The sequence below is a fragment of the Hyla sarda genome, chromosome 9, assembly GCF_029499605.1.
Source record: "Hyla sarda isolate aHylSar1 chromosome 9, aHylSar1.hap1, whole genome shotgun sequence".
Taxonomy (NCBI): domain Eukaryota; kingdom Metazoa; phylum Chordata; class Amphibia; order Anura; family Hylidae; genus Hyla; species Hyla sarda.
Window position 1 is genome coordinate 73,338,920 of NC_079197.1, and position 72,089 is coordinate 73,411,008.

The 72,089-nt window shown below is 43.1% G+C and overlaps 1 protein-coding gene across 1 annotated transcript; it reads left to right on the forward strand.

Moving 5' to 3' along the window:
• The first annotated feature begins 16,161 nt into the window (after nucleotides 1–16,161).
• Nucleotides 16,162–58,087, forward strand: LOC130291112 (germ cell nuclear acidic protein-like). Its single transcript, XM_056539534.1, has 12 exons — nucleotides 16,162–16,571; nucleotides 19,085–19,244; nucleotides 19,332–19,386; nucleotides 23,047–23,093; nucleotides 42,158–42,221; nucleotides 43,724–43,809; nucleotides 47,583–47,969; nucleotides 52,337–52,487; nucleotides 52,585–52,729; nucleotides 53,043–53,178; nucleotides 55,560–55,764; nucleotides 57,143–58,087. Exons 1-12 carry the CDS (start codon nucleotides 16,509–16,511, stop codon nucleotides 57,384–57,386), a joined length of 1,743 nt encoding a protein of 580 aa, XP_056395509.1. The 5' UTR covers nucleotides 16,162–16,508; the 3' UTR covers nucleotides 57,387–58,087.
• Nucleotides 58,088–72,089: the final 14,002 nt, after the last annotated feature.

Consider the following 72,089-nt stretch of genomic DNA (forward strand, 5'->3'; position numbering starts at 1 on the left):
AGGAAAAAAACGGACGTTTTACTTTTTTATTGGGGGAGGGGATTTTTCACTTTTTTTTTACTTTTACTTTTACATTTTTTTTTTACACTTGAATAGTCCCCATAGGGGACTATTCATAGCAATACCATGATTGCTAATACTGATCTGTTCTATGTATAGGACATAGAACAGATCAGTGTTTTCGGTGATCTTCTGCTCGATCTCAGACCAGAGCAGGAGACGCCGGGAGCTGGACGGAGGAAGGAGAGGGGACCTCTGTGCGGCGTTCTGAATGATCGGATCCCCGCAGCAGTGCTGCGGGCGATCCGATCATTCATTCAAATCGCGCACTGCCGCGATCCCAGCACCTGAGGGGTTAATGGCGGACGCCCGCGAGATCGCGGGCGTCGGCCATTGCCGGCGGGTCCCTGGCTGCGATCAGCAGCCGGGATCAGCCGGGGATGACACGGGCATCGCTCCGATGCCCGCGGTTATGCACAGGACGTAAATGTACGTCCTGGTGCGTTAAGTACCACCGCACCAGGACATACATTTACGTCCTGCGTCCTTAAGGGGTTAAGAGGTTAAAGAAGCATCACATGCTTGAAACAATCTTATTTTTCCACAATTTTGAAAGGGTGCCAACAATTTTGTCCAGCCCATTTTTGTAGTTTTGTGTGACATCATGTCCAATTTGCTTTGTTTCCTCCCTTTTTTTTGGTTTAGTTCCAATACACACGAAGGGAATAAACATGTGTATAGCAAAACATGTGCTACTGCAATCCTTTTCTGGGAGAAATACTTCATTTTCCAGAAAAATGTTATGGGTGCCAACACTTACAGCCATAACTGTAAGAATTGTGAGACCACAGTCACACACAGGTACAGACACTATATTATGAATTACACTAACTTTACAGCCTCTGGAGCATAGTCAAATAAAAAGAAATCCTGGAATACCCCTTTAAATATGAATTGCAACTAGCCAAACCATGGTCACACAGTGCTGTAAACCAAACAAGGCATTCTTAACTGCCTTCCCAAATAAAGCAGAAAATATTCAATGTCAGGACCTTTCATTTACATCAATGGGGCTTTGATTCCAAGCACAATTTGGAAATACTGCTTAGAACCTGCTTCAGATAAGTTGTGTGCCATGGCTTTTGTGTGGAGAAGTATAGTAAATTCTGCCTTGTGAACTCAGCCTTACAAACTCCAGTGGAAAAGCCAGAGGGATTTGCTACCCATTGACTTTAATGGGTCAGCAGGAAATCTGCAATAGTGGAGGATTTTCAGACTTTCTGCAGATCCAGAAGTCAATGAGAAGCATAAACTTTTTGGTATTTTTGGGGTAAGTGCGAACTTACCCTTACAAGTTTTGTATAAATATGTCCTTAGCCATATTCTACACTACACTCGCCCAGTTGTTATGAGCACAATCGGATGAGCTGTCCTTTGGCTTTTGCAATTGGTGGGGCGTCTAAGCGTCAAAACTTCCATCAAATAATATTATTGGTATCAGAAATGTTTTAAAGTAATAGTTACTGTTAACAATTGGAGGATAAAAGAAAATACTTAAACAATATTACAGTGGTGCCCCGACGAACGATTGTTTAAACATACGATGGCATCTCCGGCCAGTCAGTTCGCCGCTCCTCTGCTGCCCTTCACCATTGCCGTCATCATGACAGTGATGGAGAGCGATGGCGCAGGGCAGTGGCGATGCAGTGATACAGCAGCAGAGGAGAGGCGAACTGACAGGCCAGAGCGGCGTGGACACGTGAGCATGCTTGAGCATCCATGGTAAGAAACCCTCAACATACGATGGTTTCAACAAACGATGGCCCGCCTGGAACCAATTACCATCTTTTGTTGAGGGACCACTGTTTTTTAACCCCTCCACGACGAGCGACGTACATGTACGTCGCCGCGAAGTGCCACTTGGCGCGCGGCGACGTACATGTACGTCGCGGGGTTTCGGGAGCGCCGCGTCACCGGTAGCGGTGATCGGGCCGGGATGACTGCTGTTATCTAACAGCAGGCATCCCGGCACATCGCCGAGGGGGGTCCTGAGACCCCCCTCATGACCGCGATGCGCGCAAATCGCAGGTCAATTCAGACCTGCGATCTGCGCGATTCCGGGTCATACGGGTCACTGGTGACCCGGAAAATAAGAGGGATCGGGGCTGTCAGAGACACCCTCGATCCCCCTGAAGGGATAGGAGTTTGGTGGCAGGGGTGCCACCCCTCCTATCCCTGCTATTGGTCGGCCGAGCGACCGACCGATAGCAGACTGAGGGAGGGGGGGGGGTTAAAGTTCGGTTCCCCCGCTTTGCCCACCTATCGGTGTCCGGGCAAAACAGGGGAACTGTCCAGGGAAGGTCGGCGCGGAAGGTGCCTTACCTGGATCCCGGAGCGCGATCCTCCCCCACGTTCGGCGGAGGCAGCAATACTTCTGGGTCCTGCTAGGTGAGTTGTTGCCTAGCAACATCCGGAGGGCCACAGTTTACAGTGGTCTCTAAACCGTGGCCCTCCAGATGTTGCAAAACTACAACTCCCAGCATGCCCAGACAGCTGTTTGCTGTGTGGGCATGCTGGGACTTGTAGTTTTGCAATATTTAGAGGGGTTCAGGTTGTAGATCACTAAGTGGTCTCAAACTGTAGCCCTCCAGATGTTGCAAAACTACAACTCTCAGCATGCCCAGTGTGCATGCCCAGTGTGCATCTCAGTGCTTACTCCACAAATTGGATGTGGTACGGGCTGTTCGGACTTATCTTTCTGTCACCTCTTCCTTTCGTCAGTGCGATTCTTTTTTTCGTCCTTACGGAAGGTCGTCGGAAGGGACAGCCTGCTTCCAAGGCCACCATTTCTCGGTGGATCCGATGTGCTATTTTGGAAGCTTACCGCTGCATGGGGCTTCAGGGTTTTGGCTCATTCCACCCGCTCTGTGGGAGCATCCTGGGCTCTCCGAAACGAGGCCTCGGCGTCGCAGATCTGAAAAGCGGCCACCTGGTCGTCTTTGCACACTTTTTCGAGATTTTACCAGGTTCATACCTTCGCATCGGCTGATGCTAGTGTTGCTGGCAGCGGTGGTACAGCCGACTGCCTGACCTTTTTTCTCTGCCCACCCAAGGGACGGCTTTGGTACGTTCCAAGGTTCTGTGTCCCCCAATGGAGCTGATAGAGAAAAGTAGATTTTTTAGACTTACCGTAAAATCTCTTTCTCAAAGGATCCATTGGGGGACACAGCTCCCGTCCTTTTCTGGGGTTCCTTTTCGGTTATCTGTCCGAGGGAGTGTTCAGTTGATTTTTCTTCTGGTACTCTGACAGTTCATGTTTTTTTCCCTTTGACCTGTCGGTCTCCTCCTATTGCTCTGGGACTAAAACTGAATTGCTCAGTGGCCTGGAGCGGAGATATTCCATCCGGAAATGGCGGATTAGAAGGTGTTGATTGAGACGCTTGAGACCCAAGATGGGCCGCACAGAACCACCCTACTTGGGAACCCCAAAAGCACTCCCTGGAAGGGACCGGGCCAATGACTCCCTGGATGAGAAGGGACTGAAGCGCCCCCTGAAATTCCCCCACTAGCTCCGGAAGAGAAGCAATTTCGATCCGGTATCTGTTGGACACCACGTCCCTGAATGTGCACCGCCCAGACGTCTTGGAAAAATAAAAGACGACCTCCCACCCGAGAAAAATTTGCGGGTGGGGGTGTCCCTTCATGCGGAAGTGGGTTTGCGGGTGCCAGACTTGGCTGCAAAACAGCCGCGCCTAGAGGAAGGGAACCTTTTTGTCCCGCGAGGGCACCTGCCCCGACCCATTATTGGGACCAGAAGTCCAAAAGGACCGAAAAGCAAAAGACTTCCTACGGGAAGTAGTGCGAGCCCTATTCCAAAGTAATGAAGAACTCTTGCCACCCGTCGCCTCAGAGATGATCTCATGAAGTCGCTTGCCAAAAAGTCGTGAGCCGGCAAATGGAAGCTCGGTAAGAGACTTCTCGGAAGCGGCATCCGCGTCCCATGCATTAAGCCACCTGGATCGACGGAGGGCCACTAGGTTACCAGTGGCAAAGGCAGCACAGTGGGCTGACTGCATGGGAGCAGAACATAGAACGTCTCCAGCCCTGGAGCACTGGAGTGCTATGTCAGACAGTTCCTCCGGAGGAGATCCAGAAAGAACACCTTGACGGAGTTGGGAGGACCAAACTGAAAGTCGCTTCCGACACCCAGGCAGAATCAAAGGCAGAGAGGAACCCGCAGTTTCGAATGCAAACTTTGCCAAGGTCTCTACCTTTTGTCTGCCGGATCCTTGAAGGCAGCCGCATCCGCCAGTGTCGTAGCCCTAACTAGAAAAATAAAAAATATGAGACCTGGTCTGGAGAACACCAGACCAGTGTCCACCTCCTTAGACACTAAGCAAAAAAACTGAATTGCTCAGTGGCCTGGAGGCGGGTATATCCTGCTGGGAGGAGCCGACTTTTTGGTTACCATAGTGTCAAACCTCCTAGAGACTGCAGCATATACCAAGGTTCTGTGTCCCCCAATGGATTCCTCGAGAAAGAGATTTTACGGTAAGTCTAAAAAAAATCGCCTTTTTGTTGTGTTTGCAGCATATTTACTGAAATCAAGTTATTTCAATCAAAAGTTTAACAACATTTTAACTTTTTAAACATTTTAACAGGTCATGTTACATTTTAACATAGGACCCCTTATTTGATAGCAGCTTCACAAGTCTTGCATCCTTTGAACTTGTGAGTTTTGGGACAGTTTCTGCTTAGATTTATTTGAAAGATGTTAAAATAGCCCCCCCCCCCAGAGCTTCTGTTTGGATGTAGACTGCCTCCCACCCTCAGTTTTTTTGCTTGAGGATGCTCCAAAGTTCCCAATAGGATTGAGGTCAGGGGAGGATGGAGGCCACCCCATGACTTTCTTTCCTCTTATCCCCATAGCAGCCATTGATGCAGAGGTATTCTTTGCAGCATGAGATGTTGCATTGTAATGCATGAAGATCATTTTATTATGGAAAGCATAGTTCTGTTTATTCCTTCTGTACCAGGGAAGAAAGTGGTCAGTCAGAAACTCCACATGCTTTGCAGAGGTCATCTTTACACCTCGGGGACCCTAAAGAGGCCGACCAGCTCTCTTCCCATGATTCCGGCCCAAAACACGACTTTACCACCGCCTTGCTGACATCACAGCCTTGTTGGAACAGGGTGGCCGTCCACCAACCATCCACTTCTCCGTCCATCTGGACCATCCAGGGTTGCACAGCACTCATCAGTGAACAGGACTGTTTGAAAATTAGTCTTTATGTATTTTTATGCCCAATGCAGCTGTTTCTGCTTGGGAGCATTGGTTAGTGGTGGCCAAATAACTGGTAATTACTCACCGGTAATTCTGTTTCCCCGAGCCATGAAAACACCAACTGAGAGAGGGACTCCGCCCCTAGGGACAGGAAACCTGAGGATAAAAAGAAGAACCCTCCTCCTCGGCCTCAGTGAGTTTTAGAGACCAGAAGAGCCTTCTTAATTAATAAACATTCACAATAAAATATCAATTCAACACCAAAAGTAGTGAACACCCACCAAGTGCAAGAAAACACACCGATAATATAGAGTGGTAATTCCCTGGTGCTGTCATGGCTCGGGGAAACAGAATTACCTGTGAGTAATTACCGGCTTTCTTGGTCGCCATGACAGCAGCACTTGAGAAATATCAGAGATAACCAATTAGGGTGGGATAACAGATTGCAAGACTTTGTGACTAAAAGAAAGAGAAGAAGAGGTCCCAACATTCACCCTGAAGTGACAAAAAAAAAAAAGTATGTGGTGACCAGGTGGCTGCTCTGCATATCTGATCTATAAAAGCACCTCTTCTCTCAGCCCAAGAGGCAGCTACAGCTCTAGTTTAATGGGCCCTAAGCTCTACAGGAGGAGCAACACCTGACACTGAGTAAGCTAGACTGGTAGCTTGTCCAATCCACCTAGACAGATAATTACTACTTGCCTTTTTCCCATTATCTTTGCCTGCGAACTGAATAAAAAGAGCATTAGATTTTCTAAACTCTCTTGTCCTATCAAGATACTGGAGGACACATCTTCTAACATCTAGGGAATTAAAGGATTTCTCTCTGTCATTTGAGGGGCTAGCACAAAAGGATGGTAACACAATCTCTTAAGACACATGAAAGGTAGAAACTACCTTCGGAAGGTATGCAGGATCAGGAAGAAAAATAATCCTATAGTCTAAAACCTTAGTGTACGGTTCTATACTAGACAAGGCCGACAAATCTCCTACCCTCCTGGCTGTGGTGACTGCCACGAATAAAACTGTTTTAACCCCTTGACGTACGCATTCGTCATGACACCCTGGTACTTAAGGACCCATGACGTACGCGTACGTCATGGACAATTCCGTCCCCCGCCGCGCACCGGGTGGGGATCGGACCGGGCTGCCTGCTGAAATCATTCAGCAGGCATCCCGTGTAAAGGCCCAGGGGGGTCATCAGACCCCCCATGTCGGCGATCGCGGCAAATCGCAAGTGAATTCACACTTGCGATTTGCGTGATTCCCGGTCATTACGGGTCTATGGTGACCCGGCGACCCGGAATAGAAAGGGGATCGCGGGTGTCCATGACACCCACAATCCCCCTGAAGGGATAGGAGTGAGGTGGCAGTGGTGCCACCCCTCCTATCCCTGCTATTGGTGGTCTAGACGTGACCACCAATAGCAGATCGGGGGTGGGGGGGTTAATTTTCATTTTCCCTGTCCTGCCCACCCACAATAGGCGGGGCAGGACGGGAAAACCCGACAGGGACCGGTGCCGAAGATCCACTTAACGATCCGGAGGCTGCGGGCGACGGAGATTGGCGGGCAGCGACGGAGATCGGCGGGCAGCGACATTGTGCGGCTGGATCCTACGGAAGCCGGTGAGTTGCCTAGCGACATCTGGAGGGTACAGTCTGAGACCACTAGATAGTGGTCTCTAACTGTAGCCCTCCAGATGTTGCAAAACTACAACTCCCAGCATGCCCAGACAGCTGTTTGGGCATGCTGGAATATGTAGTTTTGCAACAGCTGGAGGGCTACAGTTTGAGACCCCTATCTAATGGTCTCTGAACTGTATCCCTCCAGATCTTGCAAAACTATAACTCCTAGCATGCCCAAACAGCTGTTTGCTGTCCGGGCATGCTGGGATTTGTAGTTTTGCAACAGCTGGAGGACCACAGTTTGGAGATCACTTTGCAGTGGTCTCTAAAACTGTAGCCCTCCAGATGTTGCAAAACTGCAAATCCCAGAATGCCCAAACAGCTGTCTCGGCATGCTGGGAGTTGTAGTTGCGTACCTCCAGCTGTTGCATAACTACATCTCCCAGCATGCCCTTTGGTGATCAGTACATGCTGGGAGTTGTAGTTTTGCAACAGCTGGAGGCACACTGGTTTGAAAATACTGAGTTAGATAACAGAACCTAACTGAAGGTTTTCCAACCAGTGTGCCTCCAGCTGTTGCAAAACTACAACTCTCAGCATGCATGGTCTGTCAGTACATGCTGGGAGTTGTAGTTTTGAAACAGCTGGAGGTTTGCCCCCCCAGGTGAACGTACAGGGTACATTCACACGGGCAGGTTTACAGTAAGTTTCTTGCTTCAAGTTTGGGATGCGACAAATTTTTTGCCACAGCGCAAACTCCTAGCGGGAAACTCACTGTAACCCGCCAGTGCGAATGTACCCTAAAAACACTACACTACACTAACACATAATAAAGAGAAACACTACATATACACCCCCTTAAAAACCTATTGTACGGCAGTGTTTCCAAAGCGGAGCCTCCAGCTGTTGCAAAACAACAAATCCCAACGTTTCTGGACAGCCACTGACTGTCCAGGCATGCTGGGAGTTTAGCAACAGCTGGAGGCACCCCTACTATGTATTGCACGGCAGTGTTTCCAAAACGGAGCCTCCAGCTGTTGAAAAACAACAACTCCCAGTATTGCCGGACAGCCACTGACTGTCAAGGCCGGAAGTTTTGCAACAGCTGGAGACACCCTGTTTGGGAAACAATCCCGAAGGGTATTTTTGTGGCGGATTAAAATCCCCAATTTAGTCCTCAAATTTGCATGGCGCTCTCTCACTTCGGAGCCCTGTCGTATTTCAAGGAAACAGTTTAGGGCCACATATGGGGTATCTCTGTACTTGGGAGAAATTGCACTACAAATTTTGGGGGGCTTTTTCTCCTTTTACCCCTTAGAAAAAGGAAAAGTTGGGGGCTACACCAGCCTGTTAGTGTAAAATTTTTTATTTTTTTTTTACACTAACATGCTGGTGTTGCCTCATACTTTTAATTTTCCCAAGCGGTAAAAGGAAAAAAAGACGGAAATACCCCATATGTGGGCGTAAAATGCTCTGCGGGCGCACAACGAGGCTCAGAAGCTAGAGCGCACAATGTACATTTGAGGTCTAAATTGGTGATTTGCACAGGGGTGGATGATTTTACAGCGGTTCTGACATAAATAAAATAAATACCCACATGTGACCCCATTTTGGAAACTACACCCCTCACAGAACGTAACAAGGGGTATAGTGAGCCTTAACACCCCACAGGTGTTTGACGAATTTTTATTAAAGTTGGATGGGAAAATGAAAAAAAAAATGTTTTCACTAAAATGCTGGTGTTACCCTAAATTTTTCATTTTCACAAGGGAAAATAGGAAAAAAGCCCCCCAAAATTTGCAACCCATTTCTTCTGAGTATGGAAATACCCCATATGTGGATGTAAAGTGTTCTGCGGGCGAAGTACAATGCTCAGAAGAGAAGGAGCGCCATTGGGATTTTGAAGAGAAAATTTGTCCAGAATTGAGCTTTTGGAAAGAGAATTCATTTGGAATGGTAGTCAGGGGCCATGTGTGTTTACAAAGCCCCCATAGTGCCAGAACAATGGACCCCCCCCCCCCCCCCACATGTGACCCCATTTTGGAAACCCCACAGAGATGGGGTTACAAATTTCAGGGGGCATTTTCTCCCATTACCCTTTGTAAAAATTGTAAATTTGGGGAAGAAACTGCACTTAAGTGAAAAATTTTTTTTTTCATTTACACATCTGATTTTAACAAAAAGTCAAACATCTGTGGGGTGTTAAGGCTAACTGGACCCCTTGTTACGTGCCTTGAGGGGTGTAGTTTCCAAAATGGTATGCCATGCGGGGTTTTCTGCTGTTCTGGCACTATAGGGGTTTTCTAAATGTGACATGCCCCCCAAAAACCATTTCAGCAAAATTCACTCTCCAAAATCCCATTGTTGCTCCTTCCCTTCTGTGCCCTCTACTGCGTCCGACGAACACTTGACATACATATATGAGGTATTTCCTTACTCAAGAGAAATTGGGTTACAAATTTGGGGGGGCTTTTTCTCCTATTACCAATGCAAGTGTAAAAAAAGATTTTAAATTTTCTCCTTCACTTTGCTGCTATTCCTGTGAAACGCCTAAAGGGTTAAAACACTTACTGTCATTTTGGATACTTTGAGGGGTGCAGTTTTTATAACTGGGTCATTTATGGGGCATTTCTAATATGAAGGCCCTTCAAATCCACTTCAAAACTGAACTGGTCAATGAAAAATTCCGATTTTGAAAATTTTGTGAAAAATTGGAAAATTGCTGCTGAACTTTGAAGCCCTCTGGTGTCTTCCAAAAGTAAAAACATGTCAACTTTATGATGCAATCATAAAGTAGACATATTGTATATGTGAATCAATATATAATTTATTTTGAATATCCATTTTCCGTATAAGCAGAGAGCTTCAAAGTTAAAAAAATGCAAATTTGGGAATTTTTCACCAAGAAATGATGCAAGTATCGATAACATTTTACCACTAACATAAAGTAGACTATGTCAAAAAAACTATCTCGGAATCAGAATGAAAAATTAAAGCATCCCAGAGTTATTAATGTTTAAAGTGTCAGTGGTCAGATGTTCAAAAAAAAGGTTGGGTCCTTAACCTCTTCAGGACACAGGGCGTATGGATATGCCCTGCATTCAGAGTCCTTAAGGACCGAGGGCGTATCCATACGCCCGTGGGAAATCCGGTCCCCACCGCTAGCCGGTTGGGGACCGGAGCCGGATGCCTGCTGAAATCATTCAGCAGGCCCCCCAGGCACATCGCCCAGGGGGATCCTGAGACCCCCCCCCCATGTCGGCGATCGGAGAAAATCGCATGTCAATTCAGACATGCGATTTTCTCCAATTCCGGGCTGATCGGGTCTCTGGTGACCCGATCACCCGGAAAATAGGGCTGATCGGAGCTGTCAGCAACAGCCCCGATCAGCCTAAAGGATAGGAGTGAGGTCGCAAAGCTGCGATCTCCTCCCATCCCCTGGCATTAGTCAGAATGGAGTTCTGACCAATGGCAGCGCAGGACAGGGGGTTGCCATGGCAACCCCCCGTTCTGCCCGCCCCTGGATGTCGAGGGGCTCTGGGAAGAAGATGGAGGCCGTACCTGCAGGAGAAGATGCCTGAGGACCTGGGATCTTCGCTGGAGCCTGCTGGATCTTTGCTCAGTTAGGGAATCGACAGTGGGGGGGGGGGGGGGGTTAGGGGATTGAAAGTGAAAGTAAATCGATCTTTACTGTGGCAACCACTAGGGGGGCCAAACTGCAACTCCCAGTTACAGTGGTGCACAAACAGTAGCCCTCCAGAGGTTGCCAGACTACAACTCTCAGCATGCCTCGACTGCCCAGGCATGCTGGGAGTTGTAGTTCTGTAACATCTGTCCCTTCAGATTTAGCAATTTTCATGACATTTTTGAAAATTGCTGCTCTACTTTGAAGCCCTCTAATTTTTTCAAAAAGCAAAAGTATGTCCATTTCATGATGCCAACATAAAGTGGACATATTGCATTTGTGAAGAAAAATAAAATTTATTTTGAATATCCATTTTCCTTACAAGCAGAGAGTTTCAAAGTTAGAAAAATGCTAAATTTTCTAAATTTTCATGAAATTTGGGGATTTTTCACCGAAAAAGGATGCAATTAACGCCAAAAATTTACCACCAAAATAAAGTAGAATATGTCTCGAAAAAACAATCTCAGAATCAGAATATTCGGTAAAAGCGTTTTCACGTTATTAATTCGTAAAGTGACGGTGGTCATAATTGCGAAAAAGGGCTCAGTCCTTAAGGGGTTAAACGAGTACCACCGTGGAAAACTTTTATTTTTTTTTTTTAAATCAACTGGTGCCAGAAAGTTAAACAGATTTGTAAATCACTTCTATTAAAAAATCTTAATCCTTCCAGTACTTTTTAGGGGCAGTATACTAAAGAGAAATCCAAAAAGAAATGCATTTCCTGTGATGTCCTGACCACAGTGCTCTCTGCTGACCTCTGCTGTCCATTTTAGGAACTGTCCAGAGAAGCATATGTTTGCTATGGGGATTTTCTCCAGTTCCTAAAATGGACAGCAGAGGTCAGCAGAGAGCACTGTGGTCAGGACATCACAGGAAATGCATTTCTTTTTTGGATTTCTCTTTAGTATACAGCCCCTAAAAAGTACTGGAAGGATTAAGATTTTTTAATAGAAGTGATTTACAAATCTGTTTAACTTTCTGGCACCAGTTGATTTAAAAAAATAGTTTTCCACGGTAGTACCCCTTTAACCACTTAAGGACTGAGCCCTTTTTTGCAATTCTGACCACTGTCACTTTAAGCATTAATAACTCTGGGATGCTTTTACAGATTGTTTTGATTCTGAGATTTTTTTTCGTGACATATTTTACTTTAACACAGTGGTAAATTTTCGTTGTTACTTGCATCCTTTCTTGGTGAAAAATCCCCAAATTTCATGAAGATTTAGAAAATTTAAAAATTTTCTAACTTTGAAACTCTCTGCTTGTAAAGAAAATGAATATTCCAAATAAATTATATATTGATTCACATATACAATATGTCTACTTTATAGTTGCATCATAAAGTTGACATGTTTTTACTTTTGGAAAACATCAGAGGGCTTCAAAGTTCAGCAGCAGTTTTTCACAAAATTTTCAAAATCAGAATATTTCAGGGACCAGTTCAGTTTCGAAGTGGATTTGAGGGGTTTTCATATTAGAAATACCCCATAAATGACCCCATTATAAAAACTTCACCCCTCCAAGTATTCAAAATGACATTCAGTAAGTGTGTTAACCCTTTAGGTGTTTCACAGGAATAGCAGCAAGGTAAAGGAGAAAATTGAAAATCTTCATTTTTTTACACTCGCATGTTCTTGTAGATCCAGTTTTTGAGATTTTACAAGGGGTAAAAGGAGAAAAAGCCCCCAAAATGTGTAACCCAATTTCTCTTGAGTAAGGAAATACCTCATATGTGGATGTCAAGTGTTCGGCGGGCGCAGTAGAGGGCTCAGAAGGGAAGGAGCAACAATGGGATTTTGGAGAGTGAATTTTGCTGAAATGGTTTTTGGGGGGCATGTCACATTTAGGAAGCCACCATGGTGCCAGAACAACAGAAAACCCCACATGGCATACCATTTTGGAAATTACACCCCTCAAGGCACGTAACAAGGGGTCCAGTGAGCCTTAGCACCCCACAGGTGTTTGACGACTTTTCGTTAAAGTTGGATGTGTAAATACATTTTTATTTTTTTTCACTAAAATGCTGGGTTTCCCCCAACTTTTACATTTTTACAAGGGGTTATAGGAGAAAATGCCCCCCCAAATTTGTAACCCCATCTCTTCTGAGTATGGAAATACCCCATGTGTGGACGTCAAGTGCACTGCGGGCGCACTACAATGCTCAGAAGAGAAGAAGTCACATTTGGCTTTTGGAAAGCAAATTTTGCTGAAATGGTTTTTGGGGGGCATGTCGCATTTAGGAAGCCCCTATGGTGCCAGAACAGCAAAAATAAAACACATGGCATACTATTTTGGGAACTACACCCCTCAACGACCGTAACAAGGGGTACAGTGAGCCTTAACACCCCACAGGTGCTTGACAAATTTCTGCTAAAGTTGGACGTGAAAATGAAAAACCAGATTTTTTTTCACTAAAATGCTGGTTTTACCCCAAATTTTTCATTTTCACAAGGGGTAATTGGAGAAAAAGCCTCCCAAAATGTGTAACCCCATTTCTTCTGAGTATGGAAATACCCCATATATGGATGGTAAAGTGTTCTGTGGGTGAACTACAATGCTCAGAAGATAAGGATTGCCATTGAGCTTATGGCGAGAGAATTTGTTTGGAATGGAAGTCAGGGGCCATGTGCGTTTACAAAGCCCCCCGTGGTGCCAGAACAGTGTACCCCCCACATGTGACCCTATTTTGGAAACTACACCCCTCACAGAATTTAATAAGGGGTGCAGTGAACATTTACACCCCACTGGCGTTTGACAGATCTTTGGAACAGTGGGCTGTGCAAATGAAAAATAAAGTTTAGCATTTTCACGGACCACTATTCCAAAAATCTGTCAGACACCTGTGGGGTGTAAATGCTCACTGTACCAATTACTACAAAACGTGAGGGGTGTAGTTTCCAAAATGGGGTCACATGTGGGGGGGTCCACTGTTCTGGCACTATGGGGGCTTTGTAAACACACATGGCCTTCAATTTTGGCCACATTTTCTCTCCAGAAGCCCAATGGCGCTCCTTCTCTTCTGAGCATTGTAGTTCGCCCACAGAGCACTTTACATCCACATATGGGATATGTCCTTACTCAGAAGAAATGGGGCTACACATTTTGGGGGGCTTTTTTTCTATTATCCCTTGTGAAAATGAAAAATGTAGGGTAACACCAGCATTTTAGTGAAATTTTTTTTATTTTTTTATTTTCACATCCAACTTTAATGGAAACTTATTAAAGACCTGTGGGGTGTTAGGGCTCACTATACCCCTTGTTACATTCCGTGAGGGGTGTAGTTTCCAATATGGGGGTCACATCTGGGTATTTATTGTTTTGCGTTTATGTCAGAACTGCTGTAAAATCAGTCACCCCTGTGAAAATCACCAATTTAGACCTCAAATGTACACTTCTGAGCCATGTTGTGCGCTTGCAGAGCACTTAACTCCCACATATGGGGTAGTTCTGTACTCAGGAGAAATTGTGTTACAAATTTTGGGGGTCTTTTTTTCCTTTTACCGCTTGTGAAAATTAAGAGTATGGGGCAACACCAGCATGTTAGTGTAAAAATAATTTCTTTTTACACTAACATGCTGGTGTAGACCCCAACTTTACCTTTTTATATGGAGTAAAAGGAGAAAAAGTCCCCCAAAATTTGTACCGTAATTTCTCCCGAGCACGAAAATACCCCATATGTGGCCCTAAACTGTTTCCTTGAAATACGACAGGGCTCCGAAGTGAGAGAGCGCCATGCAAATTTGAGGACTAAATTGGGGATTTGAATCCGCCACAAAAATACCCTAAGGGAGTGTTTCCCAAACAGGGTGTCTCCAGCTGTTGCAAAACTTCCGGCCTTGACAGTCAGTGGCTGTCCGGCAATACTGGGAGTTGTTGTTTTTCAACAGCTGGAGGCTCCGTTTTGGAAACACTGACGTGCAATACATAGTAGGGGTATGTGTATATGTAGTGTTTTACCCTTTATAATGTGTTAGTGTAGTGTAGTTTTCTTAGGGTACATTCACACGGGCGCAGGTTTACAATTAGTTTCTCCCTGGGAGTTTGAGCTGCGGCGGAAAATTTGCCGCATCTCAAACTTGCAAACCTCCAGCTGTTGCAAAACTACAACTCCCAGCATGCACTGACAGACCATACATGCTTGGAGTTGTATTTTTGCAACAGCTGGAGGCTCACTGGTTGCAAAACACTGACTTAGGTAACAAACTCCGTTTCACAACCAATGTGTCTCCAGCTGTTGCAAAACTGCAACAATCAGCATGCATTGAGTCAAAGGGCATGCTGGGAGCTGTAGTTTTGCAACAGCTGGAGACAAAATGCTACAACTCCCAGCATACCCTTTGGTAGTCTATGCATGCTGGGAGTTGTAGTTATACAACAGCTGGCTGCACACTTTTTCATAGAAAAAAAGTGCCTCCAGCTGTTGCAAAACTACAACCCCCAGCATGCACAGACTACCATAGGGCATGCTGGGAGTTGTATTTGGAACTCCAGCTGTTGCAAAACTACAACTCCCAGGATGCCCTTTGGCTGTGCTTGCTGCGAGTTGTTGCTAAGCAACAGCAGGATGTGAACAGGCCTTACCTCCTGCTGGATCCTTCCGCTGGTGCCACCACCGTCGCCGATCCTGCTGCTCCTGTCGCCACCACCGATCCCGCCGGACCAGGGCAAGGTAGGAGACTCCCTCCGCCGCCGATCTCCACCATCTTCGCCATCCCGATCGCCGCCCAGCAGGGTCATGATTGATCGGTCAATCACGTGATCGTGAGGCGGCAGCCATGCCACCTCACTCCTGCTGGGTAAGGGTGAATGGGGCTGTCTCAGACAGCCCCATTCACCCTTTTTTTCCAGGTCACCAGAGACCCAATTGACCCGGAAAAGCCGCAAATCGTTTGTCTGAACCCCAGGGGTTTGCACGGGTGCCTGCTGATAGATATCAGCAGTCACCCCGGTCTGTTCCCTGCTCGGCGAGTGGCGGGGACCGGAATTCCCACGGGTGTATCCATATGCCCTCAGTCCTTAAGGACTTTAAAATGGGGGTGTATGCATACGCTAGTCGTCCTTAAGGGGTTAAGATATAAATGGGCTGGGTCCTTAAGGGGTTAAGGTGGTGTAAAGTTAATAATAAATGTCCAATGATGCGGGGACACGTTTTGATCAAAAAGTGCGCTAAGAGCCTTCAAATTTTGACAAAGTGTGCTGCTGCAATCTTTTTTTGTATCCTCAGTATTTGCCACAGCAGCGTGCACCCGTGTATCAGGTAGTTGTGCTGGCTATTTGTGTTTTTTTGGTTTGGTGTAAAGCCAATAATAAATGTCCCCCATGGAGTGTGAAAGACTTTCTATACTAGTGGTTAACTGTCTCCACCTAGTGGCGACAGTGAGCAATCACTACTGGTAAAGGAACAAGAGTCATGTAGTAGCTGGAATTTTAGCAGGTTTTGTGTTAATTAGGTTTTAATTAGGTATAGAGGGGGTCAAGTGTATAGGGTTAGGGGTTAATTGACCCTAATCTCCAGCCCTAAAGTGTAACCCCCCCCAACCCTATCCCTATCCACGGCGGCGCCTAAGTGCGCTTAGCACTAGCTGGGCAAAAGCAGCAGAAGGAGCAAAAATGTTCTGCCATCGATTACTGCTGTCTGTACGTGACGTCATTTTTCAAAGCATTGCGTTCGCGCGCAGTAGGATTAACAGCGTCATCAGATGTGACGTAAACAATTGTTCTGATTGGTCCAATGATCTGACACAGCCCCGCTTACAAACTACTGCAGTTTCCTGTTTGCAGACTTTGAATTCCCCGGAAGTAATACTATTCCCAAGTCGCGCATTGGCTGGAAGTATTTCCGGGGCCGTGTCAGCGCTCGTCCGCGGGTAGTTTAAATCATTGTTTATCCCGTTGACGCATCTATCTCGGGTCATGGCCGCGGAATCCCGGAGCCTCCTGGAAAGGATCTCTGGCCGGCTGGCGGGGACTGAGCCTGTGAGTGACTGTGCTGTCTGTATCCATAAGGATCTCCTGCTCCTGTGTATTAGAAAGCATCTGCTCTGTGTATCCATCTGAGTGCAGGCTCTGCTTGGCTCTTTCCCAGGTTGCTGGCAGCTGCAGACTATTGTCCTCTACCCTAGCAATATCTTGTGAACACAGCATATAAAAGAAAGAGAGATTTTATATAATAATGTTCAGGTTGATGTGAAAAAAAAGTCCTATATTACCCTCCCCCCCCCCCCCCACCACCCTACTGTTCGCACGTCCTGTTGGCAGCCAGGGATTTTTTGCTTAGCCTATTACTGACTGACGTGGGACATTGCTACTACTACTACAGCGATCCCTCAACATACAATAGTTTCAATATACAATGGTCTTTTTTGGATTATTGTAACTTGAAACCAGACTCAACATACAATGCAATGGAATCTGCAAAACATGTCAATGGCTGGAAGAACTGACCAATCAGAATGGGCATTTCACTGTTAAAACTGTATTACTGAAGTGCATGCACTGACTGGTGTCTGATAGCGCCCCCTACAGTAAAGGGAGGTACTACATGTTCTGTACTACTTTTAACCCATACCATGGTTAGCTGCTCCTTTGGACACAGTTCCATTTTTTAGGACATAGCAAGTACTGTACAGGACCCTGAAGAAGCTCCTGTCCTACATAGACCAGTGTTTCCCAAACAGGGCGCCTCCAGCTGTTGCAAAACTACTACTCCCAGCATGCCCGGACAGCCTTCGGCTGTCCGAGCATGCTGGGAGTTGTAGTTTTGCTACAGCTGGGGGCACCCTGGTTGGAAAACACTTAGACTGCTCCCAGCAAATCTTTCTTACTTTTTTATGTAAGAACTAGTTGAGTACCCGGCGTTGCCCGGTTTTTCCTTCCTAATCCTTTTTGGGGAGGAAAATAAACAAAGGAGGAAGCTTTTGACTTCATATCCCGTCCTCATATATTGTTGTCATATCCCGACCCGTAATATGTGTACCAGGTATTGAAATATCTCCAGCCGTACGACCCTCACAAATTGGGGTAGTTAAGGGTTAAATTAACTATCCTATATGTTAAGTGGACATATAAGTAACATGGGACCAAGTATTATCGAAATATCTCCAGCCGTTTGGAAGTTATGCAGTAACATATATTTCCCATAGACTTGTATGGGACTTGAAACAAAAACACCGCCCCTTGCAAATGGGGGTGAGTAAGGGTTAAATTACCTTTCCTATGTTTGTTGTTGACATATAAGTAACATGTGTGCCAAGTTTCATGTTAATATCTTTAGCCGTTTGGATGTGATGCTGATTTTCGGATGACCTTTTGGTGCTTCAGAACCAATTACTAGGATTCCATAGAGTTATGATCTCAACATACGATGGTTTCAACATACAATGGTCGTCCTGGAACCAATTAATAATGTAACTTGAGGGACCACTGGGAGTTGTCTGCAGGTTGGAGACCACTGCTGTACGCTGTATCCCTATGCCCGGGCTGCAAAAGATAAAGAAAATAAACTGTAACTTACCAACGTCGGCCACACGCTGGGGAAGGGAACATCGGACAGCCGTCAGCCTATCACCGGCCCCAGCGATGTCCTGCCCCGGCCAGTGATAGGCTGAGCGCACTGTCATGTAAGAAGCCGGCCAGCACTGTGGGGACAGCGCTGCGCTAATAATACATTCCCATGGGGGAAAATTCATATCCTGCAGCCCAAAAATTTCTGTATTCGGTATGAACCGTTATACCGCCCAGCCCTAGGACCGACTATGGCACATAGTGCTTCACGGAAGATAAAGGCCCAGTTCACTGGACTGGAACTGAGGAAGAGCGGATTCTACCTCTAGAAACGTGTTGTCCTGATGTTCTTTGTACTTGTACTGCATATTATGTACCTGTACTTTTAAGAAAAAGAGATCACTGCTATCACCTACACCCATCGTGTCCCTTATCTGCGGTGAAGCGCTACGTGCCAACGTCGGAAATTAAGGGTGATCCCCCTGCCAGGAATACCCCAAACCTTCCTACACCCTAGCCATGGGCCTTCCCCCTACATACAGTGACATTATCTGGGCTCTCTGCATGTGAGTTTGGGTCCATGTACACAACACTGTGTCACATCGGGTTACATACTTATGTTCCCTCCGGAAGGAATAGTAAAAAGTACCACAAGCAACACTTTCCACATTCTGGTACTTTTATTACTTTCAGAGGTCACATGGTCTAAACCTATAAGATGTATGTAGGGGTTGAGCCATTTTTAATTTAAAGAGGTATTCCCATCTTTGGTAGTTATACCCTATCTGCAAAATAGGGGATAACATGCTCATTGGTGTAATTCTGACTGCTGGGACCCCACTAATCATAAGAACAAATGCATCCTGAAATGAGTGGCGTACACCACGCTCCATTCATTGTATATTCATTGTATATAATGGACAGTTCTTTAAAATTATAAAAATTTCTTTTAAAATTTTGTTCCTGATTTGTTTTCCTTATTCTAGTCTCGGACAAGGCAAAAGTCTGCTCCGCAGCTCCTGACTCCAGAGGGTGATCTCAGTCCCCAGCTGCCATCTTGTGCACAGGAGTTACTCTTGACCGATTCAGAGGAAGACACTTCACCAAAGAAACTGTCACAGGAAAGCCAAAGTGCCAGACAGTCAGGTATAGGCACCGTTGAGACAACATACTGTAGTTTTTATAATTCACTTTAAATATTTGTAACTTAATAGCTGTATTTCTTGATTTCAGATCCCAAATGTACTCTGACAAGTAATCTGTCCAATGCTGTGGAAGAGAAGCCAAGGTAGTTGGTATATAAGTGTCTTTGTATGGGAAAGTTTGTGATCTATTCAGTGTGTGTGTGTGTGTGTGTGTGTGTGTGTGTGTGTGTGTGTGTGTATATATATATAATTATTATTATTATTATTATTATTATTATTATTATTATTATTATTATTTATTTTCTTTCTTTTTTTACCTTACTACAGTGCTTTAACCCCTTAAAGGGGTACTCTGGTGAAAACCTTTTTTCTTTTAAATCAACTGGTGGCAGAAAGTTAAACATATTTGTAAATTACTTCTATTAAAAAATCTTAATCCTTCCAGTACTTATTAGCTGCTGAGTGCTACATAGGAAATTCCTTTCTTTTTGGAACACTGATGACATCACGAGCACAGTGCTCTCTGCTGACATCTCTGTCCATTTTAGCAACCATGCATAGCAGATGTATGCTAAGGGCAGCATGGTGGCTCAGTGGTTAGCACTGCTGCCTTGCAGTGCTAGGGACTTGGGTTCAAATCCCACTAAGGAAAACAATAAATAAAGCATTATTATTATAATAATGTCAGCAGAGAGAACTGTGGTCGTGATGTCATCAGAGAGCATTCCAAAAAGAAAATAATTTCCTCTGTAGTTTTCAGCAGCTAATAAGTACAGAAAGGATTAAGATTTTTTAGTAGAAGTCATTTACAAATATGTTTAACTTTCTGCCACCAGTTGATTTAAAAGAAAAAGGTTTTCACCGGAGTACCCCTTTAAGGACTCGGCTCGGCAAAAAAATAACTTTTATATTTTCATCCACAGACTAGTATGAGCGCTTGTTGTTTGCACGACCAGTTGTCCGTTGTAATGCCATCACTCACTTTTTACCATATAATGTATGGCGCAACCAAAAAAATACTACTTGTGTGGGGAAATTTAAAAAGCCGCAATTTTGCTAATTTTAGAAGGTTTTGTTTTCATGCCGTACAATTTACGGTAAAATTGAAATGTGTTCTTTATTCTTTGGGTCAATACGATTAAATTGATACCCATGGAATAAAATGTTATAAAAAATAAAAATAAAAAAAAGCAGCAATTTTTTTTACTATTTTTATTTTACGTTCATGCCCTTCACCATACGGTATCATTAACATTTTATTTTAATAGTTGGGATATTTACGCAAGCGGTGATACCAAATATGTATATAAAATATTTATTTTCCACTGTTTGGGGGTGAAATAGGGAAAATGGGACAATTTACATTTTTATTGGGGGAGGGGTTGAAAATATTTTTTTTTTTTTTTTACACTTTAATAGTCCACATAGGTGACTATTTATAGCAATCATTCGATTGCTAATACTGTTCAGTGCTATGCATAGGACATAGCACTGATCAGTATTATCGGTCATCTTCTGCTCTGGTCTGCTCGATCGCAGACCAGAGCAGAAGACCCATGGATGGCGGCGGAGGCAGGTGAGGGGACCTCCGGCTGCCATGTTGGAGGATCGGATCGCCGCGGCACCGCTGCGGGGTGATCCGATCATCCATTCAAAGTACCGCACTGCTGCGATCTGTATTGATCACGGCATCTGAGGGGTTAATGGCGGACATCCGCATGATCGCGGATTACCGCCATTACGGGCGGGTCCCTGGCTGCTATCAGCAGCCGGGACCTGCCGCGCATGACGGTTATGCATAGGACATAAATGTACGTCCTGGTGCGGTAAGTACCAGCTCACCAGGATGTACATTTATGTCCTGCATCTTTAAAGGGGTACTCCGGTGGAATATTTTTTTAATTTTAATTTTTTTTTTTAAATCAACTGGTGCCAGAAAGTTGAACAGATTTGTAAATTACTTCTATTAAAAAATCTTAATCCTTTCAGTACTTTCAGAAAATCCCCATAGCAAACCTATGCTGCTCTGGACAGTTCCTGACACGGACAGAGGTGTCAGCAGAGAGCAGTGTGGACAACACAAAGAAATTCAAAAAGTAAAGAATTTCCTCTGTCGCATACAGCTGCTAAAAAGTACCAAAAGGATTAAGATTTTTTAATTGAAGTAATTTACAAATCTGTTTAACTTTCTGGCACCAGTTCATTTTGAATTTTTTTTTTCCACTGGAGTACCCCTTTAAGTGAATGAACTCAGCAACTTCCAGCTTTTCAATAATGTATGGACTTACCCTAATTCTCATGCTTTATCTTATTGCTTTATCTGGTCTCTGGTATTTTCCTATTTATATAGCGCCAACAGATTCCACGGAGCTTTACAATTTTGATTCGGTTGATTATCTGCAATTTTCCCTGAATAGTCAAATGGGTGGAACTTTTAATAAAAAGGGTGCAGGATGTGGACACGATTCCTCCTTTCTCAACGTCATATTCACACCCCTCTTTGAAATTTAGTTCTTGCCCATCTGAGTATTCTGAAGTACATATAGTCAACCAAATAGTAAAATCCATGAAGGGGCAACAACTAGGGATCGACCGATTATCGGTTTGGCCGATATTCATGATTTTGGATGTTATCGGTATCGGCAATTACCTTGCCAATAATCTGATAATGCGCCTCACCACCGCGCCGCACCCTCCACCACCACGCCGCGGCCAGAGACCGCCTCCCACCCTACCACCCTACGCCGCACCTCACCCCCAACCACCGCCACCCCGGCCAGAGACCGCCTCGGCCGCCCCATTGCCTCCCCCATCCCCGGTTTTATAATTGCCTGTTCCCGGGGTCCGCGCTATTTCTGGCTCCTGCGCGTCCTGTCCTCAACGCGACGTCACCGTCAGTGTGCACAGTGATAGCTGAGGACGCCGCCGCAGGAGCCAGAAGAGGCGTGGACCCCGGGATCAGGTAATTATAAAACCGGGGATGAGGGAGGCAATGGGGCAACGGCGGTCTCTGGCCGGGGCGGTGCGGTGGGGGGTGCGGCACGGTGCGGTGGCGGGGATAGGACTCAGGACCCCCGGATAGGCAGGGGGAGAGAAGCGGGCGGCATCGGTGTTCTCTGGCCCCGCAAAAGCCGCTGCAGTTCATTGATTTAAAGCGCCCGCTTTAAATCAATGATCTTCAGCTGTGTCGCCGGGAGGGATAAATAGCCGTTAACTTATACCGGAATATCGGTATAAGTTATTGGCTATCGGCCCTAACCTCCACAAAGTATCGGTATCGGCCCTAAAAAAAAAAAAAAAAAAAAAAAAAAAAAAAAAAACGATATCGGTCGATCCCTATCAACAACAAAATAAATCCGATCTGGAATTAGGGCAGCAAAAGGCAAAACAATAAATAAAATAAATTAAAACAATTATTTATTTATATGTTCCACAATATACTTGCACAGCATATATCTACATTTTTGGCACTAGAAATGACTATAGGGAGGATTAAGGTATGCCCAGAATAAAGATGACTAGCCCTATCTAGCCATGTTCTTCTTTATTCTGATTGGAGTCAGAAAGGAATTTTTCCCACTGGCATGGGGCAACTGGCATCAGTCTCATAAGGTTTTTTGCCTTCCTCCTCAATCAACACAGTAGGGACACAATAGGGCATATAGGCTGATCTTGATAGACGTTTGGCTTTAACCTTATGAGGTATGTTACTATGTTCTGTTATACAGTAGATGATACTATTTGTTGTTGTGTATTTTATTTTTTTAACAAATTGTTTGATTTCTTTTTTTTTGTGCCTTTAGGACTTGTGTGGTGATAACTGATTCCAGTGATGAAGAGTTTGAAAAATGTATGTAATTTATTTTATTTTATAGAAGTTACATGTGTTTTTTTTTTTTTTTTTTTTTGAAAGAGGACCTGTCAGTCAATTCAGGCTGCCTGAACCATAGGCAGCATGAAACAGGCTCTGTTAAAGTGGGTTATCCACCATAAGGTGACTTCAGTACTTACCTGCCAGACAGTAATGGGCTTGCTTAGAAATTATCCGCATTGGGGCTGAATGGCTGTGTTGGGAGTCCACTCTAATGCAGTTTTTATTTTTTTTTTTTTTTTTTTGTGAAATGGCTATTTCCTGTTGAAATTCCCTCCAACTACAAGTCCCAGTATCCATTGTTTGTAAGTGTGAGTTAACTCTTCTTCCTCCAAGACATCAGTCACCTCACCCTTTGCACCACAGCTGTCATGCAACTAAAGCTCCCTGTGGAGATTGATCTTCTTCACACCCAGTGGCCGTTCCACCCAGAATTGTGAGACCAGCCATCACACACAGGTACAGACACCATATTATAAAGTACACTAACTCTACAGCCTCTGCACCCAGGAATATTTTTTTATTTGACTATGAATACCCCTTTAAAGGGGTACTCCGCCACTAGACATCTTATCCCCTAGCCAAAATATAAGGGATGTTATCTGTCCGTCTGATCGTGGGGACAGAACCCCTCCCCCCCTTCCTTTTGATAGCGCATAAGATGCCTGGGGTGGAGTGCCCCGTTAACCCCTTAACAATCAACGTAAATGTACATCGTGACGCGGTGGGACTTCCCGCACCATGATGTACATTTATAGCATGGATATGACTGTGAGCACCGGATCGGTGCTCGCGTTATGCACGGCATGTCCGAGCTGCAATCAGTAGCCAGGGATTCACTGGTAATGGCGCACATCAGCGATTGCGCTGATGTGTGCCATTAACCCTGCAGATGCCGTGATCAATACAGATCATGGCAGCGCAGCACTTACATTGGATGAACGGATCGCCTGCCGGGTGCCAATCATCCAGAACGGCGGATGGAGGTCCCCTCACCTGCCTCCGCCGCCTTCCTCGGGTCTTCTGCTCTGGTCTGATCTAGCAGACCAGAGCAGAAGATAGCCGATAATACTGATCAGAGATATGCCCTATTCATAGCACTGAACAGTATTAGCAATCAAATGATTGCTATAAAGACTATTAAAAAGTGGGGAAAAAAAACATAATTAATAAGCATATTTGGGATTGCCGCATGCGCAAATGTCTGAGCTATCAAAATATATTGTTATTGATCCCGTACGGCGAACGTTAAAAAAAAGTCCAAAATTGCAGGGTATTTTTTTTTGTCACATAATTAAAAAAAAAATTACGTTTTATATATGCAAATGTGGTATCAATAAAATATACAGATCACGGTGCAAAAGATGAGCCCTCATACCGCTGCTTATACGAAAAAATTAAAAAGTTATAGGCCTACAGTGGTACAGTAATAGGAAAGTATGTAATCATGGTTATCATTTTAATCGTATTGACCCACAGAATAAAAAACACGTCAGTTTTACCATAAAGTTTATAGCATGAAAACAAAACCTTCCAAAATTTGCCAAATTGGGGTTTTCTTTTCAATTTCCCCACATAAATTAAGCTTTTTTTGTTTTGGTTTTGGTTGTCATTACAAAGTATAGTCCAAATTAAAGTGGGGGATGGGTACTGCAACATTTTATATACCAATGAAATCTAGCACAAGCAATGGAAAAACCTGTTGAAGAACATGGGGTGCCAAACACTAGTAGTACAAGCAAAGAAAGCATGTCTGCATTCACCATGTATGAAGCATAAAATTCAGACTTTATTGCAGCAATGTCCATATACAAAAAGGTTCACCCGGATGCAGAGAGGGAAGCCAGCTCCAAGCTTGGAGCCGGAGCATATCAATGGAACAACAGAGCGGTTTTGCGTCAATTACTCCTCTTCCGGTTCCTGATCATTTGGATTACTGAACAGGTATATATGGGAGGAGTGACCCATCACCAAAGAATATACATAGCAGATAAAATATAAATATAGGAAAACAAAGGACAATCTTATCCTGCGATATCATATGAATGAGCTAAGATCATTTCTTTCAAGCCTAACGGGCCCAATGCTTTCAGTTTCATGATCTATTTTGCTTCATACGGTAAAAGTTTTTAATATGCCTGTCCACACCTTGCGTTTGTTGAGGGATATATTCTAAACCTGCAAAACAAATTTCATCATATTTCCCTCATGATGGTCATCTATGTGGGCGATAAAACGGGAGGCACCTATTTTTGTACGTAAGGAGTAAAGATGTTCTTGGAATCTAATATTGAGATTTTGCTTAGTTTTTCCCACAGAGAAATGACCACATGTGCAAATCAAACAGTAAACTATAAAAGTAGACTTACAAGAAATAAATTGATTCACTTTCACTATATAGGTACCTAGTTGAAAGTGTTTTTTCTTTAAAGGAGTAGTCCGGCACACACTTTTCTATTTTTATCCCGTCCGGGCAGCAAAATAAAAGAAAACTAACTTTCTCTTACCTGCCAACGAGCCCCCGGAGCTCCGGTACAGGTGTTCGGTCCCCGGGCTGTATTCTTCTTCCTGTTAGCCCGGCATGTCACACGGAGCTTCAGCCTATCACCGGCCGAGGCGGGACATTGCTGCGGCCGGTGATAGGCTGAAGCTTCGTGTGACGTGCCGGGCTAACAGGAAGTAAGATGAATACAGCCCGTGGACCGAACACCTGTACCTGAGTGTACCGGAGCTCCGGGGGCTCGTTGGCAGGTAAGAGAAAGTTTGTCTTCTTTTATTTTGCAGCCCGGATGGGATAAAAATAGAAAAGTGCGCGCCGGAGTACTCCTTTTAAGATGTATTTGCAATACAGTGGTCCCTCAACATACGATGGTAATCTATTCCAAACGGACCATCGTTTGTTGAAACCATCGTATGTTGAGGGATCCGTGCAATGTAAAGTATAGGACAGTGGTCTACAACCTGTGGACCTCCAGATGTTGCAAAACTACAACACCCAGCATGCCCTGACAGCCAACGGCTGCCCGAGCATGCTGGGAGTTGTAGTTTTGCAACATCTGGAGGTCCGCAGATTGAAGACCATTGGTATTGGAGGTTGTACTCGCGTGTGCCCGCCTCTCTGGACTGTCACCGCTCCCCTGGATGTCGCCCTCCATTGCTGTCGCCGCATCCCCGGGGTGTCCCCGACTCTCCGGCAAGGCCTCTGCTTCCCCGGTATCCTCGCTCTCCGTCACCGCCATCACGTCGCTACGCACGCCGCTCCTATTGGATGACGGGACGGTGTGCGCAGCGACGTGATGACAACGATGAAGAGTGCTGACGATGCAGGGGATCCTGAAGAGGACGCGCCGGAGCCCCAAGGACAGGTAAGTGATCGTCAGCGGACCACACGGGGCACCGTAAACGGCTATCCGGCTATTCTTTTTAGTCTTATAAACTGTCAATATGGGATGTTATCCTTTACATAAAACGGATGGGAACTATGATAGTGTAATGAATGAATGAATTTTTGGCTATATTTTTTCTGTAGCCTGTAGTTGTTAAAGTTAGTCCTAAGTGTGAAGAGGTGCGAGCGGCACTGTGGGTATATTGGATCGGTGAAACGGGGTTCTGCTGGATACTAGCTGTATGTCTCCCTTTTAATGTGACTATTTTACCTGCAATAAAGCATGAAGAAATTAAGTCCTGGTGAGTGCCGTTTTTCCTCTGTCTTCTATCAACTGTTAAAGTTAGTCTGTCAATGCAAAGCGTAACATCTAAAAAGTTTAAAGATTTACCTCCATATTCATAGGTGAATAACCTACTCATATCATTTGTATTTAAATAGTTTACGATGTTTTTTTTTTTTTAGTACCGTCCCATACTATTAAAATGTCATCCACATATCTCAGGAAGCGCTTCGCTTAGCGAGTGAAGGGGTTCCTGAGAGGATGGATGGATGTCTGTTCCAATATTGCCAAGTAAATATTTGCCTGCGTACATGACACAGGGGACCCCATAGGGGTTCCATGTATCGGTTTATACCATACATTATTAAAAATGAAAGTATTGTTACTCAATACAAATTGAAGTGCTTCCGCAAGGAAACTAATGAACTAATTTGATTTTCCAGAAAAGGAAAGGAAATGTGACATAGCCCGTATACCTGCATCCCAAGGGATGCAGGTATAAAGGTTTTCAACATCCAAAGAAACCAAGACATAAGATTCTTGCCAAATGAAATTCGTTTTGCAGATTTAGAACATATCCCTCAACAAACGCAAGGTGTGGACAAGCGCATTTAAACTTTTGCATTGTGAAGCAAAATGGATCATGAAACTGAAAGCATTGGGCCCCCTAGGCTTGAATGGAAGAAATGATCTCAGCTCATTCATAGATCGCTGGATAAGGTTGTCCTTTGTTTTACTACATTTATATTTTATCTGCTATATATGTATATTCTTTGGTGATGGGTCACTCCTCCCCCTTTTCCCATATGTACCTGTTTAGTAATCCAAAGGATGAGGAACTGGATTGACGTAAAACCGCGCTGTCGTTCTATTGATATGCTTCGGCTTCAAGCTGGGAGCTGACTTCCCTCCCTGCACCCGGGAGGGAAGGCAGCTCCCAGCAATAAAGACCAAATTTTATGATTCATACATGGTGAGTGCAGACATGCTTTCTTTTCCTCTTGGATATGTCATTTACAATGTAAAATTGGTCACACAAAAAACATGCCCTCATATGGGTCTGTGGATGAAAATATAAGGCTTATGATTTTTAGAAGGCAAGGATGAAAAAAACGACAATGCAAAAATAAAATTGACCTGGTCCTTGACCCCTTAAGGACCAGGCCATTTTACACCTTAAGGACCAGAGCGTTTTTTGCAAATCTGACCACTGTCACTTTAAACATTAATAACTCTGGAATGCTTTTAGTTATCATTCTGATTCCGAGATTGTTTGTTTTTTCGTGACATATTCTACTTTAACTTAGTGGTAACTTGCCTCCTTTCTTGTTGAAAAATCCCCAAATTTGATGGAAAAATGAAAATTGTGCATTTTTCTAACTTTGAAGCTCTCTGCTTGTAAGGAAAATGGATATTCAAAATATTTTTTTTTTTGGGTTCACATATACAATATGTCTACTTTATGTTTGCATCATAAAATTTATGAGTTTTTACTTTTGGAAGACATCAGAGGGCTTCAAAGTTAAGCAGCAATTTTGAAATTTTTCACAAAATTTTCAAACTCAATATTTTTCAGGGACCAGTTCAGTTTTTTGAAGGGTCTTCATATTAGAAATACCCCATAAATGAACCCATTATAAAAACTACACCCCCAAAGTATTCAAAATGACATTCAGTAAGTGTATTAACCCTTTAGGTGTTTCACAGGAATAGCAGCAAAGTGAAGGAGAAAATTCAAAATCTTCATTTTTTTACACTCGCATGTTCTTGTAGACCCAGTTTTTGAATTTTTGCAAGTGGTAAAAGGAGAAAATTTTTCCTTGTATTTGTAGCCCAATTTCTCTCGAGTAAGCCCATACCTCATATGTGTATGTAAAGTGTTCGGCGGGCGCAGTAGAAGGCTCAGAAGCGAAGGAGCGACAAGGGGATTTTGGACAGAACATTTTTCTGAAATGGTTTTTGGGGGGAATGTCACCTTTAGGAAGCCCCTAGGGTGTCAAAACAGCAAAAAAAATAAAAAAAAAAATGGCATACTATTTTGGAAACTAGACCCCTCGGGGAATGTAACATGGGATAAAGGGAGCCTTAATACCCCACAGGTGTTTCATGACTTTTGCAAATGTAAAAAAAAAAAAAAAAAAAAAAAAATTTAGCAAAAATGCTTGTTTTCCCAAAAATTTTAAATTTTTTAAAAAGGGTAATAGCAGAACATACCCCCCAAAATTTGAGTAGTCACATTTGGCTTTTTGGAAGCAAATTTTGCTATGGGGGCATGCCTCATTTAGGAAGCCCCTATGGTGCCAGGACAGCAAAAAAAAAAAAACCACATGGCATACCATTTTGGAAACTAGACCCCTTGGGGAACGTAACAAGGGGTTAAGTGAACCTTTATACCCCACAGGTGTTTCACAACTTTTGCATATGTAAAAAAAAAAAAAAAAAAAAAAATTTTTTTTACCTAAAATGCTTGTTTTCCCAAAAAATTTACATTTTTAAAAAGGGTAAAAGCAGAAAATGCCCCCAAAATTTGTAACACAATTTCTCCCGAGTACGGCGATACCCCATATGTGACCCTAAACTGTTGCCTTGATATACGACAGGGCTCCAAAGTGAGAGCGCCATGCGCATTTGAGGCCTAAATTAGGGACTTGCATAGGGTGGACATGGGGGTAATTCTATGCCAGTGATTCCCAAACAGGGTGCCTCCAGCTGTTTTAAAACTCCCAGCATGCCTGGACAGTCAGTAATACTGGGAGTAGTTGTTTTGCAACAGCTGGAGGCTCCGTTTTGGAAACAGTGGCGTACCAGACGTTTTTCATTTTTATTGGGGAGGGGGGCTGTGTAGGGGTATGTGTATATGTAGTGTTTTTTACTTTTTATTTTATTTTGTGGTAGTGTAGTGTTTTTAGGGTACAGTCTCACGGGCGGGGGTTCACAGTAGTTTCTTGCTGGCAGTTTTAGCTGCGGCAGAAAATTTTCTGCAGCTGAAACTTGCAGCTGGATACTTACTGTAAACCTCCGCCCATGTGAGTGTACCCTGTACTTCACATTGGGGAGGGGGGAACATCCAGCTGTTGCAAAACTACAACTCCCAGCATGCGCTGACAGACTGTACATGCTGAGTTTTAGTTTTGCAACAGCTGTAGGCACACTGGTTATGTATCACTGTGTTTGTGACCTAACTCAGTTACATAGTTAGTACGGTCGAAAAAAGACATATGTCCATCAAGTTCAACCAGGGAATTAAGGGGTAGGGGTGTGGCGCGATATTGGGGAAGGGATGAGATTTTATATTTCTTCATAAGCATTAATCTTATTTTGTTCCAGGAATGTATCTAATCCTGTTTTAAAGCTGTTAATTGTTCCTGCTGTGACCTGTTCCTGAGGTAGACCGTTCCATAAATTCACAGTCCTCACGGTAAAGAAGGTGTGTCGCCCCTTGAGACTAAACTTTTTCTTCTCCAGACGGAGGGAGTGCCCCCTCGTCCTTTGGGGGGGTTTAACCTGGAACAGTTTTTCTCCATATTTTTTGTATGGGCCATTAATATAATTATATACGTTTATCATATCCCCCCTTAAACGTCTCTTCTCAAGACTAAACAATTGTAACTCCTTTAATCGCTCCTCATAGCTAAGATGTTCCATGCCCCATATTAGTTTAGTCGCGCGTCTCTGCACCCTTTCCAGCTCCACAGTGTCCCTTTTATGGACTGGTGCCCAAAACTGAACAGCATATTCCAGGTGAGGCCGTACCAATGATTTATAAAGGGGGAGTATTATGTCCCTGTCCCTTGAGTCCATGCCTCTTTTGATACATGACAATATCCTGCCGGCTTTGGAAGCAGCAGCCTGACATTGCATGCTATTCTGTAGTCTGTGATCTACAAGTACACCCAGATCCTTCTCTACCAGTGACTCTGCCAGTTTAATCCCCCCTAAGACATACGACGCGTGCAGGTTATTTGTACCCAGATGCATAACTTTACATTTATCCACATTGAACCTCATTTGCCAAGTGGATGCCCAGACACTTAGTCTATCCAAGTCATCTTGTAACTTATGCACATCCTCTATAGACTGTACTGTGCTACAAAGCTTGGTGTCATCTGCAAAGATAGAAACAGAGCTGTTAATGCCATCCTCTATATCATTGATAAATAAATTATACAACAGCGGGCCCAGTACTGAACCTTGGGGTACACCACTAATAACCGGGGACCAATCAGAGTACGAATCATTGACCACCACTCTCTGGGTACGATCCATGAGCCAGTGTTCAATCCAGTTACAAACTAAAATTTCCAAACCCAAAGACCTTAACTTACCTGTCAGACGTCTGTGAGGGACAGTATCAAACGCTTTAGCAAAATCCAGAAACACTATATCCACAGCCATTCCTCTGTCAAGGCTTCTACTCACCTCTTCATAAAAGCAAATTAGATTGGTTTGACAACTTCTATCCTTAGTAAACCCATGCTGGCTATCACTTATAATACTATTATCCCCTATGTATTCCTGTATGTAATCCCTTATAAGTCCTTCAAACAATTTACCCACAATGCACGTTAAACTTACCGGTCTATAGTTTCCTGGGGAAGACCTAGAGCCCTTTTTGAAGATTGGCACCACATTCGCCTTGCGCCAGTCCCTTGGCACAATACCAGACACCAGTGAATCTCTAAATATCATGAACAGGGGTACAGATATTACTGAACTTACCTCTCTAAGAACTCTTGGGTGTAGTCCATATGGTCCTGGAGATTTGCTTACATTTATATCACTTAACTTACCTTGTACCATCTCTACATTAAGCCAGTTCAGTACATTACATGATGTGTTACCAGCACTGACCTGGCCAATGTCAGCTCCTTTTTCCATAGTGTATACAGAACTAAAGAACCCATTCAGTAGCTCCGCCTTCTCTTGATCGCCTGTGACAACCTCCCCATTATCATTATTAAGGGGTCCTACATGCTCTGTCCTTGGCTTTTTTGCATTTATATATCTAAAAAAATATTTAGGATTAGTTTTGCTTTCTTTGGCCACCTGTCTCTCATTTTGAATTTTTGCTGTTTTTATTACATTTTTACAGATTTTATTAAGCTCCTTGTACTGTTTAAATGTTATAGCTGACCCATCAGATTTGTATTTTTTTGAAGGCTATTTTTTTGTTGTTTATTGCTCTTTTAACATCATGTGTCATCCATGTAGGATTTAGTTTTAATCGTTTATATTTGTTCCCCTTTGGTATATATTTAGATGTATAGTTATTTAGAGTTGATTTAAAGATGTCCCATTTACCTTCTGTATCAGTATTTGAGAACACTTCCCCCCAGTCTATGTCCTGTAGTGCAGCCCTCAGCCCAGGGAAGTTTGCCTTTTTAAAGTTATATGTTTTTGCCTTCCCCGTCTGTCTTTGTTTTCTACATTTTAAGTCAAAAGTAACTATATTGTGGTCGCTATTACCAAGGTTTTCCCGCACAGTTACATTACCAACCAGCTCTGTGTTGTTGGAAATGATCAGATCCAACAAGGCATCACTTCTTGTTGGGTCCTCCACAAACTGGCCCATAAAATTATCCTGCAATAAATTTAGGAATTGTCGCCCCTTTGTAGTTTTAGCCAACCCCGGACCCCAATCTATATCTGGATAGTTAAAATCTCCCATTATTACCACTGTACCGCCCCGGGCGGCCCTCTCTATTTGTTTATACAGCTGACCTTCTATCTCTTCAGTGATATTAGGGGGTCTGTAGATTACACCAAATATTATTTTTTCAGTATTTCCCTCCTTTTATAATTCTACCCACAATGATTCCACATCCTCAAAATCATCACACACTATGGCATTGTTCACACTGAACGGTGCATGCTGGGAGTTGTAGTTTGCAACAGCTGGAGGCACACCGGTCATGAAACACTGAGTTAGGTAAAAAAAAAATGAGTTTCACAACCAGTGTGCTTTCAGCTGTTTCAAAACTACAACTCTCAGCCGTCACCGACAGCCAACGGGCATGCTGGGAGTTGTAGTTATGCAACCAGCAGATGCACCACTACAACTCCCAGCATGCACTTTAGCTGTTTGTGCAAGCTGGGGGTTGTAGTTATACAACAGCTGAAGGTACACTTTTCCATAGAAAAAATGTGCCTCCAGCTGTTGCAAAACTAGAAGTCCCGGCATGCCCATAAGGGAATGCTGGGAGTTGTGGTGGTCTGCCTCATGCTGTTGCATAACTACATCTCCCAGCATGCCCTTTTTGCATGCTTGGAGCTGTTGCTAAGGAACAGCAGAAGGCTATCACTCACCTCCAACTGCTGCTCCACGCCGCCGCACACAGGTCAGTCCCTCGCCGCCGCCGCTGCTCCTGGGGCCCCGTTCCCAACAGGGACGCCGGGGATCGGGGTCCCCAGCTGCCGGGGTCAACTTCCCGCACCTGCTCACATCCTCCGGAAGAGGGGTGGAGCGGGTTGCGGGAGTGACACCCGCAGCAGGTGCCCTGATGCCACCTCACCCCTGTAAGTCCGGGTCACTGGAGACCCGATTGACCCGGAATCGCCGCAGATCGCTGGACTGAATTGTCCAGCGATCTGCGGCCATCGCCAACATGGGGGACATAATAACCCCCCTGGCGATATGCCGTGATTTCAGCAGGCATCCGGCTCCGGTCCCCAACCGGCTAGCGGTGGGGACCGGATTTCCCACGGGCGTATGGATACGCCCTCGGTCCTTAAGGACTCGGAATGCAGGGCGTATCCATACGCCCTATGTCCTGAAGAGGTTAAACGTATACATTTTCCTGCATGTAGTTATGATTTTTTTCCGAAGTACGACTATCCAACCTATGTAAGTAGGGTATGATTTTAACCGTATGGACCTAAAGAATAAGGTGTCATTTTTACGCACGAGATTTTGTCGCACAATAATTTTTTTTTTGCCGTGAATTTTTGGGTAAAATGACTGCAAAGTAGAATTGGTAACGCAAAAAATAAGCCATAATATGGATTTTTAGGTGAAAAATTGAAAGGGTTATGATTTTTAAAAGGTAAGGAGGAAAAAACGAAAGTGCAAAAACCTTAAGGGGGTTAACTCTCCTTTTCTCCACACGTCTCTAAAAATTTTACATCCACTACTTTGCAGCTTGTTAGTTTCCAGCTTGGCTACCTCTTTCAAGTTTTACATTATGCCAAGTTGGCGCTGTCTCGAATATTCACGTTATTTTCAATTCTTTTTTAAAGTTTTCCCAGGTTTTACAAATCCCTACTATTATAGCATTTTCCTTCCACCTCCCTTCTTTAACTGGCCTGACTCAAGAACCTGATAAATATTTTCGTATTTCCCTTTTGTTTTTTCCATGATATTTTTAAAAATTCCAAATCTCCTCCACTCCACCACGTAGTACATCTGACTTGCTAAAAAATATCCCTGTATATCAGGAATTTTCAGTCCTCCCTTCTCTCTTCCTTTACTTAAGTATTCTATTTTTATCCTCATTTTTTTCCTTCCCCATATTAGGGCGTTTAGCATAGCTATTATCCTTCAAAAAATTATTTTCTCGCACCAGATAGGGGCCGCTCCAAAGATGTATAATAGTTTTGGTAGAATTACTGTTTTAATTAAGACTATCCTCTCTGCTCTCGTAAGATTCCGTTTATTCCATGTTCTTACCTTGTTTTCCAATTTCTTTTTATCAATGGATATGTTTATTTTGTGATATTCTCGTATTTTCCCAGATATCTGTACGCCTAAATAAGAAAAACTTTCTCCTTTATCCAGGATTCTAAGCTCCTTAATTATTTCCAGTTCTACTTTACCTAATGGAAATAGCACTGATTTCTCCCAGTTTATAACCAAACCTTCATAGTTCCCATATTCCCCAATCACTTCCATAACCTTCTCTATGGAGTTTTCTGGCTTTTCCAAATATAATATGTCTGCCTATAGTGATATTTTATCCCCATCCCCCTCCACTCCAAATCCTTTTATTTGCTGATCTTCTCTGACTTTAACCGCCAGGGGTTCGACCACTAGCGCAAAAAGTAGAGGAGATAAGGGGCATCCCTGCCTTGTACCCCGTGTCACAAAAAAACTCTCTGATCTTTTCCCTTCTATATTTATTCTAGCTTCCGCTCCATTATATAGCATCTTGATCATTTCTATATAATCCTTCTGAAACCCACCCAATCTCCCACTCCACCCTGTCAAACGCTTCACTTGCGTCAAGTGACAGGTTGGAGTGGGTTCCCTCCACCGACTGTCCTCTGGTAAGGGTCCTGTAGATATTATGCTTGGTCATCCTACCTGGGATAAATCCGCATTGATCTTTATGCACCAGTTCCCCTACCTTTTTTTCCAAACGCAATGCCAGATCCTTCGCCAGGATCTTTACGTCCGTGTTCAATAATGATATTGGACGATATGATTCCATATCTTTATTCGGTTTCAACAATAATATTATTTCTGCTTCTTTCTTTGTTTCGGGTAAGGTTCCTATTTTTAAAGAACTATTTATAGTTCTAAGCAGAGCTGGGATAAGGATTCTCCAAAATTTCCTATATATTTCAAACGGGAACCCGTCCCCGCCGGGACTCGTTTGCCCTTTGATCTTATTTAAAGCTTCTTCTAACTCCCTAAGGGTCATTGGGCCCCCCCGTTTCTTTCGCTTGTTGTATTGATAGTCTGGGCATCTTTATATTGTCCAAATATTTAACAATTATTTCTTTGGGGTGTTTAATCTGTGTATATTTTTTTTTTATAGTATTTTACAAATTCTTCTCTGATTTCCTCCGGTTCCCTACATACTTTCCCTGTACTGCTTTTTATTTAATTAATATGAGATTTGCCTTGTTGATTCTGTATTATGTTCATGAGCCTTTTATTAGGTTTTCCTGACTCCCATATATTTTTGTTGTCCCAAAAATTTTAATTTATTCTTTTTTCTTCTAAATACATATTTAATTCTTTTTTCTGGAAATGGCCCATATCACTTCTCCCCTCAAAAAGGATTTCGCTGTGCCCCATACCATCTGTTCTGATGTTGTACCCCAATTAAATAGGAAAAATTCCTCCCTATGCTCCTCTATCTTTTGTCTATTAATTCCAACCAATAAGGGTTTATTTTTTTAATCCCATTTATTTCTGATATATGCGTGTTAATATTAATTTCTATTGGGGTGTGGTCTGAGACACAGCGAGCAAGATATCTTATTTTTCCTATCTTAGGGGATCCCTCTTTATTTGCTAGGCACATGTCTATTCTTGATAGTGTTTGACATGTTTTGTTCCAACAGGAGTAAATTCTTTTTGCTGGATTTTTAACTCTCCACATATCTATTAATCCCACCTCTTGACAATATTTTAATAATGGTGACCCCTTTTTTTATTACAACACTATTTTTACCCCTTAACCTATTTCTTCTTCCATTACTGAATTAAGATCCCCCTGTATAAAGATGGGGCAAGCATTTTTCTCCCCACAAAATTCTAATATCTCCTCTAACACCCTGTGCGTAAATGGAGGGGATATATATACAAATACAATTATAAAGGTTAGCCTCTCTAAATTTCCGTGCAAAACTACATACCTTCCATATTTATCTATACATTTGCCGTACAATTCCCATTTGATGTTTCTGTGAATTAAAACAGACACTCCCCTTGATTGTGACGTAAAACATGAGTGATAACTATACGACCACCAATTTCTTTTTAACACCCCTATTGTTTCCTGCGTTGGGTGGGTTTCTATTAATCCTACTACTCCCGGTAAGTGATTCTTTATAACTTCCATAACGGCAACTCTTTTTTACCTTATCTCCTAATCCCCTAATATTCCACGCTATCAACCATGTACCCAACTTTATCATTTTATCCTTTTAGTTCTTCCTTCCCCCCCCCCCCCCCCGTTCTCTCAGTAGAGAGAAAAGAGGAGGTGTAAGTATGGAGGTATGGAAGTGGACAAAACTGAGGGGGGGGGGGGGGGGGGGAAAATGTAAAAATATTTTTATGTAAAAATAAAAAAAACATAATTCAAAAAACAAAAAAAACAAAAGGAAGAAAGGTGCTCCCCCCACCCCCACCCCCTTTTTATGGCTTACCCCAATTCTTGGCAAGCCTCTTGCCTAGCATGTTTCCTGATCCTCAACCTCCTCTAAATGTACTCTATTACTACCTTTTGTAAGCCCTGTTTATCCATCCATTCTGTTGCTTCGTTTACATTACTGAAAAAGAGTTTGCTCATTATACCTTACACGCACTCTTGCTGGAAATAACAGTGAAAATTTTGCTCCATTTTGATATAACCTTCTTTTTACTGTTTTAAATAGCTTTCTCTTCCTCAGAGTTTCTGTTGCGTAGTCGGGGAAAATCATCTCCTTTTTTGTTTTCAAACATTATTTCTTCCCCCCCCCCCCCCCCCCTTGTAATCTGCATAAGGTATCCCTGTCTCTCGCGTTTAACAGTTTCACAATAATTGCCCTTGGATATTTACTGCCTTGTGTGATCTGACTAGGTATTGTGTGTGCCCTTTCGATGTGGGAAAAAAGGTGAAAAGTTTTTCCTCACATATTGTAAACATCCACCGCCTTAGGAAATGCCTTAGATCGCCTTAGATCGTTTCCCTCTGCCCCTTCTGTAATCCCTACTATTCTTAAATTACTCCTTCTGGAGCGATCCTCCATATCTATTACTTTCTCGGCCAGGGTTTTGTTCTCTTTTTAATATTTTAGTTATCTGAGATTTAACTGCTTGTACTTCATCCTCTACTGAAGAAATCCTTTCCTCCATTTCTGAACATCTCTCCTTAATATTTTAAGTTGCAAATCTTGTTATTGTGGATTTTCTGCTGACCCATTAAAGTCAATGGTAGCAAAATCCGCTGCGCAAATTCCGCAAGTAATCCACCTGTGCGAACATACCCTTAAGCTATGAAGTTGCAATAAAGAGACTTATTGATATCCTGCTGCATAAGGATGATTAGTTACCTTTTTAAGAAACCTTATTTACTTCATGTTTGTTTGGGTTTGTTTACTGTAATTTCAAACAACTTTGCTTCATTTGATGGTACGTGCGGTTGCTTATTTAAAGATTACTTCATAGACCAAAAATTTACTCCGAAAAAAATATGAAGGCAGTTAGATGTCGCACTTCTTTGCAATGTCAATCTTTAGTAATAGAGACTAGGACAAAAATTCTGGAAGTAATGGTGGATCTTAGCTAGTGCTATGTGCAGTAGAGAAAGAGCCTGCATTAGTAAGCCTGTCTCCAGAAAATCCACTTTGTCTCTAAAAGGTAAATCAAGGCTCTCCTCTCACTTCAGCCACAGCTTAGTGCAGCTTGCTGTGCTGCTGCTTTTTCTTTCATTTCTGCTAAGGGCGCTTTCACACTATAAAAATGCACCCGTTGTGAATGCCCGTTATAAAAAGAGGGGAAATTGGCAGTTATATGGCCGGTACAAAATCACTAACAGCTATTAGAAAATCCTCTTCTCCCTCCTCATAGCTTCTAAAAGAAGCATACTCTAAATCATCCCCCAGAACTTTGCCAGTCTTTTCAGTTCAGTGCAATTTAGCGATAATGAGTACCGTATATACTCGAGTATAAGCCGAGACCCCTAATTTCAACCCAAAATCCCAGGAAAAGTTATTGACTCAAGTATAAGCCTAGGGTGGGAAATAAATCATCCCCCCCCTGTCATCATCCAGACCCCCGTCATTAACACCCTCATCATCATCACCGCCTGTCATCATCCAGACCCTCATCATCATCACCTGTCATCATCCCACACCCCCCTTCATCATCCCCTTGTCATCATCCCCACCCCCCTTCATCATCCCCACCCCCCTTCATCATCCCCACCCCCTTCATCATCCCACACCCCCCCCTTCATCATCCCACACCCCCCTTCATCATCCTCTTGTCATCATCCCACACCCTCCCTTCATCATCCTCTTGTCATCATCCGCCCGCAGTGGTCTTCAACCTGCGGACCTCCAGAGGTTTCAAAACTACAACTCCCAGCAAGATGGCTGCCCGGGCTTGCTGGGAGTTGTAGTTTTGAAACCTACGGAGGTTCGCAGGTTCAAGACCACTGCGGCCTTCGACATCATCCAGCCCCCTCTCACCCCCCTTTAGTTCTGTACAGTACTCACCTCCGCTCGGCGCTGGTCCGGTGCTGCAGGGCTGTCCGGTGAGGAGGTCGTCCGGTGGGATAGTGGTTCCGGGCTGCTATCTTCACTGGGGCCGCCTCTTCTCCGCTCTTCCGGCCCGGAATAGAGGCGTTGCCTTGACGATGACGCAGAAGTATGTTGGCAATGAACGTACCTCTGCGTCGTTGTCAAGGCAACGTGACTATTCTGGGGCCGGGCCCGAAGCGCTTAGAAGAGGCCTCCCCGGTGAAGATAGCAGCCCGGAACCACTATCCCACCGGACGACCTCCTCACCGGACAGTCCTGCAGCACCGGACCAGCGCCGAGCGGAGGTGAGTACTGTACAGAACTAAAGGGGGTGAGAGGGGGCTGATGGCTGCCCGGGCTTGCTGGGAGTTGTAGTTTTGAACCCTCTGGAGGTCCGCAGGTTGAAGACCACTGCGGGTGGAGAGTTCACTCGAGTATAAGCAGAGGGGGGTATTTTCAGCAAGAAAAATCGTGCTGAAAAACTCGGCTTATACTCGAGTATATACGGTAGGTGTTGTGCTGTGGTCAGCTGGACCAAAATGGAAAGTAGGCCCTGTGTGTACTACTGGCATGTAGCATAGCTATAGTCCAGCCCCCTAAAAGTGATAAATATCTGTGCACCATAGAGGAACTCAATAATAGCAGTGAGGGCACTAAAATCACCCTAACACCACTCTGATGGGTTAATCTAGAAAACCCATGCCAGTTTTAAAACCACTTTTGAAATTAAAGGTATGCTTTAAAACCTGCCAGAAATTGGGGTGTCTGGTCGCCATCATGGTGGAAAACAGCTGCAGAGACCACCCATCATAACTAGTTAGCCTGTTCAGGATGTATTTTTAACCTTTTGACTTCTTGGAAACCCTGTCTTTTCAGAGTAGATCACAGCATGTTTTCTTTAACCCTTTAAGGAATCGGCCCATTTTGGCCTTAAGGACTCGGACAATTAAATTTTTACGTTTTCGTTTTTTCCTCCTCCCCTTCTAAAAAATCATAACTCTTTTTTTATATTTTCATCGCCAGACTAGTATGAGGGCTTGTTTTTGCATGACCAGTTGTCCTTTGTAATGAAATCACTCATTATATCATAAAATATATGGCGCAACCAAAAAAACACTATTTTTCTGGGGAAATGAAAAAGAACGCAATTTTGCTAATTTTGGAAGGTTTCGTTTTCACGCCGTACAATTTACGGTAAAAATGACGTGTGTTCTTTATTCTGAGGGTCAATACGATTAAAATGATACCCATTATTACATACTTTTATATTGTTGTTAAAAAAAAAAATCACAAACTTTTTAACCAAATTTGTACGTTTATAATCCTTTTATTTTGATGACCTATAACTTTTTAATTTTTCCGTATAAGCGGCGGTATGAGGGCTCATTTTTTGCACCATGATCTGTATTTTGTTTTTGATACCACATTTGCATATAAAAAACTTAGAATACATTTTTTATAATTTTCTTTAAAATAAAATGTTTAAAAAAAGTAGCAATTTTTTTTTTTTTTTTTTTACGTTCACGCCGTTCACCGTACGGGATCATTAACATTTTATTTTAATAGTTCGGACATTTACGCACGCGGCGATACCAAATGTCTATTAAATTTCTTTTTTATGCTTTTTGGGGGTAAAATAGGAAAAAACGTTTTACTTTTTTATTGGAGGAGGGGATTTTTCACTTTTTTTTTTTTTTTTTTTTTACTTTTAATTTTAAAATAAATAAATAAATAAAAAAAATATTTAACACTTGAATAGTCCCCATAGGGGACTATTCATAGCAATACCATGATTGCTAATACTGATCTGTTCTATCGGTCATCTTCTGCTCTGGTCTGCTCGATCTCAGACCAGAGCAGAAGACACCGGGAGCCGGACAGAGGCAGGTGAGGGGACCTCCGTGCGGCATTCTGAATGATCGGATCCCCACAGCAGCGCTGCGGGCGATCAGATCATTCATTGAAATCGCGTACTGCCGCAGATGCCGGGATCTGTATTGATCCCGGAATCTGAGGGGTTAATGGCGGACGCCCGCAAGATCGCGGGCGTCGGCCATTGCCGGCGGGTCCCTGGCTGCGATCAGCAGCCGGGATCAGCCGCGCATGACACGGGCATCGCTCCAATGCCCGCGGTTATGTACAGGATGTAAATGTGCGTCCTGGTCCGTTAAGTACCACCGCACCAGGACGTACATTTGCGTCCTGCGTCCTTAAGGGGTATTCCAAGATTTTTTTTTTTTATTTGAGTATGCTACAGGGCTGTAAAGTTAGTGTAGTTCATAATCTAGTGTCTGTACCTGTGTGTTACTTTTTTTTCACAATTCTTATGTGACTTTCACCCCAATATTTATTTTTAACAGCATACAAAATGACTGCTGTCTCAGATTTTTCCCAGGTTACAGTGTTGCCGAGACCGGACTCACTAGTTAGCTGATGACACGGAGCCTGTCTGCTTCAGTGGGTGGAGGGATCAATCTGAAACTAATGAAACAGCTGTAGGCACCCTGATTGAAATCCACAGGTCTTTTGATGGATGCAGCTCATTTATGTTTTAATGGGAGGGGTGGCTGATGTGTGGGAGGGAAGAAAATGGAATTATGGGATTTGTAGTAAAAAAAAAAAAAACTAAAACAGGAAATCCCAGTTCACAAAAAGCTAGCCACAGTGTTATGGTAATCTCACCACATTTAGCCATTTAGCCCGAAGACAAGCGCAGATCCTTCCTAAGCATGTCCATTACTGTCTGCCAGGTACGTACTAAAATCACCTTATGGTGGATAACTCCTTTTAGGAGACTGCCTCTGGTTTCATGCTGTCCAAACCACCGGCAGCATAAAACAAAGATAATTTCCCTTTTTTAATTGTAATTATAATTTATTGTTATTGTTGTTATTATTATAATTTTTTTTAAATTTTTTTTACCTTTTTTGTTTTTTGCATTGAACATTTTGTTTAGCTTTAGAACAGTGAAGTAACACATCTTATGGATGTGAAAGCCCAGCTAGCTATTACCAGTTGTTAGTAGTTTAACTTTTTGTCCATCTAGAAGTTTGTGTGTAGAATTACACCTTCATTCTCATGTTCTGGCTTGGCTTTTTTCTGTACATTCTCAGCTTCTGGCCCAGACTTGACTATAAGCTGATCAGAACCCAGTGTCAGTTAAGCAGATAAGCTTATAATAACAAGTTAATATTTCTTTTATAGTTTTGACGCAATTGAAGACACCAAAAACCTTATCAAAGAAAGTTTTGGATAAACAAAGCAACAGGTATGATTAATATATATTTGCTACGAGCCTGAATGTATAAAAGAGTCATAAACCTATGGCTTCTGTTTATTTTGTTATTGTGTGACTGGGGCTAATCTCACACTATATCTTTCAAAACATTTGTTTGTTAATAAAAATAAAAAAATAATAAAAAAAATAAAATTAGGCACTATATTTGCCCTTAGCAGAAACAGTTTTAGTGGGGAGTAACTCTAGAAGGGTTCATTCACACATGCATATTTTGCTCCAGTTTTTCTGCAACAGATTTTGCTACCCACTGACTTTAATGGGTAGCAAAATCCACAGTGGAAAATATGCGACAAAATTTGCACATGTGAACCTACCCTCCAGAAGGGATGTGGTACTCCGAACAATCAAAGTTGTCAGGTTTATTAACCTGTAAGTGTTACAGTCCAAGCTACTATTGGATTTTCACACCTATGGGTGAATAAACCTCACTACTTTAATTGTTGGAGTGCTGCTTTTCCTCTCTTCTGGAGTTTTCATTTCATTAAGGTGGTGGTCAGGCCTTGTGAAGCAGAGCACTCATTGTAGGACTATAAATACCAGCACAGTTCCGGTTCTAATTCTTATTTTTAACTCCCCCCTAATAAAGCATGCCAGGAGCCACTTAGAGATGCTGATATCACTAGAGCATTTTTATGTGCTCATCCGTACATCACTGTACTATTGGTAGTATTCACTTTCAATTGGACAGTGCAGAAGTACTTAACCCCTATGCTACCAATGGTATGGCAATGCAGGGCCACGCACATAAAAACATTGAGGCGGCTGCAGTCAGTGACTGTCAGCTCTTCCTTTATACAAACTCACATGGAAAGCTGTTATTCATTCTCTTTCTGTGGGTGGGGTAAGCAAGACTTCACTCTGGAGTTTTGGTACAGTGGCATTTAAATAGCTTATACATAAGAGTACTGGATAAAAGCATAGAAAACTGTCCTATCCTTCTTTCAGATAGGAAAGCGTAGTTGATCTTATAGGAGCCACAGAAGTGCATTGCAGCTCTCTTCACTCCCAGCTATATATAGAGGACAGTTGGCGTTTCTTCAGAGACCCTGACCAAAAAAAGCTTTTGACATGTCTGCATAATATGTCAAGTTTTTTTTTTTTCTAATGACACTATTTAACGGACTAAACATAGTAAACTACTGACTGACTGTTCCATATACCGCACATGTAGTCTGTAATGGGAAAATGGGTGGAACATAGTAATTAGTTGACTACATCTGCTCCGTTAAATTTAATGGACCCACTGCCAGTAAGCCATGGTATATGTTGGCATACCTTTTTGACTGGTTCCTGAGGTATACTTGCACCGGAGAAACAGGATGTAAACGGAGCCAACGAGAAAGTTGTATACCACACTACTGCAAAAATATATACTACTTCTGTAAAATATAGAAAAATATATACATTTTCATTATGGCTACCCTTTTTAATAACATGTATCTATAATTATATCTTAATTTTTATTTTAACAGTTTGAATGATTTCCTTGTTGAATCAGATGATGACTACTTTGATTCAGTATTTTCAAAACGTGAAAAAACATCAAAAACAAAAAATGGTATGTCATGTTTTACTGTTCGCTCCCCAAATAATGATCATTTGCCATTGAGGCACTTTAATGATTTTATTGTTTTCTTCATCACCTATGAAAGAGTCCAGGAGAGAGGGTTCAACTCCAAGGACTGGAAACCTGAAGGTGAGAAAAAGCAGAACCTCCCATGTTTCCTGTCCTTGGATAAGAAGGCCCAGGTAGTTGCTTCCTATTAGCTGGAAAACATTTATGGTTCTGGAGCATGACAAGGAGGTTGTTCTTATTTTCTCCATGTTGTTTAACTTTCTGAAATCCTGCTGGAAATGTTGTTGCCTTTTCCAGAAGATTTCAGGGGCTGTAGTTGTGGTGTTATGGATCACCTCTTTAATGTTAGTGTGACATCCTTGTACTGCTGCATGTATACAGTGGGAGTGGGCATAGGAGGCCGGGTCCTTTTCTGCAGGTCTCTTACTGACATAGCTAGAAATTATGCCATTGTGCTGTTCTGATGATTTGGTATTTCAGAAAGTGGACATTGGAGGCCAGAATAAATCTTGGAACACATTTTGTACCAGATTTTTTTACTGTAAATACACGGCAAGCAGGATCTGCCCACTGACCCATAGGAACACCTAGAGATTATTATTTAAGACAATGCCAGGGCCAAGAGGTGGTGCTTCACCCTGACAGGAGCTCCAGGGACCAGCATTATGAAAGACTTTAAATATTGCAATACCTAATGTATTTATATTCTAGGGTCATGTGAGTATATACTAAAACTATTAAGATTTAATCTGATTTTATTGAATTTTTGCAAAATATAAAAAACAGAGAGCAGGCTACTATTTGTGATTTTTGACCTTTACCTTGCTGTTGCATGGATATAGACTTAAAAAGTTTATAGATAAAACCTGGCTTAACAAATGTGGTGTTTATAAAGCTAAATTAGAGATTCTTCTATAGAAATGGTTTGCCCCAGCAATGTATTGAAAAAGCCATTGCAACGGAATCGTTCTGTCTTGGGGAAAAAAAAGAAAAAGTAGCTCATGATTAAAGATGAAATCGATAATTTCCTTACGGCAAAAGTCTTGTAACTATAGAAATTCTATGTATGTCTTCCTGTAGATTTTAATTTTCTTATGTTTCTAGCTGTGAGGATGAGTTGGTGTAGAAAAAGTGACTTCCCACACAGCAGTAGGTGTGAGATGCAGACAGTCGTGTGGGCAAGAAACAGGACCAAGACAGCATCATAGCATGAAAATACCAAAAATAACTCCTTAACCCCAGAAAACTGCTTTAAAGTTCTGGCCACGAAGTGTCTAACTACTTTGTAATGTTCTGTCCATTACCTGTTGTCAGCTTCAGTCTAGTTCTAGCTGCAGAGTGACCAAGACAGAACACAGGAAGTGGTGGAAGTGCTTAGCTAATACTTTGTCCACGAGAAAGAGAATCTGGACTGTGTACCTGCTATCTGAGCCTGTCTCCTTCCATGGGATCTACACTGTTTCTGAAATGTAAATCGAGGCTTCACTCTCATTTCAAAGCACCCATAAAGTTCTCGGCAGCTGTCCCTTGTGTTTCTACTGCTGTATGTATACAGTGCTGCCTCCTGAATGTTATCCCCTGTCCCATCTCCCTTTTTAGTATGTCATCATCAGTAGTTCCGTACTCGGTGTGGAACTCATTCCCTGCTGTTCCGCTGCTGTTTTTAATTTTTTGCTAACGGCTCGTTGCATCAGCCAGTGCATCAGCAACCCCTTCTCCCTCTAAAGACCAGTGTGCTTTCACCAGCCATGCAATAGCAGTAAAGAGTGGGTTTTGTGAATAGGTTGTCTATGTAAAATGGCCTAGTTCTGTTCCTGCCCCCTGAAATAGTCAGGGGGGGCATGGAGGGGCACTCTCATGGGCTTAGTAACAGCAGTAGGAGCACAAAAATCACCTTGTGAGCAGGTTTAAAGGGGTATTCCAGTTTTTTGTTTTTTTTTAATGAATACTTTGCTGGGGCTGTAAGGAAAAAAAATCTATACTTGCCTACCTCTAGTCCCCTTTAGATACCATTGCAGCGCCAATTTCCTCTACTCTGCTCTTTCTGTCTTTTCCTGCTTTTTAGATGAGAGCTCTGTGCAGAACCTGCCTGCTCTACCAGTCACTAGCCACAGTAGGACCTGGGATAGATTAGTATATAGCTTTTTATTCCCTATGGCCCAAGCAATGTACTAAGTATTAGAGCCGGGCGGTATGACCAAAAATGTGTATCACGGTATTTTTGTAAATTATGGCGGTTCCACGGTATTTAACAGTACTTCTCGCTCACCCCCCCCCCCCCCAAAGCATGTGACCCGTGGGTGCTGCTTCTCTTCCCCCCCCCCCCCCCCCCAGGTTTATCAGCCCAGCGCTGCACTGTCCCCTACATCAGGGAGCTAATCATATGTGACCCCTCGCGGCTTCTCTCCCCCCCCCCCAAATAATTATCAGCCGCTACGCTGTACTATCCTGTGCCCTGGATGCAAAAATAAACTTACCTTCCTACGTTCCCCCGTTGCTCCGGAACAGGCCTCACGGTCCCTCTGCTGCTCTTACTGCTTCCTGGGGATGGGAACTTCACAGAGCCGTCCGTGTATCACCGGTGTGACGGATCCTAGAGTCGCCCTACCTACTTGGATTGTGACGGACTGACTCCGCCAAAAGTGACTTCTCCTTCCCGATGACAAGCCCCAGCATATCCCTGGCAATATCCCCAGGCAGAACTAGAGATTATTGCATCCTTGTACCCAAAGAACCAGGCAACACCAGTCTTCAGGTATAAAATCAGAACTCTTTATTTTGGGACAAGTGTCTCCTTTTATAGGAAGGACATCACAGGGGGAAGGGTCAGTAAAGACCATACAGGCGACAGCGAGTCTGGGAGATAATCCTATTAAAATAGCTCTCCCTATACAGTGCCTTGAGTGCAAAAGGTGGAGGTGTGCAGAAGTCGGACTGTGTGCAAAATGTGGACCGTGGGCAAAAGGTCGACAGTGTGCAAAAGGTGTATTGTGTAAAGGAGGTGGACCGTGTGCAAAAGGTCGACAGTGTGCAAAAGGTAGACCATGTGCAAAAAGTGTATGAAAACAGTAAATAAAAGTATTTTAACTGAGCTTTGTCACTGGACAACATCAACTGAGGGGTACAAATAGCAATGTCCCAAAGTCCATCCAAGTAGGTAGGGTGACTCTAGGATCCGTCACAGTCGGCCTCAGCGATGTCCCGCCTCGGCCGGTGATGGGCTGAGCGCACTGTCATGTAAGGAGTCGGGGGGGTTGTCACATATGATTAGTTCCCCGATGTGGGGGATAGCGCAGCGCAGCGCTGGGCTGATAATTCATTCGAGGGGGGTGGGGCCCAACCGGTATTGCTGTATGGGAGAAATTCATATCGCGCAGGAAAAAAAATTGGAATTCAGTATGAACCGGTATACCGCCCAGCACTTCTAAGTATTTTCTTTTTAACAAATTAGTCTACCTGTTAAGGCACTGTAAAAGGTAACTCACAACAGAAAGCCGGGTATGCCTGGAAAGTGTAGTACAGGCAAATATAAGGTTTCATGGTCCACAGTACTAGTCTGCCCATTCTACCTACATTCCTGGGACCTTGATGTAAGATTTAAGGGGTTTGTGAAAACAGCAAGTGGACTTTTTCAGGGTATATGAGGCTTTGAGACAAATGTTATTGGCTTTTGGGACAACTTATTTATGTTTCCTAGTTATGTATTAATGGATTAAGATAACTTTTCAGGTTTCTTACAGTTATGTCATTTACAGGAATAAAGATGTCTGATACAGGATCAGAGAGACCTCAGACAAAAATGTCCTCAATGCGGTGGGATTCTCCAGTGTTTATAAGTGACAGTGATGATAATGATTCCATAGTAATTAAAAGTACGTGGCGAGACAGACCTAGGCCAAATCATAACCTAAAAGCTAAGTCAAAGTCTGTCACAACAAATGGTAAAGAAAATACTCCTGAAACAAACAGCGTCGATATTCAAGCCATAGTAGAATGGACATCTGGGCCGCAGCCCAAGTTCTGTACTCCTGGGAGCTCAGATGAGGAATTTGAATCTCTAATGGACCGCATTAAAAACCGAACACAGAATCAAACGCCTGGCTCAACTGCACGTAAAATCCAACCAAAGTCGTCTGCAACAGGTCAGCTATTGAAATTGGGACACACAATATATGAGGGAACATGAAGATAGTCTGCTGTTTGAATTATGTCATGCACTGCCACTTCAAGCTGTGTTCCACATTGTCACCTTTGCCTGGACCATTCCGGTAAAATGGAGCCAAGGTGACAATTTGGTGCATGCTGCTATGGTGTTTTCTTTTTTTGTTAGCTGGGCTTCACAGCAGCACTCAAGTTAGAAACCTTTGTCTGTTGGTCCTGTAGTTTTGCTATGGATTGGCCTGGAGAACACCTACCATCAGGTTAAATAGGTTTTCTGCAATTATAAAAAATAAAAAAAATACCGTATTTATCGGGGTATACCACGCACCGGCCTATAACACGCACCCTCATTTTACCAAGGATATTTGGGTAAAAAAAGTTTTTTACCCAAATATCCATGATAAAATGAGGGTGCGTGTGTGCGCGTGTATACCCCGATATACCCCCAGGAAAGGCAGGGGGAGAGAGGCCGTCGCTGCCCGCTTCTCTCCCCCTGCCTTTCCTGGGGTCTAGAGCGCTGCTGTCGGCCCTTTTCAGCCCCTGGTTATCGGCGCCGCTGCCCGTTCTGTCCCCCTGACTATCGGTGCCGGCGCCGACAGCCAGGGGGAGAGAAGGGGCAGCGGCACCCATTGCCGGCGCCGCTGCCCCGTTGCCTCCCCCCATCCCCGGTGGCATAATTACCTGAGTCGGGTCCGCGCTGCTCCAGGCCTCCGTCGTGCGTCCCCAGTGTCGTTGCTATGCACGGCGCCGTTCAGCGCATAGCAACGACGCCGGGGACGCACGACGGAGGCCTGGAGCAGTGCGGACCCGACTCGGGTAATTATGCCACCGGGGATGGGGGGAGGCAACGGGGCAGCGGCGCCGGCAATGGGTGCCGCTGCCCCTTCTCTCTCCCTGGCTATCGGCGCCGGCACCGATAGTCAGGGGGACAGAACGGGCAGCGGCGCCGATAACCAGGGGGTGAAAAGGGCCGACAGCAGCGCTCTAGACCCCAGGAAAGGCAGGGGGAGAGAAGCGGGCAGCGACGGCCTCTCTCCCCCTGCCTTTCCTGGGGGTCTATCGGCGTATAACACGCACACAGACTTTAGGCTAAAAATTTTAGCCTAAAAAGTGCGTGTTATACGCCGATAAATACGGTAATTACACAGGGTCAAGCAATGAGGCAAATACAAGAGAAAAACAACTGACCTCAGCTTTTTGCTACTCGTGTCATTGCCATAATCAAATAATTAAATTTTGTTGCAATTTACAGTAAAAAGACAATGGAATACTTATTTATAAAAGAGATACTGAAATGTGGACTTGTAGGTTTTGTTACCACTACAAAGGTTATTTAATGGTTACCTGTGAGAAAATAAAATCTGCTTGGTCAGATTAGAGTAAAACTAACCACAAAATATTTTTTAACTATATAAATAGCAAAAAGATAAAAAATGAAAGTGTTGGCCCTTTAACCCCTTAAGGACCAGGGGTTTTTCAGTTTTTGCACTTTCATTTTTTCCAAAAATCATAACTTTCAATTTTGCTCCTAAAAATCCATATGATGGCTTATTTTTTTTTGCGCCATAAATTCTACTTTGTAATGACAGTCATTTTACCCAAAAATCTACGGTGAAACGGAAAAAAAATTATTGTGACAAAATTGAAGGGGGAAAAAAGCCATTTTGTAACTTTTGGGGGCTCCCGTTTCTACGTAGTACATTTTTCAGTAAAAATGACACCTTATCATTATTCTGTAGGTCCATACGGTTAAAATGATACCCTACTTATATAGGTTTGATTTTGTCGTACTTATGCAAAAAATCATTACTACATGCAGGAAAATGTATACGTTTAAAATTGTCATCTTCTGACCCCTATAACTTTTATTTTTCTACGAATGAGGGCTCATTTTTTGCGCCGTGATCTGAAGTTTTTATCATTTTTGTATTGATCAGACTTTTTGATCGCTTTTTATTCATTTTTTCATTATTATAAAAAGTTACCAAAAATACGCTATTTTGGACTTTGGAATTTTTTTGCGCGTACGCCATTGACCGTGCGGTTTAATTAATTATATATTTTTATAATTGGGACATTTTTTTCATGCGGTGATACCACTTTTTTTTATTTTTTAGTTACACTTTTTTTTTTTTTTTTTTTTAATGGGAAGAGGGGGGTAATTCAAACTTTTATTAGGGAAGGGGTTAAATGATCTTTATTCTTGAGCTTGACTGCTCATGCCTAACCGGCAATGATTTACTTTCACTTTAGACGCGGCATTCAACTTTGAATACCGCGTCTAAAGAGTTAATAGCGCGCGGCACCGCGATTAGTGCCGCTTGCTATTAGCCACGTGTCCCGCGTTATAGCGGACTCGGGGTGTAGCGGTATGCCCTTGGTCCTTAACAGGTTAAAAAATTATGAGAAACAAATTCTAAACGGGATCAGGAAAAAGAAAATATATTAAACAAATTCTTCTCCACGGTATTTACCGAGGAAAATGAAATGCCAGATTAAACACAGTGAGATAAGGTAAACTCCCCAGTACAGGTCACCTGTCTAACCCAGGAAGAAGTACAGTGCCGCCTACAAAAAATCTAAATAGACAAATCGCCAGGTCCAGATGGCATTCAGGCACCAGGGTTATAAAGGAATTAAGTAATTTAGTAGACAGACCCCTATTCTTAATATTCAGGGACTCTATAGTAACAGGGACTGTTCTCCAGGACTGGCGCATGGCAAATGTGGTGCCAATATTTAAAAAGGGGTCAATGTGTAAATTGTTTGGGGTTTTTCTAAGGGATGCTATTTTAGAGTATCTTGATTAAAAATAAATGACCTGATCAGCTTTTATGAGTAGGTGAGCTCCAGACTGGATCAGGGGAAATCAGACTCTGGTCTTTTTTCAACCCTATGTACTATATTACTATGTTACTAAAGTTTTTAATGGTTTAATATACCGTATATACTCGAGTATAAGCCGACCCGAGTATAAGCCGAGACCCCTAATTTCAACCCAAAATCCCAGGAAAAGTTATTGACTCGAGTATAAGCCTAGGGTGGGAAATACCTCATCCCCCCCTGTCATCATCCAGACCCGTCATTAACATCCTCATCATCCCCTTGTCATCATCCCACACATCCCCCCTTCATCATCCCCTTGTCATCATCCCACACATCCCCTTATCATCCCACACATCCCCCCTTCATCATCCCCTTGTCATCATCCCACACATCCCCCCTTCATCATCCCCTTGTCATCATCCCACACATCCCCTTATCCCACACATCCCCCCTTCATCATCCCCTTGTCATCATCCCACACATCCCCTTGTCATCATCCCACACATCCCCTTATCATCCCACACATCCCCCCTTCATCATCCCCTTGTCATCACCCCACACATCCCCTTATCATCCCACACATCCCCCCTTCATCATCCCCTTCATCATCCCACACCCCCCCCCCTTCATCATCCCCACCCCCCTTCATCATCCCCACACCCCCCCCCCCCTTCATCATCCTCTTCTCATCATTCGCCCTCAGTGGTCTTCAACCTGCGGACCTCCAGAGGTTTCAAAACTACAACTCCCAGCAAGCCCGGGCAGCCATCGGCTGTCCGGGCTTGCTGGGAGTTGTAGTTTTGAAACCTCCGGAGGTCCGCAGGTTGAAGACCACTGCGGCCTTCAACATCATCCAGCCCCCTCTCACCCCCTTTAGTTCTGAGTACTCACCTCCGCTCGGCGCTGGTCCGGTCCTGCAGGGCTGTCCGGTGAGGAGGTGGTCCGGGCTGCTATCTTCACCGGGGGCGCCTCTTCTCCGCGCTTCCGGCCCGGAATAGAGCCGTTGCCTAGACAACGACGCATCTGCGTCGTTGTCAAGGCAACGTGACTATTCTGAGGCCGGGCCCGAAGCGCTTAGAAGAGGCCTCCCCGGTGAAGATAGCAGCCCGGACCACCTCCTCACCGGACCACCTCCTTACCGGACAGCCCTGCAGGACCGGACCAGCGCCGAGCGGAGGTGAGTACTCAGAACTAAAGGGGGTGAGAGGGGCTGGATGATGTTGAAGGCCGCAGTGGTCTTCAACCTGCGGACCTCCGGAGGTTTCAAAACTACAACTCCCAGCAAGCCCGGACAGCCGATGGCTGCCCGGGCTTGCTGGGAGTTGTAGTTTTGAAACCTCTGGAGGTCCGCATGTTGAAGACCACTGCGGGTGGGGGAGTTCACTCGAGTATAAGCCGAGGGGGGTGTTTTCAGCACGAAAAATCGTGCTGAAAAACTCGGCTTATACTCGAGTATATACGGTAAGCGATAAATTACATTTGTAGTTCTCCTGATCTAATACATTTCTGTATTTATATCCAGAACCAATAAAAGTCCCATGCTTTGATCTAACAAACACGAAGGCAAGGAAACCCAAATCACAGACAGACCTGCATTCAAGTCCATATTTTTCTAAAGAGACAGTTGTGAAGGAACCAGTCCACTGTGTGGAGAGGACCCCTGCAGAGAATATGTGAGTCGCCATGTTAAGAAAACAGCATGTTGTAACCTAAAATGGATATTAATAACTATACACAGACTGGCCCTTCACTGCATCTTTATTTTACCAGGAGACGTCTGTGTAAAGTAGAAGGCTGCTTCCTTCAAGATCTTTCCTGTTCAACGTCTGTATATGTGAAGAGTTTCAAGCAGAAAAAACATGAGTTGACAATACAATTGTACAGGCTTTACAACCAAACGATATTTGAACTGAAGGTATATAGTGGTAGTATATCAGAACCCCATTCCTCTGTTATCTTTTGAGATGGTATTTGGCGATTTATACCTAAGGGTAGGGTCACACACAGCGCATTCGCAGCATATTTGATGCTGCAGAGGCACCCACCTTTACAAGCCTGTATCAATAGGTTATTGAGGCTGACACTGATGACTGATTCACTTGAACAGGATATGCCACCTTTTGCTATGCTGTTATGCCTCCTTGCTGTATGTCTCTATTGAGGAGGGGAGGGCTATAACAATATTTTTTCCTTACGATTATCTCTTTTAATTTGATATTCTTCTTTAGCTTCCAGAAAACTTGGAAATAACTTGGAATAAAAAGATGAGAAAGACGGCTGGTTACTGTGTTACTGGTCAGAAGCGGCAGACATTGGAACGATATGCCAGGATAGAGTTATCTGAGAAAGTTTGTGACTCTGCAGGTATGTTCTAAATTACATATGTATTAAAGGAGAATTGTGGTGAAACATGAGTAGGTGAGTTAAAGGGGTACTCCTTTTTTTTTAAATTAAAATCAATTGGTGCCAGAAAGTTCAACAGATTTGTCAGTTACTTCTATTTAAAAATCTTAATCCTTTCAGTACTTATCAGCTGCTATATGCTCCACAGGGAGTTCTTTTCTTTTTGAATTTCCTTTCTGTCTGACCACAGTGCTCTCTGCTGACACCTCTATCCATTTTAGGAACTGTCCGGAGCAGGATAGGTTTGCTATGGGGAGGGAGGGAGGGATATATTTTATTATTCAACAGGAGAATACAGCAGCACACTGCTAGCACAAATATATAGATAAAACATGAGTATATAGATACAACATGAGAAGCTATTCAGCTATGGTGCAATAAATGACAGTATAAAATTGTGAAGTACATTTAGCCCAGAAGCCAGGCCCGTATAATAGTTTGGAATCAATAGTGCTGGCCAACTTATTCTTTGTATGTATATATTAGGGATCGACCGATTATCGGCCGATAATCACGATTTTGGGCATTATCGGTATCGGCAATTACCTTGCCGGTAATGCACCGCACTACCCCACCGACCCGCTGGACCGCACCGCGACCGCCCCCCCCCCCCCCCCGACCAGCCGCACCGCCCCGGCCCCATTGCCTCCCCCATCCCCGGTTTTATAATTACCTGTTCCCGGGGCCCACGCTACTTCTTGCTCCTGCTGCGTCCTGCGTTACGCTGTGCGCAATGACCAAGATATTGGTCGATCCCTAGTATCATTTTTTTTCTAAAAAGCCCCTGAAGCATAAAAGTAATCTGGTTGCTATGGGCAACCGATCTTTTATTCTCCACAGGTTTTGAAATCTCCCCAAATGTGTTTTAACCAAACAAAGCAAGAATGTATCTGTGGCACTCACTATCAATCAGACTCCTGGTTCTTTGTAGTGCCAGGCTATATAATCATCTCCTGGAGTGTGAATTAATAGTGTGTTATGTTTAGAGATGAGCGAAGTTACAGTGATTCGATACGTCACAAACTTCTCGGCTCGGCGTTTGCTGACTTTAGCCTGCATAAATTTGTTCAGCGTGGGCTGGAAAAGGTGGATACAATCCTAGGAGAGAGCCTCTTTCCAGCCCACCGGAGACTATCTTAGGACTGTGTCCACCTTTTCCAGTCCACCAGAGCACCTGAAAGCTTAACTAATTTATGCAGGCTAAAGGCCGAATCGAATTACTGTAACTTCGCTCATCTCTAGTTATGTTATTCCCAAGGCAGTCTGAAAATTAAATACTTCTACAGGCTTTGCATGCACTACTTTACATTGTAGCAGAGTGTCACTTGTTTTTGTCACATGAAAAGATAATAAAATATTTACAAAAATGTGAGGAGTGTACTCACTTGTGTGATATACTGTGTGTGTGTATGTATTAATATATGTGTGTGTGTGAAAAAAACTAATATTTTTATATACCATATTTATCGGCGTATAACACGCACTTTTTAGGCTAAAATTTTTAGCCTAAAGTCTGTGTGCGTGTTATACGCCGATACACCCCCAGGAAAGGCAGGGGGAGAGAGGCCGTCGCTGCCCGCTTCTCTCCCCCTGCCTTTCCTGGGGTCTAGAGCGCTGCTGTTGGCCCCTCTCACCCCCTGGTTATCGGCGCCGCTGCCCGTTCTGTCCCCCTGACTATGGGTGCCGGCGCCGACAGCCAGGGGGAGAGAAGGGGCAGCGGCACCCATTGCCGGCGCCGCTGCCCCGTTGCCTCCCCCCATCCCCGGTGGCATAATTACCTGAGTCGGGTCCGCGCTGCTGCAGGCCTCCGTCGTGCGTCCCCAGCGTCGTTGCTGTGCACGGCGCATAGCAACGATGCCGGGGACGCACGCAGGAGGCCTGCAGCATCGCAGACCCGACTCAGGTAATTATGCCACCGGGGATGGGGGGAGGCAACGGGGCAGCGGCGCCGGCAATGGGTGCCGCTGCCCCTTCTCTCCCCCTGGCTGTCGGCGCCGGCACCGATAGTCAGGGGGACAGAACGGGCAGCGGCGCCGATAACCAGGGGGTGAGAAGGGCCGACAGCAGCGCTCTAGACCCCAGGAAAGGCAGGGGGAGAGAAGCGGGCAGCGACGGCCCCTCTCCCCCTGCCTTTCCTGGGGGTATATCGGGGTATACACGCGCACACACGCACCCTCATTTTACCATGGATATTTGGGTAAACTTTTTTTACCCAAATATCCTTGGTAAAATGAGGGTGCGTGTTATAGGCCGGTGCGTGGTATACCCCGATAAATACGGTGTATATATAATATTCTAAACCTGTTTTAATGTTATATACTCATTTATATTATACTTTTTAGATCGACTTAGAGATACGTTAATCCATGAAATTTGTCATGCTGCCACTTGGCTCATTAATGGCGTAAGAGATGGGCACGGGCAGTACTGGAAATTTTATTCTCGAAAGGCCACACTTATACACCCTGAGTTACCAATGGTGAGCCGATGTCACTCATATGAAATAAATTACAAGTTTACCTACGAATGCTCGCGTTGCAAGAACACGTAAGTTGTCATTGTCAAGGTTTTTTGTTCTTTTAATAATCTTCAGGCCTTGATCTTTCCTGTCCATTAAACAAATCTCTTAGGGACTTTACAGAAACCTCTTTTAACTTACAAAAAAGGATTGCTCAGTCTGAACCCATTTTAGACCTTGAGAAGCTGCACCTTTTGGGTTTTGGAGGGAGTCTGAGGTCAGTGGTCGTGTTTCTGGAGCAGGGCAAGTTCCTAACATCCATTGACATACACAACACCTCCTGATCCCTGATGCCCAGTCCCATCAGTGTGTCCTTTAGTCTTGTCACTGGTGATCCACTGGCACAAGATGATGCTTTGCCCTGTACCTTTCTTACTCCTAAAGGTGGTCTCTTCATAGTAATAAGAATAGAGTTTCAATGTAGTTAGTGCCTTGTACATTTAGCTTACTGCTACAGAATAATTCAGATGGTCTCACTCTGTCTGTTATTCCAAATGGTCCTTATAAGGGCCTTTACTTTCCAAGTGTACATTCCCTGCAAGATCTGGGCAGCAATTTCAGAATTCCTAAGTTTTTAAACTTAGGATTCCTTAGAAGATCACCATAAATCATTGACCACCTATTTCCATAATGCTACCACCTGGACCTTGGTGCTCACCTTCTATAGGTTTAACCAGGTAATTGAGATGCTATGTACCCAATGACATTCACAAGAAAAACATTTTTTTTTTTTGTACTCTTTAAAATGTATACATTGTTTTCTTGATTAGCTTTATTGAGGGCAAAAATCCTGGCCCCTGGTTTTCCCTGAACCATTTATTTAGTTTTTTTTAATTAATATTTCTATTATACACTGCACTACAGTTCTTCCTGGATTTGGACTAATGTTTGTTCCTTTCTACTGCTCTTTGCATAAACAGATTTGCGTAGTGTCAATGGGAGGGGTTATGCCTGCCTAGGCGGAACCAACTCTTCTCATAACTAGTTTCTGTCTCTGGCGTTGTTTCCTCCAATGATTTTGTAGAATCCGCTTGGTGTCAAACATGAGTTTGTTGTCTGCTGTTGTTGAAATTGCAGTGGCAGTTTAAGAAAGCTCCTGTGTGGCACTAGCCTTGGTACTTTCTTTTATATTTCCCATTCTTTGTACATTCCCTTCTGGCTTTGCTTTAAAAACTGCTGTATGTGGCACCAGCCTTAATCTACTTTTCAGCTTTTGCCTGGTTGACTCATCACAGGTATCTCCTAAAATTTTCCTCCATGTTTGAAAAAAGTAACCCCTTGAAGATGTCTACCATTAGTTTTAGTGAACGGCAGTAAACCAGTTTTCCTCAATCTACTAGCTATATGTAATGCATTCAAATATAAAATACCTTAGCCGACTAACCATTGATCTTTCTCTAATCCTAGAATTGGACGTCACTCAAAGTCTCTAGACACAGAGAAGTTTGTCTGTGCTTTATGTAAAGGAAAACTTGTTTTACAGACCACACAAAAAGATGGAAGTCCCTCTGTTAATCAACTTACTCCATTTGCTAAATTTGTTAAAGAGAATTATGGGTCTGCAAAGAGAGAAATGTCTGGAATGAGTCATGCAGAAGTAATGCGAAAACTTAGTGCTGATTTTTCCTCAAAGGCAAAAATTTCTACTTAAATTTATGATGAATGTGAACCTATTTAAATGAAGTTATGTCAACACTTGTCACTCTGGTTTAGTTAATTTAATAGGATAAAGTGTGTAAAATTTTTAAGTTTAATGTACATATCAAGAAAACTGAGTCTGTGTAGTACTCTAGCTTTACTGTTTGTCCTTCATTTTTGTTTGTCTTTTTTATTATATTTAATAAAAGAAAACTTTTGATAATTGTATGTATGGTTTAGATAAAGATATCTTTTATCCTGTTTTATACCCCTATTTTAACACTCAAACATTCAGTCCCTGACCCCCTTCTCCCCCAATCTTATATTAACTTAGTTTACTATCAACTGGTGTTCCAGGTAAAACTCCCATGGAAGACAAGGGGGAACTCCCTCTGTCTGGTGATAAAAGGTATAGTCTCTAAGTGATAGTTTTCCTATGGGGAGTTGCTCCTTCTCTGGACAGTTCCTAAAATGGACAGAGGGGTCAGCAGAGAGCACTGTGGTCAGGCAGAAAGGAAATTCAAAAAGAAATAGAACTTCCTGTAGATCATACAGCAGCTGATAATGCCTGCTGGGGGTCTGTGATCTTTCGATGGGAGATAGCTCCGCCCTCGAAATCTGCTACTGCTCCTTATCACTTCCATGCTATTAAAGACCTGTGTCTTCAATCAGAGGCAGTCTCTGTTTCCTCAGATGCTCACGGTAACCATTTATCAAATGAAGAGAGAAAAGAAAACCAGGGCAACTCACCAAGTACGTAAACTTCAAGCTTCTTTATTAATCCATGAAGGGTATGAACAGTGCAAGACACGGGTGGACAAAACACAGGGGGACGTTCGTTCGGGGCTACGGTGCCGTTTCGCAAGATATGCTTCAACTGGCCCACATCGTCTTCCAGCCGGAAACACATTTAAATAACCCTCCCCTCCGTTGCCATAGAAATGATCCAAACAAAAGGTAAGTGCAATTAAAATGTTAAAAACAACTGTGTGATACACCTAAGATTCCGTTTATGTTAATAATGCACTGAGCTCAGTACGTTCATTAAGACCTAGAGGCCCCATTGCTTCTAAACGAAGAATCCATTTCCTTTCACTTCTTAATAGTATTTCTTCTCTATTTTTCCCAGCATATCCATGTTCGATCCTTTCCAGCCCGGCAAAACGGAATCCATCTTTTTCTCTAGAATGAACTTCATTAATATGTTGTATAAATCTAGTAACTCCGATGCCGGTCCTGAGGGATCGAACATGTTCGCGGATTCTGTGAAATAAGGGCCTTTTTGTCTTCCCAATATAGAATAACTTACATTTACATACCAATGCGTAAACCACATGGGAGGATCTACATGTAATACATTGTTTCACATTAATATTATTACCTGCTAGCTCTACAGTTCTACATTTCATATTTAGAGAGCAAAATGAACATGAACCGCAAGTAAAATTCCCTTTTGGGCGTAATTCAGACAGCCAATTCTGTTCCGATGCGTTCTTTCTCAATAAATCTCCAACTGTCTTAGTTTTTCTATATGTAACAATCGGTTTTTCATTAGTAGTCTCTGCTATATCAGCATCTTCTTGTAATTGCCTTTTTCACAACATTATTAATAGGAGTATTTGAGAAAGAGAAAACGCAACGTTTATTATTCTTTCTGTCTTTCGTTTTCAGCAAAACCTCTCTTGGTTCTCGATCTATTTTCTTTCTTGCATCTAAAATTAAATTAAGGGGATAACCTCTCTGTTCCAATCGATACTGTAAATCGTCTGCCTGTTTTTGAAACATGTGGTTACTATTAATTCGCTTTAGTCTGACTAGCTGACTGTATAGTATACTATTTTTAACCTGAGGGGGATGGGATGATTGATAATGCAATAATGAATTTTTGGCAATCGATTTTTTAAAACCAGATGTCACTATATTGCTTTCCACAATATCTATCTGTACATCTAAATATTCAAGCTGTTGATCTCCAAATACATATGTAAAAAACATATTAACTCCATTAACTTGGTTAAGATATTCAACAAAGGCTGCAAATTCTTCATGTGATCCATCCCAAATAATAAAGAGGTCGTCCACATATCTGAGAAGTTTAATTTTACCAATAAAGGGGTTCTTGGATGTAAACACCCACTCGTCTTCCAACATGGAGAGGAAAATATTAGCATAGGCACATGAGGTAGGAGACCCCATGGCTGTACCATGTGTCTGCCTATACCAATCCCCTCCATATTGGAAGACATTATTATTCAAAACGAATGTGAGGGCTTCAGTAACAAAATTAATAAAGTCAGATGACTTGCCTGTCTTCCGTAGGATAGAGGTCATAGCCTGCACACCCGAATCCAAGGGGATTCGGGTGTACAGGCTCTCCACATCCACGGAACACAGTTTTAAACCAGGTTGCCAATGGAAATTATTCAGAATTTTGATTAAATCTCCGGTGTCACTAAGATATGAAGGTAACTCTCTCAATAAAGGCGACACCAGCCAATCCACATAACTGGACAAATATTCGGTCGGTGACCCAATCCCAGAGACGATGGGAAGCCCCGGGGGCTGGGTCACCGACTTGTGGACTTTAGGTAACATATACCAGGAGGGTTTCTTAACGTTCCTAGGAAGGAGACGTTCAGCACTTTTTTTTTTTTACTGATAACCCCTTTTTCATGAAACTTCCGAAGTAACGATCTCAAATTGTTAGTTCTGTGGACAAGGGTCTTTTTTACATTTTAATTGCACTTACCTTTTGTTTGGATCATTTCTATGGCAACGGAGGGGAGGGTTATTTAAATGTGTTTCCGGCTGGAAGACTATGTGGGCCAGTTGAAGCATATCTTGCGAAACGGCACCGTAGCCCCAAACGAACGTCCCCCTGTGTTTTGTCCACCCGTGTCTTGCACTGTTCATACCCTTCATGGATTAATAAAGAAGCTTGAAGTTTACGTACTTGGTGAGTTGCCCTGGTTTTCTTTTCTCTCTTCATTTGAATATTTGCATTGGACTTTGCTATTACCAGTGAGCACCATCAGACGTGGTTGAGCCAGCAGAGGCAGCGGATGACAGGTGCTAGTGATTAGGCGAGCTGTGCCGAGTTTGTCTCCCTACTATTGAATAGTAACCATTTATCAAATGCACAAAGTTGAACTCCCCAGGTAATCCCACCCCTTCTCAACATTGCTACGGTGATGTATAACCCTCAATAGCAGAAAGATACATGTGGGTCATTTATATGGATACACCTTAATAAAATGGGAATGGTTGGTGATATTAACTTCCTGTTTGTGGCACATTAGTATATATGAAGGGGGGAAACTTTTCAAGACGGGTGGTGACCATGGCGGACATTTTGAAGTTAGCCATTTTGAATCCAACTTGTGTTTTCATAGGAAGAAGGCCATGTGACACATCAAACTTATTGGGCATTTCAAAAGAAAAACAATGTGCTTGGGTTTTAATGTAACTTTATTCTTGAGTTATTTACAAGTTTCCGACCACTTATAAAATGTGTTCAATGTGCTGCCCATTGTGTTGGATTGTCAATGCAACCCTCTTCTCCCACTCTTCACACACTGATAGCAACACTGCAGGAGAAATGCTAGCACAGGCTTACAGTATCCGTAGTTTCAGGTGCTGCACATCTCGTATATTCACAGCATAGACAATTGCCTTCAGATTACCCCAAAGATAAAAATCTAAGGGGGTCAGATCGGGAGACCTTGGGGGCCATTCAACTGGCCCACAATGACCAATCCACTTTCCAGGAAACTGTTCATCTAGGAATGCTCGGACCTGACACCCATAATGTGGTGGTGCACCATCTTGCTAGAAAAACTCAAAGAACGTGCCAGCTTCAGTGCCTAAAGAGGGAAACACATCATCATGTAGCAATTTCGCATATCCAGTGGCCTTGAGGTTTCCATTGATGAAGAATGGCCCCACTATCTTTGTACCCCATATTCCACACCATACCATGAATTTTTGTGTTCCAACAATCTTGGAGGGATCTATCCAATGTGGGTTAGAGTCAGACGAATAGCGGTGGTTTTGTTTAACTTCACCATTCCTATAAAAGTTTGCCTCATCACTGAACAAAATCTTCTACGTAAACTGAGGGTCCTGTTCCAATTTTTGTTTTGCCCATTCTGCAAATTCAGTGCACCGATCTGGGTCATCCTCGTTGAGATGCTGGAGTTTGTAAGGGTGCCATTTGCGAGTAGCTAATATCTGCCAAAGGGATGTTTGACTAATGCCACTCTCCAGTGACGCTGTGGGCTCTTGCTGAATGAAGCTAGGACAGCCACGGATGTTTCTTCATTAGTGACAGATTTCATGCGTACACATTTTGGCAAATCAAACGCTGAACCAGTTTCACGAAACTTAGCAAGCAGTTTGCTAACTGTAGCATGGGAGATGGGTGGTCTCGTAGGGTGTCTTGCATTGAAATCTGCTACAATGTCCCGGTTATTGCGTTCACCAGACATCAACACAATTTCTATCTGCTCCTCACGTGTTAACCTCGAGGACATGTCAATGACTGTAAACAGAGAAACTTGTAAGGCGCAAGGCGAATGTGGTGCCAATCTTCAAGAAGGGCTCTAGGTCTTCCCCAGGAAACTATAGACCGGTAAGTTTAACGTGCATTGTGGGTAAATTGTTTGAAGGACTTATAAGGGATTACATACAGGAATACATAGGGGATAATTGTATTATAAGTGATAGCCAGCATGGGTTTACTAAGGATAGAAGTTGTCAAACCAATCTAATTTGCTTTTATGAAGAGGTGAGTAGAAGCCTTGACAGAGGAATGGCTGTGGATATAGTGTTTGGATTTTGCTAAAGCGTTTGATACTGTCCCTCATAGACGTCTGACAGGTAAGTTAAGGTCTTTGGGTTTGAAAACTTTAGTTTGTAACTAGATTGAACACTGGCTCATGGATCGTACCCAGAGAGTGGTGGTCAATGATTCATACTCTGATTGGTCCCCGGTAATTAGTGGTGTACCCCCAAGGTTCAGTACTGGGCCCGCTGTTTAATTTATTTATCAATGATATAGAGGATGGTATTAACAGCTCTGTTTCTATCTTTGCAGATGACACCAAGCTTTGTAGCACGGTACAGTCTATATAGAGGATGTGCATAAGTTACAAGATGACTTGGATAGACTAAGTGTCTGGGCATCCACTTGGCAAATGAGGTTCAATGTGGATAAATGTAAAGTTATGCATCTGGGTACTAATAACCTGCATGCGTTGTATGTCTTAGGGGGGGATTAAACTGGCAGAGTCACTGGTAGAGAAGGATCTGGGTGTACTTGTAGATCACAGACTACAGAATAGCATGCAATGTCAGGCTGCTGCTTCCAAAGCCGGCAGGATATTGTCATGTATCAAAAGAGGCATGGACTCAAGGGACAGGAACATAATACTCCCCCTTTATAAAGCATTGGTACGGCCTCACCTGGAATATGCTGTTCAGTTTTGGGCACCTGTCCATAAAAGGGACACTGCGGAGTTGGAAAGGGTGCAGAGACGCGCGACTAAACTAATATGGGGCATGGAACATCTTAGCTATGAGGAGCGATTAAAGGAGTTACAATTGTTTAGTCTTGAGAAGAGACGTTTAAGGGGGGATATGATAAACGTATATAAGTATATTAATGGCCCATACAAAAAATATGGAGAAAAACTGTTCCAGGTTAAACCCCCCCCAAAGGACGAGGGGGCACTCCCTCCGTCTGGAGAAGAAAAAGTTTAGTCTCAAGGGGCGACACGCCTTCTTTACCGTGAGGATTGTGAATTTATGGAACGGTCTACCTCAGGAACTGGTCACAGCAGGAACAATTAACAGCTTTAAAACAGGATTAGATACATTTATGGAACAAAATAACATTAATGCTTATGAAGAAATATAAAATCCCATCCCTTCCCCAATATCGCGCCACACCCCTACCCCTTAATTCCTTGGTTGAACTTGATGGACATATGTCTTTTTTCGACCGTACTAACTATGTAACTATGTAAATAACTCATGAAAGAATAAAGTTACGTTAAAACCAAGCACATCATTGTTTTTCTTGTGAAATTCCCAATGTTTGTGTTGCATGACTATTGAAAAAAACTAAAGTTGGATTCAAAATGGTCACCATGGTCACCATCCATCTTGAAAAGTTTCCCCCCTCACATATACTAATGTGCCACAAACAGGAAGTTAATATCACTAACCATTCCCATTTTATTAAGGTGTATCCATATAAATGGCCCTCCCTGGAGTTACAACAGAGAGCCCAAACGCTCCCCACCTAACTCGTTCTGCACAATCCTATTGAAACAAACAAGGAAACTATCTCTGGCATTTCTCTCAGAACATTGCCGGCCGTATATCATTCAGGCTTATCTCTATCTTCACTCAGCTGCATCCTTTATGCCAGCTACAGCATCAGCACAGCTTACTCCAAAGAAAAAAAGCTTGTTACCATTAAACCAGTGAAATATATTTAAATAATAAATTACTTACAGTTTTCAGTAAGCCACACAACATCATGTACACTGAGCAATTTACTATTTGTGATTTTACATGTGTTTGTTTCATTTTTAAATAAAGTTTTATACGTAAATGATTTGTGAATCTCCTAATTGGCGTGCCCTTTCCAAGGACACCATGAGGATATTTATTGTCTTGTCATCTGTGTATGCGCCCTACCTGATGAAGGGTCCGTTACGGACCAGAAACGCGTTGCTATAGTGCGAATAAATCTGATCTTAGGGCAATAATTGTTTGTCTGCACCATTTTTATTGCTGGATCAGCACCTGGAAGCTGCTGTTACTCAGAAAAGGAACAAAATTCAAGCTAAGTACTGGAAGCATTACGTTTTTTTTTAATAGAAGTAATTTACAAATATGTAACTTTCTGGCACCAGTTGATTAAAAAAAAAAAAGTTTTCCAGTGGAGTACCCCTTTAAGGGTACGTTCACACATACAGGATCCTGCGCAGATTTTGATTTGTAACTGCGGATTAGAAGCTGTGCTCAGTCATTTAGTTTACATTGAAATCTGCAGCAGAAAATCCTGTGCATCAAATCTGCGTACTAAAATCCATAGCCCATCCTTTCCCTCTCACCAACCTATTTGTCTAACTATCATTCATTAGCTATATAGAGCAGTTTTCTCTTTCAGCTGTCACATGCAGGGAGTGAGTAAGACATCATTATCAGATCAACCTGGTCTCCTGTGCAAAGCCCTTAATAAAACTAGCCCCCACCCTCCTGGAAGTCAGACCATACAGTGTGTGCTGCTCGCTGTGTTTACAACAACACAGCGTGCACACAGATAGCAAAAGCAATTGGGTGGCAGCAGCACTGACTGCTGGGAGTTGTAGTCTGGGCTGCAAGCAAGGAAAAAGCTAGTAATTACTCACAGGTAATTCTATTTCCTCATAGTCATGACAGCACCACCAGAGATGGACAAATGGTTAATCAAGCAATAAACAAAAATAATCATAACTGACAGCAAATAAACACAAGAAATAAATATACTCGTATATCCTTATTTATTTATTTTTTTCCGACACCACAGTAAACACACACCTGTGTGAGAAGAAACCTGAAAAGGGGTGGGAATAGGATGTGATGCTGTCATGACTACGAGAAAATAGAATTAACGGTGAGTAATTGCAGTCTTTCCACCTTGTCACTACACCACCACTAGAGAGAATACAAAAGAAGAATTAGGGAGGGACCACCGCCTGAAGGACTTTACTCCCAAAAGACAGAGAGGATAGATCATCAGCCTTGAGTCTATAGTGTCGAATAAAAAGTATGTGGGGACGACGAAGTAGCCTCCCTACAGATTTGAGAAATAAAGGCACCTTTTTTTTTTTTTTGCCCATGTTGAAGCGACAGTTCAGGTAGAGAGAGCCTTCAGGTTGGGTGGCGGAGGTAAACCTGCAGAAGAATAAGCTGCCACAATAGCCTGCCTGACCCACCTAGCAATGTTGTCTCCTCTAACACTATTTTCTTCTATTGGGACCCACTAACTGAATAAATAATTCTTCAGACTCCCTGAATTCCTTAGTCCTATTGGTGTATTCTAGAACAGATCTGAAAACATCTAGATTGTGGAAAACTTCCTCCCCTTCTGTGGATGGATTAGTGCAAAAGGAAGGAAGTACCACCTCCTGCAACATATGAAAATCAGAAACTACTTTGGGAAGAAAAGCAGGATCTGGTCTTAAAGGGGTACTCCGGTGAAAACCTTTTTTCTTTTAAATCAACTGGTGGCAGTAAATTAAACATATTTGTAAATTACTTCTATTAAAAAATCTTAATCCTTCCTGTACTTATTAGCTGCTGAATACTACAGAGGAAATTCTTTTCTTTTTGGAATGCTCTCTGATGACATCACGACCACAGTTCTCTCTGCTGATGTTATTATAATAATAATAACATACATCTGCTATGCATGGTTGCTTAAATGGACAGAGATGTCAGCAGAGAGCACTGTGTTCGTGATGTCATCAGTGTTCCCAAAAGAAAGGAATTTCCTCTGTAGCATTCAGCAGCTAATAAGTACTGGAAGGATTAAGATTTTTTAATAGAAGTAATTTACAAATATGTTTAACTTCCTGCCACCAGTTTATTTAAAAGAAAAAAGGTTTTCACCGGAGTACCCCTTTTAAAAAAATGCTGTGCATAGGGCTCTCTGGTAGATAAGGCAGCTAACCTACCCTCCTGGCTGAGGTAATAGCTACCAACAAGGCTGTCTTCTGAGCTAGGACTCTTAGCGGAATTGATTATAAAGGATCCCGGCAGAGGGAATTAAGGACCAGAGTGATATCCCATGCTGGAGAAACTTGTGGAGTAGACAACTGCAATCTGCTGACCGACTTAAAAAAAAAAACTCACAATGGTTAGCAATTTTTCCACCTCATCACAACAGCATCACCAGAGAGATGGACTCCCCCTCCAGGAACAGGAAACCCAGAGTACAAAAAGGATGCACATCCCTCTCTTCCTCAGTGGTTTCCTGGGGGGGGGTCCAGCGGAGGCCTAGTTCTCCTAGTTTGGAGGAGCACCCTGACCTCCATTAACCCCCTGGTTGGGAGGTTATCCTACTGTGCCCTCAGCAGCGGTACTCCGGCACCGCCACCTGCCTCCCTTTTCCCTCGGCCTTCTGTAGTTCAGATTCAGCCTGCACATTTTTTTTATCTTAGGTAGCGTGGAGGAGGGGGTTCGGAGCTCCGGCGTCCTCGTGTGGAAGCTCCGGGGCTGCGGCCTTCTGGGTGGCGGGGCTTACAGGGCACGTCAGCGTGACGGCTAGGGAGGAAAGGGGTTGCACGTGACAGGTGGACGTGACGTCAGACACCAAGGTCCGGGTCTTCCAGGGCAGGAGATTTAAAAAGGAAGTTCCTTCTGCCGCTCTGCCTCCACTGCACAGAGGACAGCCGTCTGAAGCTGCATGAGTGCATGCTGTTGGCCTCCAGGAGGGAGAAGTTTTGACGAACATGAGCTCTACTGGGGATGCTTCTTCCAAACAAGACCGTGAGGATTCCAGATCTTCTACCACGGTACTGTTTCTTGCAGAGGGGTGAGTGTCATGGCTCTTTATAGTATAGTTTTCTTATTGTGTTTCTGTTTCTTAGGATATTCCAAGGAAGGTGGTCAAGAAGTCTAAGCATAGGGCATGCCTTATGTGTAAGGTTACGTTAGCATCTGATTACCCTAAGCCTAATTGTCCAGATTGTATTGATAGAATCATTGGTGGGTGCAGATGTTTTTCAGAGAATTTTTTTTTCTGTTGCTTAGGTTTTTTTTGTATTTTTTTTTTATAATCGCCATCTTTAATTATGCAAATGCAGAACATGGTTAAGAGCCAGATAGAGTACGCCCTAAAGGGGTTTCTACCAGTTGTTACCCCTCCGCAGCCGGAAGTGGTCCCTTCTGTCCCTGTTGAGGTATAGGAGGAAGAAGGTTTGATTTCTATCCATTTTGATTCAGTTATTTCATTTTATCTGATAGTGGGTTATTAGGTTCTGTACTATGAGGTAGTCATAGTCATATATTCCCTACAGGGGATGACTCCCGTTCATCGGAGGATGACTTGTCAGGGAAGCCTCTTTTTCTGACAGAGAATTCTAAGCAACTAATTAAAGCTGTGAGATCCACCATGGGGCTTGAGGAGGCTAAAGAGCAAAAGTCTATTCAGGACATTATGTTCGAAGGCCTTGAAGAGAGTAAAAGGAGGGTTTTTCCAGTGCATAGAACCATCTCTGCTGATTAAGGAGGAGTGGGAGTCCCCAGATGAGAAGACCTTCATCCCTAGAGCTATTAAAAGGAAATATCCTTTTTCGGGGTATCGCGATTGAGATCGCCCTCCTAAAATTGATGTATCTATAGCTAAAGTCTCCAGGAAAGGGTCCTTGCCTTTTGAAGATTTGGGTACCCTAAAAGACCCTATGGACATAAAGGCAGAAATGTTTCTTAAAAGGGCTTGGGAGACTTCAGAAGCTGACCTAAAACCCTCAGTAGCTGGAACCACTGTGGCAAGGTCCTTGGTGATGTGGGTTGACCAGTTGTCTGCTTTTCTTCAGAATGATGGGCCCAAGGAGCAGACTCTTTTTGTATTGGCATCCATTAAAAAAGCCTTTGCTTTTCTGGTGGATTCATCCTCGGATGCTGTCAGGTTATCTGCCAGATCTGCGGCACTTTCAAACTCTGCCAGAAGAGCTCTCTGGATTAAAAATTGGTCAGGGGAAAGTGGCTCAAAAAGTAAGTTGTGTGCCATCCCCTGTGAAGGAGAATTTTTGTTTGGGTCAGTCCTCTCTGATGTACTAGATAAGGCGGGTGATAGGAAAAAGGGGTTCCCATCCTCCTTGCCACCTAGACAGAATTGACCTTTTCATTTTTAGGGGAAAAGAGGTAGACAAAATAAAAATAGAGATCCTTCTAATAAGTGGAAGTTTTCTCGCAAAGGGAGTTGTTTTATGTTCAATCCACCTAGTACTTACACCAAAAAGCCTGACGCCCAATGACGGGATCTTCGAGTAGGTGGCAGACTTAAAATGTTTTTTTCCAGAGTGGGAAAAGATTTCCAATAGTTCTTGGTTGATCCAGACTATTCGTTACGGTCTCCGTTTAGTCTTAGTTAGTCTGCCACCTACTCAGTTCTTCGTTACTAAACCTCCTTCAGGACCTTCAGGTCAGTCTTCATTACAGGGATAAGTTTTATCCCTCATTGAAAAAGATGTTTTGGTTCCTTTCCACCCACAAGAGCAGGACTTGGGGTTTTATTCCACTCTTTTTCTTGTGGGGAAAACAAATGGGACATTCAGGGTGATTAGTAATTTGAAACCTCTGAATCGTTTTTTGATTTATAATCGTTTTAAGATGGAGACAATAAAATCCACAGTTAACCTTTTGTTTAAGGATTGTTTTATGTCATCTTTAGATTTAAAAGATGCATATCTTCATGTCCCTATCCATCTGGATTACCAAAAATATTTGAGAATTGCAGTTTTTATAAATTCTCAGCTCCTTCATTTACAGTTTTGTGCCCTGCCCTTTGGTATAGCCGTTGCCCCTAGGGTATTTTCAAAGGTAATTTCTGAGATGGCAGCCCATATTAGAGAGGGGGATGGTATTTTTATTCCCTACCTTTTATTTTATTCCTACTTTCTGCTGGTAGCTGAGTCAGAAGTCAAGGTAAAAAGTTTTTTGTCTCGTACTGTTGATATCCTCCATAAATTGGTCTGGCTTATAAATTGGGAAAAGTCCTCCCTTATTCCCTCTCAGCAAAAAGTTTTTTTGGGGTATTTTACTCGACTCTTCTGTACAAAAGTATTTTCTCCCTCTAGCTAAGACAGAGAAGATTATGTCTTTAGTTAGAGAGGTCATTAGTTCCCCCGGTATATCAATCAGGAAAGGAATGTCAGTTTTAGGTCTATTCTTGGTGGACCCTGGGCTCATTTACATGCTCGGGCCCTACAATTAGAACTACTTGAGTCTGGGGATGGTTCCCAACGGGCTCTGGATAGGTGCATTGTGTTAACCCCTCAAGCACTTACCTCTCTAGAGTGGTGGTTAGTGTCTGATAACCTTTCTAAAGGGGTAGATTGGGTTTGTCAAGACCCTGTTGTCCTCACTACTGATGCCAGTTCCTGGGGATGGGGGGCTCATATAAATAACCTAAGCTTTCAAGGATCTTGGGAAGATGAGGTGGTGGCTAAATCCTCTAATTTTAGGGAGCTTTTAGTGGTATCTAGAGCTCTTGAATCTGCCAGTGAGATCATTAGAGGTACAAATGTAGAGATCTTCTTGGATAATACCACCACAGTGTCTGTTATAAATAGACAAGGAACTACGAAAAGTCCATCCCTTATGAATTTATCTTTTCAGGTCCTGTCTTTTGTAGAATCCATCTAAAGTCAATCTCTGCAGTGCATATCAAAGGACACTTAAATTTCAGGGCAGACTTTTTAAGGCGTCATTCAATTTTGCAAGGAGAATGGCAGTTGAATCCAAAGATATTCCGCAAGAATACAGCTCTTTGGGGAACCCCTCAAGTGGATCTTTTTGCCACCAGACTCAACAAACAGGTCAGAGACTTTCTTTCCCTAAATCCAGCGGACAATCCCTTAGCGGTGGACACACTTTCACAAACTTGAGTTTGGGACTTGGCCTACGCCTTTCCTCCCCTGGCCCTAATTTCCAGGGTCATAAGGAAGATAAAGGAAGACAGGGCGACAGTCATTCCAATCGCCCCATTCTGGCCATGAAGAGCGTGGTTCTCTTGTCTAAGGACTATGTCTCTAGCAGATCCTTGGGTCTTTCCGGAGATCCAGGACCTTCTCAGTCATGGCCCAGTCCTTCATCCAGATATCCGCAACCTTCATCTGATGGCTTGGCTCTTGAGAGGATGATCCACAAATCCAAGGGTCTATTGGACGCTGTAATCTCCACATTACAATACAGTAGAAAACCCGTGACTACCAAAATTTATTTTAGGATTTATAAGAAGTTTTTGTCCTTCTCAGACTCTGCTGTTGTTAATTTAGACAGGCCAAATTATGCCTCTTTTCTTGATTTTTTGCAGAAAGGACTTGAGAATGCCACACTCAAAGTACACGTGGCTGCTCTAGGAGCATTATATGGGCAGAAGATTGCTAATCATCCTTGGGTGGTGAGATTCTTTAAGTTTGTTTCCAGAATACAGCTATATAGTCAACCAGCTGTTTCTCCTTTGGATCTTACTTTGGTGCTCAATTCCCTCTGAGTCTTTTTGAGCCCTTATCTTCTATACCCCTGAAGGTTTTGGTTCAAAAGACGTCCCTTCTTATAGCTGTGGCATCTGCCAGAAGGGTTGGGGAGCTAGCGGCTCTATTCACTAGAGAACCCTATATTCAAATTTTAGATGATAGGATTATTTTAAGACCTGACCCTGCTTTTTTGCCTAAAGTTGTTTCAGATTTCCATTTATCCGAAGAAGTTGTCCTTCCTTCCTTCTGTGCGAATCCTTCCTCAGAAAGTGAAAATTTGTTCCATATGCTGGATTTCCGTAGATGTTTAATACAGTATTTGGAAAGGACTAAAGATTTTAGGAAATCAGATAAACTATTTGTCCAGTTTTCAGGTCCCAATAGGGGAAATAGTGTTAGAGCAGACACCATTGCTAGGTGGGTTAGGCAGGCCATTGTTGCAGCTTATTCCTCTGCAGGTCTGTCTCCTCCAGCCAACCTGAGAGCCCACTCTACTAGAGCAGTCGCCTCATCTTGGGCACAGAAAATAGGTGCTTCTATTGCTCAGATCTGTAGGGCGGTTACTTGGTCGTCCCCACATACTTTCTTTCGGCACTATAGGCTTAGGGCTTGTATTCTCTCTGTTGGTGCTGTTGTGACGAGGTGGAAAGCCGGTAATTACTCAGCAGTAATTCTATTTCCTCGTAGTCACGACAGCACCACATACTATTCCCATCCTTATTCTTGTTTCTTCTCACTTGATGGTGTGTTCACTGAGAAGTTGCAAAAAAATAAAAATAAAAAAAGAGATGTATATGATGATGACAATGTTATACTTTTGCTATGTGTATAGTGTTGTTTCTAAACCTTATGTAGGATGCTTCCTAACCCCTTAAGGACTCAGCGTTTTTCGTTTTTTGCATTTTCATTTTTTCCTCATCACTTTCTAAAAATCATAACGCTTTCAATTTTGCACATAAAAATCCATATGATGGCTTATTTTTTGCACTACCAATTCTACTTTGCAGTGACATTAGTCTTTTTACCAAACAATCCACCACGAAACGGAAAAAAAATTCATTGTGCGACAAAATTGAAGAGAAAATGTCATTTTGTAAATTTTGGGGGCTACTGTTTCTATACAGTGCATTTTTCGGTAAAAATTACACCTTATCTTTATTCTGTAGGTCCATACGGTTAAAATGATATAGGTTTGATTTTGTCGTACTTCTGAAAAAAATCCTAAATTCATGCAGGAAAATTCATACGTAAAAAATTATCATCTTCTGACCCCTATAACTTTTTTTTACTATTCCGCGTACGGGACGGTATGAGGGCTCATTTTTTTGCCCTGTGTTCTGAAGTTTTTATCGGTACCATTTTTGTATTGATCAGACTTTTTAATCACTTTTTATTCATTTTTTCATTATGTAGAAAGTGACCAAAAATACGCTATTTTGGACTTTGGAATTTTTTTCACG

What these genes read in the sequence shown, in the direction of transcription:
- LOC130291112 (XM_056539534.1), top strand. Translation starts at nt 16,509, where the DNA reads ATGGCCGCGGAATCCCGGAGCCTCCTGGAAAGGATCTCTGGCCGGCTG. An exon ending in AAACGATATTTGAACTGAAG is followed by an intron (nt 52,730 to 53,042) that starts GTATATAGTGGT and finishes ATTCTTCTTTAG; the next exon opens with CTTCCAGAAAACTTGGAAAT. An exon ending in GAAAGTTTGTGACTCTGCAG is followed by an intron (nt 53,179 to 55,559) that starts GTATGTTCTAAA and finishes TATACTTTTTAG; the next exon opens with ATCGACTTAGAGATACGTTA.